Source organism: Xyrauchen texanus, chromosome 34 (assembly GCF_025860055.1).
Source record: "Xyrauchen texanus isolate HMW12.3.18 chromosome 34, RBS_HiC_50CHRs, whole genome shotgun sequence".
Classification (NCBI taxonomy): Eukaryota; Metazoa; Chordata; class Actinopteri; order Cypriniformes; family Catostomidae; genus Xyrauchen; species Xyrauchen texanus.
Window position 1 is genome coordinate 21,119,064 of NC_068309.1, and position 56,304 is coordinate 21,175,367.

Here is a 56,304-nt window from a genome sequence, read left to right on the forward strand (position 1 = left end):
GTCCACTTTTACTTTCAGATGTAAAAGTGAAATTAACCACTGGAATCTTATGGATTACATTTATGTTTCCTTTATGATTTTAGAAGCTTGAAAGGTCTGGTCACTTGCATTGTATCTTGCATTGTGTTACGTCATTTGTATTCTGCAGAAAAAAGAAAGTCATACACATGGGATGGCATGAGAGTGAGTAAATGAGAGAGAATTTCCATTTATGGGTTACTAATTTTTTTTAAATTTCAGAACTGTCACACAAAAAACATGTATTAAACATTTAGACACACAGTAACGCAGTCTCTAATTGACAATCACATCTCTAGTGAGAAGTGTACATCTATTGTTTCAGGCATTCATGGGTTTCAGAGATTAATATGTTGCAAAATTGTAATGGCCTGATTGTGACGTGTGTTTAGAGGGGGCGGACAGGAAAATGACAAATTACCTTATGACCAAGTGTAACATTACCCCTCTAAGCTCACAAAAATAGCTCCAGAAAACCATTTACCTGTGAGCGTGTGGAAATAACAATTGAACATGTATTTTTGGAGTCCAAATGTAGTTATTTATTGACAGGTATATAAATATTTGTTTGTTTATATAATTCTAATCACCGGCGGTAACATTACACACACACTAATCCAATTGAATTGTTGAAAGTGATCAAAGTTACAACAATACAGATTACGGCACCAGGTTTACAAGATTTCCAGAGTATCCTGCCATGTATGAATATCTAAAAGCTTGCAGAACCTTTAAATAGACAAATATAAATCAAAGATAATTAATTAAAGACGAGAAAATGTGAATTTTTACAGCGCACATTTCTACTATCATCTGATTACATTGTCAGTGTCCTTAAGCACTCCAGCTACTCCCTGTCACACCTACATCCATCTGCTGTGCGACCCACAAGCCCTCTGTGCCAACACTGACCATCAATGAGCTCATCATTTTCCTGCTGTAACTGCACTAGGCTGACTTCACACGTATCATTTTACAATACTCTACACACGTTCTTTCACACACATAGCAGTAACAAATCAGACTGTGACTCAAAGAGAACTTCCTACTCTTTTTGTTCCAATACCAGTGTGAGATGACCAGTCCATTAATGAAATTACGTTAATGGCCTATGCTACAAATAACACAAACATTTCTGGTACTGACACTTTAATTGGCATTTAAATATATGGATTATAAAAGTCTTCATCTTTATCCGTTAACATATTTGTGTTCTGTCTCTCCATGTTTGGGACCACATCACAACACTAATGCTGTTTCATTAAAGATTTTTTTTTTTACATTATTAATGTCATCGTTTTACAAAGTATTCTGTAATGGAGAGTGTTTTTGAAAAAATATGTATTATAGGCATATAGTACACTTTACTGGTTTAGAAAATACAGAAAACATAGGAATTAAAACTTAAAATTGGTAAAACTTTACAATCAGTTTCCACTTGTTAACATCAGATAACAACGTTATTTAACTAATCTTGGTTAATGTTAATTTCATCATATTGTCACGAATGACGGTGAAGGTAGAGTTGGAACGAGGATCTAAATGTAGCAGGTTTTATTAATAATAACGGCAACACAAAAGAACACCAACAAAAGAAACATCCACGATGGGAAAAGGTAAATAAACACGAAAGGCAAACAAAGGGTTAACTTAACACGGAGGGTAAACACGGGGATAGCTGGAGTGAAAATGACGAAGGAAGCATGGGAACAGGCATCTACATACAAAGACCGACAGGGGAAAGGAGAAACAGACCAGGTTAAATACACAAACACAATGAAGACTAAACGAGACACAGGTGAGAACAATGAAGAGTGCAGGCAGTGAGAGAGGCCAGGAATTGTGGGAATTGTAGTTTTGACAAGGACAGTGAAACACGTGGCGAACAACAAGGAAAACACGACATGGAGCGCGAACGGTGACGGGTGAAGTGGAAAATACGGAGCAGACAAGGAAACATGACATAAACGTGATAGTGCGACAGAGAACACAGGGCAGACAACAGGTAATCGTGACAGAATCCCCCCTCAAAAGGACCGGATTCCAGACGGACTTAAGACACAGACAGGAAACAATAGCAGGGATAAACAGATGTTCAAGGCGAGAGGGGCTAGACAAGGGGAAAAACAGACGGACCAAAGGGGCACAAGGGACACAGACCAAGGGGGCACCAGGGACATGGAGACAGACTACTGGGGCACAAGGGGAAATTAGGCAGTCCAAGGAGGCAAAAGGGGCAAATAGGCAGTCCACGGGGGCACAAAGGGCAGACGGGCAGACCAGGGAGGCCGAGAGGGCAGGTGAGCAGTCTCTGGGGGTGTGTGCAGGGAACCAGGTCGGGTGGCCTGGGGAACGTCCCCCGGGTAGGGACAGGTTTAGAGGGCCTGGGAGCTGGCCACTGGGCAAGGGCCGGTTCAGGGAACCCGGGAGGTGGCCACAGGACCGGGACAGTTCGAGGAGGCCTGGGAGGCGGCCACAAGACAGGGACAGGTCCAGGAGGCCTGGGAGGCGGCCTCAGGACAGGGACAGGTCTAGGAGGTCTGGGAGATGGCCGCAGAACAGGGGCCGGTTCAGGGGACCCGGGAGGTGGCCACAGTACCGGGACAGTTCGAGGAGGCCTGGGAGGCGGCCACAAGACAGGGACAGGTCTAGGGGGCCTGGGAGGTGGCCATCGGACAGGGACAGGTTCAAGAGGCCTGGGAGGTGGCCATCGGACAAGGACAGGTTCAAGAGGCCTGGGAGGAAGAGTGGCCACTAGGGGAGCTGGCGGAGCCAAGGAGGACTTCTGAGATGGCGCAGTCGAAGACTTGGGTGGTGGCGCCGAAGGAGGCGCAGGCAAGGCCGCAGGAGACCCTGGGGGGCGGAGCTGCGAGGGGCACTGGAGATGAAGCTGAGGGAGGCTCAGGAGGCAGAGCAGTGAGAGGCTCAGGAGGCAGGGCCGTGGGAGGCTCAGGAGGCAGGGCCGTGGGAGGCTCAGGAGGCAGGGCCGTGGGAGGCTCAGGAGGCAGGGCCGTGGGAGGCTCTGGAGGCAGAGGCCTGGAAGGCGGAGCCGATGGAGGTGGCGCCATAGGAGGCTCTAGAGGCGGAGGCCTGGAAGGCTCTGGAGGTGAAGCCGTGGGAGGCTCAGGAGGTGGAGCTGAGGAAGGCTCAGGAGGCGGAGCCGAGGAAGGTGGCGCCGTAGGAGGCTCTAGAGGCGGAGCCGAGGAAGGTGGCACCGTAGGGGCCTTTAGGGGCGGAGCCATAGGAGGCTCGGGAGGCGGAGCCGTGGGGGGCTCAGAAGGCTCTGGGAGTAGAGCCGTAGGGGGCCCGGGAGGCGGAGCTCTAGAAGGCTCTGGAGTCTCTGGTTGCAGAGCCGTAGGGTGCTCTGGGGGCAGAGCCGGAGGAGGCTCTGGGGGCAGAGCCCTGGAAGGCTCGAGTGACTTGAGGGGCGGAGCCCTGGAAGGCCCGAGTGACTTGAGGGGCGGAGCCCTGGAAGGCCCGAGGGGCGGAGTCCTGGAAGGCTCGGGAAGCTTGAGAGGCGGAGCCCTGGGTGGCTCGAGAGGCGGAGCCCTGGGAGGCTCGAGAGGCGGAGCTCTGGGAGGCTCGAGAGGCGGAGCTCTGGGAGGCTCGAGAGGCTTGAGAGGCGGAGTCCTGGAAGACTCAGGAGGCTGAGCTCTGGGAGGCTCGAGAGGAGCCCTGGAAGACTCGGTAGGCGAAGCTCTGGAAAGCTCGGAAGACGCTGACTCTTGGACGGGCACGACCACTGGCGCTTGCTTTTGGACGGTCGAGGCTACAGGCGCTGGCTCACGGACGGTCGAGGCTACAGGCGCTGGCTCAGGGACGGTCGAGGCTACAGGCGCTGGCTCACTGACTTCAAGGGTGACAGGCTCGCTCACAGTGACGTGCGTAGGCGTTGGCTCGCTCACAGTGATATGCATAGGTGCCGGCTCGCTGACCGTGGCAGGCGCTGGCTCGCTGACCGTGGCAGGCGCGGGCTGGAAAGCGGAGGCTTTCCTTCTCCTCCTTCTCCGGGCGTAAGAAGTTGGCTGCGCTGGCTCATCGATCCGGGAAGGCAGGGGCTCAGGCTCGACAGCCGGAAACACGAGGAGTGGTTCCTCGGGTGCGAGTTTTCTGAGGGTGAGACTCACATACTCCCTCCACGTGTGCTCTCCGAATTCCGGCGCTTCCCGCCACTGGGCTGATGATAACCCGCCCCGGTAGATGAGCTTCAGGGAAGCGTCGTCGAACCCGGTGTGGGTGGCGACCCCGGAGAAGAGCCGTTGAGTACTCGCGAACGGGAAAACCTGCATGGGCCAGTGTGGTGAAAACCGCTGCTAGATCCATTTGAGGTCGGTCTTTCTGTCACGAATGACGGTGAAGGTAGAGTCGGAACGAGGATCTAAATGCAGCAGGTTTTATTAATAATAACGGCAACACAAAAAGAACACCAACAAAAGAAACATCCACGATGGGAAAAGGTAAATAAACACGAAAGGCAAACAAAGGGTTAACTTAACACGGAGGGTAAACACGGGGATAGCTGGAGTGAAAACGACGAAGGAAGCATGGGAACAGGCATCTACATACAACAAAGACCGACAGGAGAAAGGAGAAACAGACCAGGTTAAATACAAAAACACAATGAAGACTAAACGAGACACAGGTGAGATCAATGAAGAGTGCAGGCAGTGAGAGAGGCCAGGAATTGTGGGACTTGTAGTTTTGACAAGGACAGTGAAACACGGGGCGAACAACAAGGAAAACACGACATGGAGCGCGAACGGTGACGGGTGAAGTGGAAAACACGGAGCAGACAAGGAAACATGACATAAACGTGATAGTGCGACAGAGAACACAGGGCAGACAACAGGTAATCGTGACACATATACTAATATATTTTTTATTTTAAAGTTAAAAGTTGTGTTTGTTAACATTAGTTAATACACTATGAACTAACATGTATAACAATTAATTGTATTTTTTATAAACTATCATTAACAAAGATGAATGAATGTATTAAAAATATACTGTTCATTGCTTGTTAATGATACATTACTAATGTTAACGAATGGAACCTTTTTAAAGTGTTACCTAAAAACGAACCTCATTTAAAAGAGTTAAAAATGCAATTAGTGGAGGTCCAGTACACTGATGAAAATGTTAACAATGTGCTTCATGTGTTAACATCTAAATTAACTGGTTTTATTGAAGTCAAACATATTATTTAACCTCACTGAATCAACCTGACCTTAATTAGGTTACAACAACAAAACTCAATTTAAGAGTTAGATCAGGAAGAAATAGCTCTAGAAGTTAGCACTTTTTACAGAGTAGTTTAAAGTACAGTTGTTCCAGTAATAACCTATAAACATGTAGAGCAGGATTATTTTGGTTACAAATTACACATTTGTAATCTTAGAACTGGCACTGCACCTCAAACATGACTGCAGCGATGAGTCCTTGTTTAATTAAAGGAATATTCCAAGTTAAGTTAAATCAACAGCATAATGCTGATTACAACAAAAAAGTATTTAAACTCATTCTTTACAAAAAGCAAAAATCTGGGTTACAGTGAGACACTTACAATGGAAGTGAATGGGGCCAATTTTTGGAGGGTTTAAAAGCAGAAACGTGAAGCTTGTAATTTTCTTACTCCACATTAATTAATTTTGTTAAAACTCTATCATTTTAGTTAAAACTGTATTATTTCAGCTTTAAAGTTGTTCAAATAGTTTTACGGTTGTTTTAGTGTTTCAGGCATTATGTCGTCATGGCAACAAAGTTTTAAAATTGGCTATAACTTTACACAGAAAAGGTTAGTAAGCGAATTTATCACACCAAAATTATGTTAACACATATAATGTTTACATCTTGTGACTATACTTTTGAAACAGTATTTTAACGTTTACGGATTGGCCACATTCACTCACTGGAACCTAGATTTTTGCTCTTTTTTTAAGAAAAGGGGGGACAAGTTAAAAGTGATTTTTGTGATAATCAACATTATGCCTCAAATGCTGTCGATCAAGCTTACCTTGAATTCCTTAGCTATTCCTTTAAGCAATTAAAGTTGTGTCATTTCAAGGCACAAATGAAAATGTCACCACGTGTGCACCAGTGTTACACTGTCACCATGTGGAGACTCCGTAGTAATACATTGTATTTACTTACCCTAAACATGCCTAAAATGACTAACATTCACAAACATCATTGGACATATTAAATCGGTATTAAATCATTACTAAGAATAGTGAATGTCTTTGAAAGAAAGAAAAAAACATGCCAGCAGAGAGCGTAAACAAATGAACGAAGCAGGAATTAGAGTAAGACGATTGGTAAAAAAAATTCATGCACAGATTAAGGTGCCCTAAGAAAAAGATATGAGAAATGTTTGATCTTTAATTTATGTTTATTCATGTTTCTTTATGTAGGTTAGATAATCATAAATACGCTTCAAATGATAAAACTGGTACTTCAAAGAAGAAATTATATCTTACAGGTAATTTCCTGATATATCTTTCTGATCCTTAAATATTTGTAACATGTAGACTAATCTCACCCTGTGTGTGTGTGTGTGTGTGTGTGTGTGTGCGTGCGTGCGTTTGTGCTAAATGTACAGTATGTGTGAGAATAAGTCCGCAGTGGCAAAGTGAGAAGAACGAGTGTTCAGATGCTATAGCACTTCCCAAAATAGACCCACACTCACAGGCCAAAGTTAGCCACAAACAAAGAGATGATTTCACATCATTGGCTGGTAAATTCTGGAACTGTGTTGCCAATTTTCAATACATCAAAGCAGCCACAAATGCAGAACTAGACTGAATAAAAAAAATCTACTGTCATTCAGTGTTTACCCCTACATTTATCTCTCGATGTTTATCTCTCCTCAGAAAGCATAATGCCCAACATAAACGGTTAGACGCAGAACCGAGCTGGTCTGGTGGTTCATGAGAGGATTGACAGACACCATCTCCAGATCCAGGATATACTCTTTGGGTCCAGTCACTGCTTGGGCCAGAACCAACATGGCACTGATGTTGTTGATTTGCTGGGAACAAGAGATTAATTGCATTTAGAACTAAATTAATCTTACATTCAAAGTCATTTTACTGTAAACATATTGCTCACCCAAAAATAAAAATTCTGTTATCATTTACTCACCCTCATGTTGTTCCAGACTCTTTTGAATTTTTTGTTTTTTTTAAATACAATGAAAGTGAATGGTGACAGAAGCTAAAATAATAACTGACATGAAAGAAACAGGTCTGGAACAACATGAGGATGAGTAAACGATGACAGAAATGTTCTAGCCTTTAAGGCTAGTAATTTAAATCTCCACCATTTCTGCATTGCTCTATCCATTTTCAGCTCCTAGCAACTTGAATGACTAACCCGTATGTAGAATTCTCCATTGTCATCTCCGGAGCGAATGCGGAAGGTGTTGTAGGATCCAGGGTAAACACTTGTGGCCTGGATCTGGAAGATGTCAGAGGGAACAGAACGTTCAGAGGTGATGCTCATGTATCGATGCACGATGGAGAAGGGCAGATCACGACACTCTGGCTTCACCACAGCACATATACAGCGACTAGACAGAGAAAGAGTGAGTGAAACAGGATAAAGAGGGGGAAAATATGTTAAATACTGCAAAGTGCCACAATAGGATTCTGATTGAATAACGAAGACGAAGTGATATATATTGCTGTGAGATTTTGATTTGGGACTTGATGTTGAATCAAGAGAATGAGTGAGTGAGTGAGTGAGTGAGTGTGTGTGTGTGTGTGTGTTGGTGGAGTTGTCTTAAAACAAATCAACATTGCTCACTTCTCTGAGACCTGCATGTAGGGGTCCTGGCAGCGGTTGGAGTCCACACACTGATGTCCCCCATGGATATTCACACAGGCCTGTCCCTCTCCACACAGACGAGTGCCTGTCTCACACTCATTCACATCTACAAACAGTTTTACAATGGAAATTTAGGAGAATGATTGTGTAAGAGGGGTATTACTGCTATAAATACACTACGGTTTGTTTGTTTTTAAACAGAAACATTCTATTTTTGATTAAATGAGTATTTCTTCAAAATGAAAATTCTGTAATTATTTAATAAACCTAATGTTGAATTAAATGTAAAAAAAATTTGGTTAGTTCATCACACAAAGTAATCATTTGGCATCTGAAGTCTTGGAATATACAAGTTGTATCGACTACTTTTACTGGGGTTTTATGGTGTTTTTGACTTTTATGATGTTTGACAGTGCAGAGACACTATGCTCTTGCAAATATGCCAAAAAGCTGTTAGCAGATTTTTTTCTATTATAAAACTCAAAGGTTTGAAGTGACATAGGAGTTAGAAAATAATGACCGAATCAAATTTTTTGGATGCATTATCCCTTTAACAAGGGCTGAATTATTAATGGGAATATAATCTAAATCACGATTTGACCCAGTGTGATTATCAAACTGCGAGGGCTGCGATTTAATTAAATAAACAGTCTGAATGCGCTGCTCAAACCGCACAGCGGTTTTGTCTTTCGTTTGTAGTGCATTCTTAAATACATGTAAACGGGCTCAGTGGATTACATGTGTTTTCAGATCTGGTTCCCTGAGTGACAGATGTGCTCTGAGTTTGGTTAGGTGTGCAAAAATGCACGGAGAGTATTATAAATATTCCAGATTTACTTTAATTGGACATTTGCATAATTACACATATGTTTTACATACAATTTACTAAACAAATCTAAAATAACCCCATGACACTGGGTTTTGGTGGACAGAAAGAGAGATGAGAGAATTTCACTGCATTAAAATGCTGTTGTCAACTCAACAAAAAACAACAGAAACTTCAGCTCCTTCAGTTTTTACCACCAAAATAAAAGTTTGAGGGTTTAACCAGAGTGCACTGCAATGCCATGAGTAAGTTAAGAAATTATAAAAATAAAAAAAATACTATTGAATAATAATAATAATTATTATTATGCATAGTATACAATAATAATATAAATCCATAATAATTTCTTAAATTTTAATTCTTATTCTTCTTCAATTTTTTCTTATTAATAATATATTAACAAAATAAAATATTTAAGTTGACTTAAGTGTGAATACCTTTTCTAGAACAGTGTTTCTGGTCAGCAGCAGAGCACGCAAAACATAGTTTAAATTTGGTTACAAGGTATCAATTACACTTTTTTTATATATATGTTTATCATTTCACAATTCAAATCACAATCACAATATTTTTTTAAATAATCGCAGTTCCATTTTGTGTCCAAATCGTTCAGCCCTTACCAATCCAATTCTGAACAAATGTGGTCTAGGGGGTAGTACAGATAAGTATTAGTGTAAATGATACAGATTATGTCCCAATGAAGAGGGATTTACCCTGGCATTGCCGTGTTCCATGTAGCTCATAGCCATCTGGACACACACAAGAGAATCCTCCAGGCGCGTTCACACACTGAAACTGGCAAAGGTAACTGGAAAAGCTGCACTCATCAATCTCTGGGAGAAGAGAAAGAACATTTATCACACTTCGCACAATTGGAACATGTGTCATTCACAAAGTTCTACTGTACACATCCACTGTTTTTTATTAAATGCTTTGTATAATTTGATTATACTTTTAGCTCTGTTTAACACATTTTACTATTTTGACATCACTTTCACAGATTTCCCCCAAAAATCAGCACAGAAACTATGAAAACAGTCTGCAAATCTGTCTGGACCTGACTTTTAGTCAAAAGCTTATGGGCCAAGGTCACATGCAATGCACTTAACACGTACCATTGCATGAGAAGCCATCAGGTCCCAGGTCATAGCCCTGATCACAGCGACACAGGAATGAACCATAGGTGTTGTAACACCTTTGCTGACAATGTGCTCCCATCTCACACTCATTTACATCTGAGGAGAAAAAAGTTAAAGGCCTAATTGCTTTAGAATATATATATATATATATATATATATATATATATATACAAATATATTTACAAAAACTGAGGTAATTGCCAAAAATGTATTACATTATTTCACCCCCCATAAAAAATACATCAATTATTCATATATAATATTGTATATGTTAACAATCTTATGATGAACAGAATTTTATATTAAAAAAAACTGTTAGCTGTCCTAACTTCTTAAGCATGTAATTCTGGTTCTGTTCTCTCCATCTCCCTCAAACATTATTTAATTCCACTAGATGGCAGCAAAAAATATATTTTTTACCTCTATCACCTTCCATCACAAAATGCCATCTGAAATGTAGGTGGCGCTCTAACGCATTTTAGCCCTTACAGATACACTTGTCCATAGACATACAGTCTAATTTTCAGTTCAGACACCACTCCCGTATTTCTTTGAATATCTCGGCCTCTGAGTGGACTAGAAGGTCAGTCTAGGTGTCATTAGAGAGCTGAAATTTGCAATGATGTACAACATCCTCAATAGTCGATAACATATACTTCCAATGATTTGTTTAGCATGCCCTTCTTGCTGGACCACATATTTTGTTCTGGACATCTAAGAAATAGCACAACTGCCTAAGGTAAAATCAGATATGAAGTATTTAGCATTTTGGGGCTTTCTGAAACTTAAATATTTGTAACATGTAGACTAATCTCACCTTGTGTGTGTGAGCAGTGATCGGCACATAAAAGAGATGTTTGTATTTGATGTCTTACAGTGATATCTGTGGTATTAAGGCAACAAAATTAACTCTACAGTCGCTTTCCTGAGAATGAGAGCTTTCATTTGCAATATGAATTGTCTATTTATGTGCTATTTAAAATAATTTTATGTTCATATTAATATTTCTACCACATGACTTCTATGATTTGTGACACGAATGTTTTCAGGCCTTATTTTGATATTTATATATATATATATATATATATATATATATATATATATATATATATATATATATACAGTATATTATACATTTTGTTATAACATAAATTCTAAGTAATGGCTATCTATGAAAAGTTCAGATTCTAAGCTTTCAAACGATACCACATTTTAAGCGTAAACATTTCTCACGATATGGCGGGTCCTCAGAGTTGAAGAGGTTAATAAGCAGATGTTTTGTTTGTTTTGGAACATGTATCTGGTTTAAGGACTCACCAACACAAGATCGGTTGTTGCCCGCCAGCTGGAACCCAGGCTCACACTCACAAGAAAAAGATCCAGGCACATTCACACAGCGATGCTGACAGTACCTGTATCTGCACTCGTCAATATCTAACAGATGAAAGTGGATAATTAGACACTACCCTAATACAGAGGAAGCCTGACCAATGTTAAATTAAATCTACTATGGTGAATTTCGATAGCAAATTACCATTAGTCTAAGATTTTGTTTTGTCTCTATCAGGGAAACTGGTCATTAATGATACATCAAGGCTTTTAAGACAAATGTAAAAACAGATATTTATTCTCTTCTCACCTACACACTCTATGCCAATCTTGCTGTAGCCATCAGGGCATTGACAGGTGTAAGTGCCCAATGTGTTCATGCACTGCTGGCTGGGCTGGCAGTCATGTTGATTCAATTCACACTCATCAATGTCTGACCAATACACACAGACACAAAATCCTTTCAATGCAGAAGAGCTTCAAGACACATTTAAAATTATGCATATTTATACAATTAAAAAAACAAGTAAAATCGTTTTTTTTTAATACATCTACTTAGTGTCTAAGATCTAAATAACTTACCCACACAGCTATCTTCTTGGGCTCTGTAACCAACGGGGCAGGGGTTAAAGGCCTCATTAGGCAGAATGGGATCTGATTGGCTGGAGGGCTCAGGAGCGGTGATAACGGAGGCGGAGCGAGGAAGGCACAGGTAACCACCATAGTGGTTAAAGCATTTCATCTCTCCCTGACAAGCCCCCTGTATAGTCTCACACTCGTTTATGTCTGAACAGAGAGGAGATGAGAATTTACAATCTATTGATTGTGTCTTTGAGCATTCAGTTGATTGATAAGGAACACTTAGGTAACACTTTTGTAGGTATAAAAGTGTTTGTCTAAGCCAGTAACCACTCAGACATGGGGTTGGGGCCGACTAGGGGGCCTCTGCAAACTTCCATGGGAGCTCCTTCAAATTATTTAAATGGATAGTTCACCTGAAAATGAACATTTATTCACCATCATGTAGTTCCAAACCTGTATGACTGTCTCTCCTCAGTGGAACACAAAATTAGATGTTATGGAGAATTTTAGTTTCAGTCACCATTCATTTTCATTGCATCTTTTTTCCATACAATGAAAGTGAATGGTGACTGAGGCTGTCACTTTGCCGAACATCTGCTTTTGTGTTTCATGGATAAAAGAATATCATGCAAGTTTAGAACAATATCAGGGTGAGTAAACAATGACAATCTTATTGATTTTTTGCATGAACTATCTCTTTTAATAATAATAAAACATTTAAAAATAAATCATGATAGCCTACAACATGTTTATCCGTACAACAAATGTTGTTTTTCTATTGAAGAACAGAACCTCTAGTGTAAACAACTATGGCAAATGAACCCTAAATTCACATATTAGATATGGTCAGTCCAATTGAGTCACACCATCCACTGTTCATTTTATTTAAGTTAAATTCACTTCATTTTCTTTGGTCATGTCTTATCTCGCCAAGGGCACCAGTGAGCCAGGACTGTCACTGGTGCCCCCTCAAAAATATTTTTTATTTATTAATATTTATCAATTAATAATTATAATAATTAGGCATTAAATTGAGGCTTTGCACCCATAGATTTGAATGTGTGAAGGTGCAAATTCCTTAGAAAGACAGCCATGCTAAATGTGACATTTCACCATCACAAGATAATTAGAAGACAAATGTATCATTTTCTCATCATCTCTCTCTTTCTCTGGCACATGACCTTCCACCCACCTCGACAGAGTTGAGTCTGTGCATCCCACTCATAGCCATCTGTACACTCCTGGCAGAGAAAACACAGTGTATATGTGAGTGTTAGCTTTAATCATTAGCAGTCACACTGAAACACTTTCAATGACAGGAACATGACTTCTAATGCCAAACCCATCTCTCACAGCATACAGTACCACACAATGGATAAAAAGTGATTTAGGAAGAGGAGAGAACCAGGTAAACAGTGAATGACATTTACATGTTCAAGTAGGAAAGAGGACAGAAAATTACAGGAAGAGAAAGAATAGTACATGGAGAAATTTGCACAGTTACTTACAGTGTAAGTGTCACGTTCAGCAGGGGACTGACAGATTGAAGCAGGAAGAAGGACCAGACCCACGCAAAGTAGCACATATGTGACTCTCATAGTTACAGGGTACAGGACACCCACACAAGCGCACACAAACACAGCTGGATGGATGAACAAATGTACAGATGTCGTTAAGCAACACACTCTCTGGTCACTCAAAATGACACCCAAAAAGAGTGGGAGCAGATGTGCAAGGAGGTCTATTTATTTCCTGTTGTCTGCTCTGGGAATACATATGGAAGGGAAGACAGACAAGTTGGGGTGAGGTCTTGTATAAAACAATGAGCAACAAAAGGTCATTACAAATAAGAGTGTTACTAGGAAAGGTACACATTCTGTGAACCGATGAATACCGCTCTGTTGAAAAGACCAGCATATTTTGTGTTTTGATAGTGATCTACACCAGGCTTCTTAAAGTAATGTTCCAGTTAAAATACACATATTTCAAAGGAATAGCCATAAGATGTCATTATTATACATATTTCATATGATTTTAGTGCAATAAGAATAACTTACTAACATTATCAGGAAGTGGTGTAATTCCGAAAAATTCACTTTGATAAACCAAAGTGTCTTTGGTATCATGAAATAAATTATATGAAATAAAATACAAAATTAACCAGTTACCAGGATCAAAAAATTACGTTTTCACTCTTGGTGGGGGACTTTGTTTTCAATTATTCTCCAAAAATGTATTCGTTTTCAATCCTTGAACCGTTTTTAGGCCCTGTTTTGAAATTATGTGTGATAGGCTGAATGTTTGAGTTGGCAGCCTGACAGCCTCAGTCATCATTCACTTTTATTTAGTCAGCCTAACATCTCCTTTTTGTGTTCCACAGAAGAAAAAAGTCATTCAGGTTTTTAATGACATGAGTGTCATTTTCATTTCTGGGTGAACTATCCTTTAACTAGCTTCACAAGCAAGATGCTCTGCATTTTTGCAGGTGAGCAGCATGAATATCCTGGTCCACCAGGTAGATCAAAACTAAACCAACACTGAAACAGCATGGAAATGCATAATGCATATTTGTTTATGCTGGTCTTTTCAGCTGGGTTAAAACACCAAGTTTATCTTAATATGGCTATGATTCTTCAACAATTGCTTTGCCATGGCATGTGAAGTGATAAAAGTCAAATATAGTCTGAAATTGAGAGTAATATTGATCTTCTATGAAGGCAACAGGGTATTTCTTGAGCAACAGAACAAGTCTAGCAGCAATGGAGAAAAAATGTTGGTACATATAATCAGATATCGCATAAACATACACACTGAATGACTTTCCACTTATTTCGAATTGCTCAACTGTTTGTTCTGGAACGGGAGGTTTGGCCTTTCCTACAGAGGCAGAATCATGCCCAGTGTATGGACTCAAAAACACCACACCAAATGTGACTGCAATCATTAACTACAACTGCTTTAGATTCAGACTAAAGGCTTCACATCAAAGCAAGATTTAGTTTTGGCTGACAGAAATACTACTGTATTAACGTCACCTTTTGTTCTTCATTGAGACCATACTCCTTGTTTTGTTCTTGAGTATTTATTTGTAGTAGTTGAAAGGCAACAATGAGGCATAATAATGTCATGAAATGATAAATCTGTTAATTTTCTCATTCATATATCATGCATTCCTCAGTCCATGAATGTTCAAGTGATATAATTTGGATTTATATCAAAGTTCCTTTAACTTGTGTGCTCAATTTTAAAGCAAATGCATTTGAGTCAAATATACATAACATAAGCATGCGGTTTAAAACTCACTTCACTTGAATCCACTTTCGGAAATCCAGTTGCAAGAGCAAATAAAAGTTGTTCTAAAAACTTTTCTTGCTTGCTGTTCTGTTCCTCTTGTGTATATGCCTATTGGTCTCTCTTTCCCAGCTATTTTTTAGAGCACTACAACTCGTACTTCAACAGTCAGGGCTCAGGCAGTGATAGCAGTTTAGAAGTGTATTGCAAATGCAAGGAAAGGTGCAATGCTGGTGTGCATGCTACATGTACAGAAAGGCGCTTTAGACTAAGACGGCCCCCTAATTCTCCTCCACCCACTCCTGTACAGCCCCTGCATCTCTGCCACCCTTCACCCTCCTTCTTCTGTGCCTTGTTTTTTCTCCAGCCCCCAAGGATTTGAATTCCTGGACTCCAGCCAAAATCCCAAATGGATCACTCAAGCAAAAAGAAACAAAAGCAGCATAATTAACCAGTACACTCTTCATACACCTGGGTTTTATTAGCCAAATCCTTCCCTTAAATATTGTATATACTCAGGCCTTGGGCATTCACTGACACTTTTAGTATTTCTTAACTTAATTACATCCCATTTGATCACACGTTGCTTTAGCGCTCAACCTGATCAAGCTTGCTTGTGTCAGACACTGCTGGATATTTACTGCCTGAAAAGGGGGATGCAGACAAGGAATGCAGGCACAAATGAATGGGGTCAAAAAGGAGGCAAAGCCTTCTAATTTTACTCAAACACACTGCTATGAATGTCATACGTCTTCATTACACAAAGGTTTGAGTGCCATTAAGACAATGGCTTTGATGGAAAAAACAGAGGTAGCCTACTTTCAGGAACAGCAGGGGAGTGCTAGTGAATGTTCCCATGAGGAGACTGCAGGACTTCTCTGCAATTTAGGGAATTTTCCATGACCATTTGTATGGGCTGTGGGGGTGACAGCTACCACAGGTTTGTGCTTTTTTAAGGTAGTAAAAGTGTCTCCCAATCCATCCAACTCCAGAGCTGACCAGCCAACTGTAGCCCCCTGCTGCTGACCAACCCCCATGGGCACACAATGCACACTTTGTGAAGGGATAATTACTCGATTAGTAAAAGACTATATCAATGAGATATAAAGAAAGAACAAATATGTTTTTTTTTATGTAAGTTGAATCACAATCCATTGTACAAGAATATCTCAATATAAAAAGACAGGGTTAAAAGAGAGCAGAGGAAATTATTAGAGGTATTAAACAGATTTACAAATGAGAGTGAGATGTAAAAAGACTGGCTTTTTAATCATAAAATGGGCTGAGATTGGTTCTGGAAACCAGTGCAAGAATAATTTTCTACTATGGTAAATTTTCAGGATGCAGCTTTTGATGATGTATATCACTTTGGAGAAACAGACAAATATTTCAAGGTACTTTCTTTAAAGGGGTCATGCATTTGTTTTGTTTTTCTTTACTTTCTACTTACTACTGTCTGAAACGCTCAGTTTTCTGTTCTCTTTAAGGCTATATCCACATTAATCTGAATACAGTTTTAGTTTTCGAAACGCTCTCTGTCCACACTGCCATTTTCAAGCGTTTTCAAATTTATTTATTTTTTTACAACTTTGTTGCCATGACAAAGAAACACCTTAAACCCTAAACCTTAAAACTACAGATAAAACCACAATTTGCATTTAAACCCTCCAAAAATTGGCCAAATTCACTTCCATTGTAAGTGCCTCACTGTAACCTCGCATTTAGCTTTTTTTTTTTTAAGAAATGAAGGGACGAGTCAAATATATATATATATATATATATATATATATATTTTTTTTTATTTGTATTAATCAACATTGTGCCATAAATGCTGTCGATTGAGCTTAACTTATATTGTACCTGGACAATGGGCTTCCCAATGAGTACATTCCGGATAATATAAGACAGATGAGATGGCAGCCACTAGCTTGTACAACACAATTGTCTTTTGTTTCACTGCACGCTTCGTGTTCTTTTTACATAATAAAATAATTAGGGCTGTCAATCGATACATTTTTTAAATCGAATTAATCACATGGTGTCCTGATGAATTAATCGCATTTAATTGCATATGCAAATATATGCTGAAAAATAACAAAAATTCTATATATAATGATGGAATAATTATACATAAGTTATCTTTAAATATTTAACAATTATATAGATATAGGGCTGTCGATTTAATGCGTAAATTCAGGGCAATTAATTTTATAAAAACTTACGAGTTAAAATACTCGCAATGCCCCCGGACCGTAATATGGAAGATTCCAGAGAAATGCAAGCAATACCACCTTGTGACAGCGGGGGCGTGGTCAAGCGCCCGTCCGGGGGAGAAAGCGGTAAGGACGCTTGCACCTGAGCTAAATTATGTTAAAACATGTCTCTAATTTCAGTGAGCACGGGGAGAGCAGCATAAAAACGGCCACAGAACCTCCAGTCTGGGAGAGGGACACACGTCAGTTCAGTGTTGGCATGTTCAAGAAGCTAGGAGAGAATTGAAAAAGTTTATGTTGACTATTGTGTGTAAAGCTGTGACCATTAAAAATACATACTTGAGAAGAGCAATTGCCTTCACCTCCTCCTTGACCATCAAACTTCGTTACACACCTGTTTACTCCAGAGGGCAGTAATTGAAACTTCAGCTGTGTGGTAACGTGGAGTTTATACAGTGAAGAAAACAACCATCCACACTGATCTATATATCAAGCAGCAGCACAACACAAACATGCGTTACTTTCTTGTGTTCAAAACACTTGACAGAGCGCAAATCCGAACTAAGAGATTTCAAGCTGTGTTCTAAGTATTAAACTATATTTAACTTGACACAGTAACCTAAAACATTTATGTTTATGACGCAACGCACCCCAGACGCTATAGGGATAAAGACTGAACAGAGACAGCAGAGAGAGAGACAGTGATTGATTGATTGATTGATTTATGGACAGCTGTCTGACACCTGTGTGTGTGTGTGTGTGTGTGTGTCTTTTGGTTAAGTTTATAATTAAAATATTATTTATATTGTCAAGCCCTTTACACTGATAAAAGCAGCTTAAAAGGAATCCATAAGACTCCAGCAGCGTCTCATAAAGCAGGGGTTGTCAAACTGTGTTACAGGGATGCCCAGGAGGCCAAAATGTGTAAAAAAATTAAAGTACACCCAAATTTTATATTATTTAATGAAACAGATCAATATACGTATAAGTACTTTTTTACTATATATCTCCACTTTCACTTTCAGATGTTAATTAGTCTTATGGATTTCTTTTATGCTGATTTATAAGCTTTTTGGACCTTCAGATTTCAGGTTTACATCCACTTCCATTGAAATGACCAACAGACCTGATATATGCTTTCTGTGAGAAAAGGAAGTCATACACAGTCTTACAGATTCTTTTATGATGCTTTTTGGACCTTCAGATTTCTGGTCACTGTCAGTGAAAAAAGGCAGAGTGCCCCTTTGTTTATGCAACTTCACACACATACACACAAAATATAGGTATGCCACATTACATATGCAAATCACATGCAAACACTAGTAGGACCACAGTCTCAATAAGCATGGCCAGATGGTGAGGAGTGATCTGAACTAGAAGTTGATTGGTCAGTTTGGAAGGGATGTGTAGGAGACGTTCACACATTTGGGAAGTTCTGAACTGGTCCATGGTGCTGCTGTGCATTTCTGCATTGGCTTCATTCTCCAGCAAGGCACCTGCACCTGCTGACTATTTATCAAATAGTATATCACCAACAAAAAGTTTAATTATAAGTGTTTATTATGATCCAAACACAGTTGCTACACGTCTTCATCCAGGATGGTGGTATTCCCCACAAACACATTTCATTCTATATGGTCTAAAAGGGTTAAATAAAATAACAAGAAATAATATGATAAACAAAATGTTCGATGGTCATTACTGCTTTGATCATTTGAAAAATCAAATAAGCCTAAAACTTTTGATTTTGTACATCTCCAAATGGTCTATAAAGAGGCTAACTGTACAGCCTAATGCATTGAATAAACACATATTTTTGTATCATTTCAATCAGCTTTTGTAAGATGTTGAAAGATATACATGCACATCTTAAGTGGTGGTGTAGTGGTCTAAACCACATAACTGATAAACTGGTAAACAGAAGGTCGTTGGTTTGAACCCCACAGCCACCACCATTGTGTCCTTGAGCAAGACACTTAACTCCAGGTTGCTCCATGGGGATTGTTCCTGTAATAAGTGCACTGTAAGTCGTTTTGGATAAAAGCATCTGCCAAATGCGTAAATGTAAATCTTAAAGGATTTATGACCATCGTAACCTGCTTATTAAGCTATTTTAAGCTTATTAAATAAAAATTCTCTCATTATTTATTCACCCTCATGCCATTCCAAATGTGTATAACTTTCTTCCTTCTGCTGAACACAAATGAATGATTTTAGAAAAAGATCTCATTATCTCTTTTCCTATAAAACTCTACCTTCACTTTCACATTCTTCTTCTTTTGTTTTTGGTGATTCACATTATTTGTGCATATCACCACCTACTGCCAGGGAGGAGAACACATAGTAACAAATGTCTTAAAAAGTATCCCTTTAAGAGAAAGCTCCGTAACACCAATTATCTAAACTTACCATGTTATTGAAGTATTGCTGGAAGGTCACAGTCAGTGTAGACGGTTGTTTGCTAATATTAAAATATAGCAGAGATTGGAATCTTCTGTAGCGCTCTTCTGCGTACTGAACATAATGCACAGTTTTAACTTCCAAATAGGCACGTGCATTACTCTTTCGTGTAGGCCTACTAATAAAATCCAAGCATCCTTATCTTTGAGGATGCTGTCAAACTCCTGTGACTCTAATTTGAGTTTGACTCGAACTGAACTACATTCACCATAAACATTGCCCTCTATCAACTCGAGCGTTAATTCTGCAATATTTTGCTTCATTTTATGTTACTGCCACCTGCTGCTGTGGAATAAGCAATGCGCTGTGTATTTACTTGCATACTGTCAGATGTTAAAAAGACAATAGTAATAATCAAAACAAAGAGAATATCTTAATACTGACTCCTGTGTACCTTGTGATGGACCTGATCAGGCCCGGACTGGTAATCTGGCATACCGGGCATTTTCCCGGTGGGCCGATGCAATTTGGGGCCGATCTGGCCATCGGAAGAACCGAGCGCGCCAGTAGGTCGGCCGCGAAACGGACCGAATGGGCCGCGATAAACTAAAATGAGCTGCTGCGTTATGCGGAACAGACCACAAAAACGGCGCAGAAATATGCAGATATGCAGAAAAGGACATCAAACACCCCCACCCCCCTTAGCAATGTGGACAATGCCATAATAACAAGTAAACATTTATGAATAAATTGTAATTTAAATAATCAAACTCATGTCACAACACACACCAGTCTTCAATTAGAACTTTTATTAGGAAAGAAAGTGTTAATTTTAATCATATCTTCTTAACTGATTAAGTATATGTTTAAATCTTCATATATATTTATTATTTAAGTCCAAAGCAATGCCAGCATTTGGGCAACAATAATGAAACAATCTAAACTAATTCCTGTGTACATTTTTTGAGTAGGCTAAATGTAAATTGTTGCTTCAAATTGAATGTCAATTTATGCAACAACAACAAAAAGGTTTTCAAAAACGTACATCTTTGTTCTAATCATGTTTCATAAATGTGGCCCACTGTGTGTAAATTTTGAAATTCTAACATTACAGTTTTTGCATTTCAGAAGATGTTTAAGATTTATATTTTTCAGTTGTATGACAAATTTCCGTCAAACTGATCTGAGTAATCTTTAACAAAATGTACCTATTATGAAGTTAAGTAAACTTAAATATATCACATTTATGCTTACTTTAAAATAATATAGATTATTTAAAGATTAATTAATTCAGTTTGAGGGATTTTTATTAAGCAACTGAAATGCTTAAATCTTAAAAAAACAGACTGTATTATTATAAGTATTATTTTTAAGTCCAGCTGTAAACAAAAAATAATGTAATAATAGCAACACAGCAACTTTGTTTCTATTCAAGTTTTATATGAAATGGTGTAACACAAGAAACCATTTGTGGTTTATTACCAAAACAAGTCAAATAAATGGTGCATGCAATATACTGTTATTCAGTGTAACATGGAAATATTCTAGCATTTTGTATTTGTAATTTCTTTCTTATATTATAAAAGGTTGGTCTGAACCAGCAGACTCACCACTAAACAGGACCAGCATTAGTGTTTATTCTGGGTTTATGTCATTCAACTTGCAAAAGGGCTTATGTGCCTCAAAGACTAACTCTAGTTTGTCTCTCTCCCTTTCAAGAGCAACAATATCTTCCTCCAGTTGTGTCTTTACTCGTTCCAAATGATCTGTCTCCTGAAAGGGAAGCACAACGTCAAGACATCAAACACATTTGGCAAGACCTCTATTCACCATGTACACAGACACTATTTATAAAGCAAATGATTAATGAAAATTCTTGATGGGACAAAGACACTGGTATATTCAAACTCACGTTCTGTAATGTGTCTATAAGCACACGGCGACGATCCCGACATTTAGCAGCTGCTACTCTGTTCCTTTCCCTGCGTATCCTTATCCTTTCAAGCTCCTCAGAGGACATCTATGAAAGGTGAAGAGTGTTAGCAAGCCTGGGGGTCTTTAGAATAATTCCATTATTTAAATCTGAAGTGCAATTTCAGTGTCTAACTCTCCCCGTCTTCCATTGGTTTTACAGATAATCCCGCCCCAAACTCACATCATTGATTGAGCCAGTGTTGCTGTGTCCAGCTGGATTCGTCGCCCAAACAAACAGAGGAATGATTTCATAGCACCACATAGCCAATTTGACACTTTTAGGTGAAAGCAACCCCAAAATGTTGTCCTTATAGTTTAGTTTGCATATTAGCTTAATCATTGTATGCCATAAAATGAGCATTATAAACCAAACTCAAGTCTAGATGAGTGATGATGCTGCCATCTTATGGCTGATAAGAAGAAAGCATACATACACAGTAATTCTGCCAAATTCTTATTCCAAATATGTTGTTCCTGTTACTCATCTGTTGGCACCACTGGCAATGTGATCAGTCCTCTGAGTCTACATTTTTAGATACTAGAACACTGACTCGTTCCAGATGCTTTGTGATATAGGTGAGTCATTTAACTTTCTTACCATAAATGAATAAGTAACTGAAACCCTTCAAGTCCACTTTCACTAAATTCTGCATTCAAATCCCTAGAAATATCAGAAACTTACATGTTTATCAGTGTGTCTTACTACACTGTCCCCCACTGCTCCTACACAGGACAGGTCAAGACTAGAGCTCTGTGACAAATAGGGACAGGTAGGCATGGCGGGCAGTATCATTGGGGACAATGTTTCCAAGTTGGTCTCTGATTGGGAAGGTATTGAGGACTGCAGAAGCCATTGAAGGTCTGGACTGGATGCAATTACATCAAGATGTGGGTTGGATGTAGTCTCCTCAGTGACATTCTGCAAAAATACAATATAACATTAAACAGCTTTAAAAGAGCAGATTAAAAATATTTTACCTCTTGAAAGAAAAGTTACAGACTAATTGAAAACTGTCTGCTATGTAATATTGCTTCTAGGCTAATTGATTCATTCATTTAAAAAAATATATGACGAATTTCAAAAAATAATTTCAACATTTACGCATTTTTAAAAATATGATTTCAAATTTAAACTTTAAAAATATGTATTTTGATATTTACGCATTTCAAAAAAATATTTAAAGATTTACGCATTTCAAAAAATTATTTCAAGATTTATCATTTTTTTTAAAATAATTTCAAGATTTACGCATTTTTTGTAAATAATTTCAAAATTTAAGCATTTAAAAAAATCAAGATTTACGCATTTCAAAAATAATTTAAAGATTTACACATTTAAAAACACTAATTTCAAGATTTAAGCATTTTAAAAATAATAATTTCAAGATCTACAATTTTTTTTTCAAAATTTACAATTTACACATTTCAAAAAAATATTTTGAGATTTACGCATTTCTAAAAATTATTTAAAGATTTACGCATTTAAAAAATTATTCGAGATTTACACATTTAAAAAATAATTTAGAGATTTAAGCATTTAAAAAAATAATTTTGAGATTTATGCATTTAAAAAATAATTTTGAGATTTACGCATTTAAAAAATAATTTTGAGATTTACGCATTTAAAAAAATCATGATTTAAGCATTTTAAAAATAATAATTTCAAGATTTACGAATTTCAAAAATAATTTCAAGATTTACGCATTTCAAAAAACTCATTTCAAGATTTAAGCATTTTAAAAATAATAATTTCAAGATTTACAAATTTCAAAAAATAATTTCAAGATCTACGCATTTAAAAAATAATTTCAAGATTTACACATTTTAAAAAAATATTTGAAGATTTACTTCTTTAAATTTTTTTTTTTTTCAAGATTTAAGCATTTCAAAAAACGATTTCAAGATTTAAGCATTTCAAAAAAATCAAGAGTTATGCATTTAAATTTTATAAAATTCCATTGAATTGAATTAAGTCCAAATTGTAAAAACATAAATAGCCTATTATAGGTTTTATTATTTTAATTTGGTTAAATATTACACAGTTGAGTTAGATGGAAAATCGTAAATATAGGCCAATTTTCTTTTCTTTTTTTTTGTGTGTGAAGTAACCATCTTTTCAAAAAAAGTTACACACCTGACGTACGTAAAGAGACGTTGCATTATCCAGTTCCATCCATGCTGGGGAAATTTCAGAAGTCCGCCTACGGTAAGACGGTTCTCTACCTTCATTGTGACACATTGCCATCTTGCACTTCCAGCCTTCTGTAACGAGCGTCATGATAAAAACCGATTGTCTTCTTTGAGTCCAACTGTTTTGCTTTGTGAAGAACGCTCAAATAAATTTTTATAATTGTAATATAACAAAGCATTTCGCACGGGACACACAAAAAAAATATTACAAAACTATGATAAATCCATCGGAGGGAATGGCTAAAAAATAAACCAAAACGGTAACACAAGAGAAATGACAAAACTATGATAAACCATTTGGGAGAACGATGAAAAAATAAAACAGAACACGTGCCACAACTTCTTTTAAACTGATTCACCGCCTTGTCTCCTTCACACCCACTTTCTCTCTCCTCCCCATTTGTTTTTCAAACTTGCGCCTTTTTCTCCTTCTTGGGCAATAACGTCGTGCCCAAGAATGCCCATAATAACATCTGAGCTTCTTTCAAATAGCGCTAAATGACTACCACTGAATTCACATTAAACTAGAATTCAAGTATAGGCTAAATATCCAGAAGTATATACGTTTGAGAACTACAAAAGCTTCCACAGCTCACACCAAACACATCTTGAATTTCGATTACAGACATCTTTTGCCAAATAAGTGACGTATACGTTAGATATTTATGAATAAGCTAACCGTTGTTGTACTCCAGTTGGTTCAGCGTGAATCACGAGGCAGCGAACTGGCAGCACTGCAATATTGGCACAGTCGAGAAACTATCAATAACACATGATTTGCCTCACTTTCTGCCTGCGGAGGTATTAACCTACTGTGATAACAATGCTAATGGTAATTTGAGACTGCTATTGAACAAATATTTAGAGGTGGAATTGACAAAAGCATTGATATGACTTAATTTGAACAGTTTGAGTCAGACTGCGATGAGCTGTAACAGGAGGTATGACTTGGCCTATGTGTCATAATTAAGATGAAAATAAAAGTATAAAATGAGCTTATTTTTAATCTTTGTCAGCACAAATGGCATAAATTTGATCATCCAGGTCATGCTTATAGGAATAGTTTACCATTCCAAAACCTGAATGACTTTCTTTTGTATTCGTCATATTTGATTTTAGCACTGTATACGATGTTTTGGTTTGAGAGTGAATGCCGAGTTCAGTTTCAGTCTGTTCAGCACAAAAAGTGATCTATCTTATGGCTTCTGATGACTTGGAAAACAGTGCGCAAGTCATGTAGACTACTCTTACTTTGGTTTTCTGGCATTTCTTGTCCTTTATGGTAGGGGTTTTCAAAATTGTTGATGCCAAGGACCCCTAAGTATGATCATTGCCTGAAATATAAATGCAGGTATATCAGAGTACGAATTACAGTGGGTCTAACCTCCATACTAAGGGGGTCTGAGCCACATAAAGGCAGCATAAAAGTAATTCAGATGACAGTGGTTAAATATATATCTTTCGAAGCATTATGATAGGTGTGGGTGAGAAACCGATAAAAGTCCTTTTTTTTACTATAAATTCTCCTCCCTGCCCAGTAGGTGGCAAAAATATAGATTTAACCAATAGAATCTTATGGATTACATTTATGCTGCATTTATGTGCTTTTTGGACCTACAAAGTCAACATTCACTTTTATTGTTAGGACCTACAGAGCTGAGATAGGCCTATTCTTCTAAAAATCTTTGTTTGTGTTCAATAGAAGACATAAAGACATACACATATGGGATGGCATATGAGGTGAGGGTGAGTAAATGAGCAGAGAATTTTCATTTTTGGGTCAAATATTCTTTTTTTACTATAAATTATTTTCTCCCTGCCCAACAGGTGGCGATATGAACAAAAGAATGGGAATCAGCAAAAAACAAAAGCACTCTTAAGAGGGAAGAGCATTTAGGATGGCTGTTTGAAAGTAGAGATTTGTAGTAAAAAAAAATAATAATAACTTTTATGTTTCATTTAATAATGTCAAATTTTGTTAAACTGTATTTTTTACACTTTCTCAAAAAAAATTCCCAGATCCCTAGCACCCCCTTTTGGCCCCCTGGGGGTCCACAGATTACGCTTAAAACCCCTGCTTTAAAGACGTGTCAGCATGGAATCACCATTCTCTTCCATTATGTGAAAACAAAGAAATAAATAAAAATTACAAAATTAAAAGTCATGACATAATTTGCAACTATTTCTTTAAGGTTCCCAGAGAAGAAAAATCACAATGAGTTCAGTTGTACAATGTATTAAATTTTCTATCACTGTATTTGTTTTCTTATGTAGACAAAATAAAACAAAATTAATAGCAAAGGTTTGACACATCCACAGTAGACTGCAGTCACACATGGAGGTGTAAAGGGTCTGTAGGCATATTATAGTGGTCTGTAGGCACCAACAGTAATGTCAAATAGTTTAGGATTATTCAGTGTCCCATCTTTGTCCAAAAGAAAGTAGAACATGTAACCTTTGACTTTCAGAGGGATAAAGGAAGGTGATTCCTGTCTATGTGCATGACAGGCCACTTGACTCAATGGCACTGTTAGATGGTGAGCTCTGAGAGGTCCCAGAGGTGACTGAGTGGACACTGTGACCTTTCCACCTCCCTTGTGCAGAATTACACGACTGACTGAACGACGGCTGAACAATGCAGCCACGCCAACAATTCCACCACCTGTGACAACAGAAAAATTATTATTTTAGAGAGCTGGCAAGAGTGAAACCTGAAAATGCCAGAATACAGTGTTGAGGCTTACCAATAATTAGGCACCCAAGAGTGAATCCATACCTCCAGGCACTAGATCCAAGGTTCATATCAAAACTGAAGAGTCCCCCTAACTCAGTCCTGACTTTTTGAGGCTCACCACTATTTTTCCTTGTGTCTCGAAGACTTGAGAAAGCAAAGTGGGCCAAGTATGCCCAGAACAGAAACTGACCACCACAAAATATGGCCAAGAGTCTGAAGAACCGAGTACGGTCGTGCTCGAAGAGTACCACGTCCTTAGCGACAGCAGTAGACGTGAATGTGTTTGCATTTCGGGCTGGAGTGTCAATTTTTGGATTGACGAGTAAATGGCAACGTAATGGACTCAAGATGGTTGCAATTTCTTTTACTTTAACGAACTGCGGCGGTGTAAATGCGAAAGTTCTCGAAGAATGAATACCTCTCATCGGATAAGCTGAAATAAAGCTTCGACAGGACTTTGCACCGAATAACAAGCACTGAACCCCCATGATTTAATAACCATCAATTCGTCTACTTAGAAAAAAAATGATGTCAACGTGTTGCCCATGAAATTACAAAGGACACTGTTTTGCATAGAACTACAATATTATTGAACATAGCCTACTAAAAGGTTCGAACAGCGCTAGGGCGACGCCATGCTTATTCTAAATACTACGGGTGCGTCACTGGACCAAAAAGGACGACTTTTTGCGGTTGTATCTTGTTAGTTCTTGAACGCTGTTTATGTAGTTAAACAATGAATGTTAAGTTAGATGGATAATGAAACATTTAAGCTATATAGAGCAATATGTTATATATAAAACAACATGGATTGGGCCTAGTTTACAAACAAAAATATTGTTTCATTTTACTTTCTATTGGTTCATTGTGCCATTTATTTAATAAAAATTAAATTACATTGTTTATTCTTTCATTCTATCATTTATAGTTAAGTTTGGCTGTGCAATGAGAAAGAGATTATAAAAACCTTGAAAAAGTTGGAACATAATGTATTGTTGTAAATAAAAGGGCAGTAGTGAAGGCAAAGTAAACAATAATATGCTGCTTTTAAGCCACATGATATCCAGGTATACTTGTTCGATTTTGTCACCAAGACAAAATCCTGGGCTCACCATTATGAGGGATACACCTGCTAAAGTACTCTACAAAGTGCTCTATTAAACACATTTTGGTGCATCTTTAATATGTTATGTATACTGTAGATTGTTGTTAACTGATCAACTTTATCAAACTTATCTAAAGAAAATTAGAATTAAGATTAATAGGAAATTAATCTATACTACAATGGTACTGTTCTGTTACCATATGGGACTGTACTGCAATGGATTTGCACTGATGCATTTTACCACTGGAAATTTGAAGATGGTGGCATATATAATATTATTTCATTTATTTATTTATATAGACATTTCTATCATAATATAATTGCATTAGTTCATAAATAACACGATAATATATATTTTTTCTTCTTTTTAGACCAAAATGAACCAATGTAAATTATGCAATGATTTATGGAAAGGGCGAGAAGAGTGTACAGTACTCACTTCTGATGGACAACAGCGAGGATGTGCTTGGCTTTAGCGAAAGTGAAAATAATCGACAAAATTGAGGAATGTATGATAATTATTCACTCTATTAAAGAAATATTAACTGGCAACAAAAAGCATGTTTGCACTGAGTGCAAATAGCATTGAATGCTGTTTGCACTCCTAATTAAAAACTAACAGTATCACTGCAGTGTGTTTGTTTCTTTAGGGTCCCACAGATATCCTACCCCTAAACTTAACCTTACCTTACAAAAATTAACCAGTTTTACAACAGTAACCATAGTATCACCATGGTATTTCGTAGTAAGATCATGGTAAACCACAAAATTAAACATGGTTACTATATATAACTGTAGCAACACCATGGCTAATTGCATTAAAACTGTGACCAAATAGCATGGTTACTACAATATTACTACAGTAAAAACATGGTTAATTTTACCCGCATCAAACATTCTCTCAACTCCCCAGTATGTCCAAAATTTTATTTTATATTTTAAATAATAATCAGCCTTTATATTAATTTTTATTTATTATTATAAAAGTAGTATTAAAGGAAATATTGAGAGTGGGGACTGGATGGGAAAAAGTATGACAAAGGGGGGTATTGAACCCGGGATATCCGTTGCACTGACTATAAACATTACACTATTACTTGGGGAGAGTAGTTTGACTAATTTCTGTTTCCACCAGACTATTGGAGTGCAAATAGCTTGTGGTAGGTGCTATTTACATCTTGTGCAAATAGACACTCCGATATGAATTTAAGTTATAATTTGTTATTTCCAACGTGGTACAGAGTTGACACAAAGCAAAATTAAATAATAATAATAATTATATATATATATATATATATATAACAATTTATTTATTAGTATTTTGTTTTTAGAGCTATTGTATTTCAGAAAATCAAATGAAGAAAAATAATCCATTGTTAGAACATAATGTGTACAATACAGGGTTACTGGTATAGTATTATGTCCTTGTCATACTAAAATGTTTAGTGCTCCATACAATATCAAAGACTAAGAAACATGATAAAAGCTACACACTATTTCTAAAGTGTGGCCCTATGATCCATTAAAGGTGAGATGTTACATTCAAACCGTTACACTTTACTCATACTTCTAAATGACTGGCATGTTTATATGTCATTGTGTGTGGTTTTTTATTAATATTATTTATTTATGACAACTTACAATCAAGATGGCTAGCCTAATGAAAGTAGCTATAAGTACAGGTGGAACATTTAATTCTGTCTTCAATTAAAGTGGACAGATGTGTAACTCTCTAAAATTACATAATTTTGGGGAGAAAAAAATAAATAATAGCCTACTTGTTTAGAAGTAAAAGGGTACCAACATCTTTTTTCCATTTCAATTCATGCAACAACTGATGCAGCATCACCAAAGTGCATCAAGACGTTCTGTGTATAAAACATTCAGTAAGTAATGGTAGCCTATACTTTTTCACAGGTAGGCCTATTGAAAGAGATGTGGGAGATAACAAGTGTGTGTTTTTTCATTGTGTGTGCGTGGGGAGGGGAGGAGGTCTCTTTGTCACGTATCTTATCTGCTTTTTGAGACAATTACATGCTCCAAACTTAGCCTATTTGAATAGAAAGGTTTGATAACCTACGCTGTGTATCAGGAAAAAAACGTATAGCCTAATTAGTCTACAGCAAACCGGAAAAGTCTGTAACTCAATCGACTTTTTTTCGTTAATATGAAAACTCTAGAACTATACTGTGTCTGCTCCAGTAATTATGCTACGGGGCACGCCTGCCCCCTGCTGATAGCATACTGTCACCCCTAACAAACACACCCACAGATCAACAGACACACCTACACACCACTACACACCACAAAGCAACAGACACACCCTGACTTTAAATATATTTAAGTTCATGCTTTAATTTGAGTTAGGTTATGAATTGAACTAATGACATAATGTAAAAATACAGGCAATAAAACACATAACTAAGTAATCACCTTATCATTAAAAATGTTACATTACCGTTAGAGATCGGTTTTTGAAGGTACCTGCTTTGCACCGTTATGTTACTGCGCATGCGTCACCTCACCTGGCGGTTTCCTTGTTATTCGTGAGCAGCCTGCCGGTACACAGTCTGAATTTAAACTTTTCATGACTGTAGCGAGCCGATCGCTCACACAGCAGGATAAATACGCTGGCTAATTCTTACAGTCAATGAGCTGTGCCAATAGTGGAATCGGCAATTGGATTTGGGAACCTGAAAAAGGAGACGGGTAAATGGCGGATAAACGTAAATAAATGTATCATAATAGTCTCTAGTTTGTAAGTATCGAAAGACATATTCAAAATATATTCCCTAGGAAAACATTGTATAGATTCTTCGAAAATGCCTCGAGCTTTCCTGGTAAAAAAGATGAACGCCGCGAATGGAAAAAGAAACTGGAGTCAGCTCCCGGATTCCGTGCGTGGGGACATCGACATACCTGGTGAGTGTCATTCATGTTGCGTGACTTGCGTCTCTGGGGACTGCACTTTGAAATTAATTCTTGATTTATAAAAGGTAACATTAAGTTTAATAAAGAATTAGAGTTCTGACTTAAGTTCCTGGCAATTCAGATTATCTTTATTATTATTATTATTATTATTATTATTATTAGAAAAACGCCTAACTCGCCCTTATTGTTGTTCCCTAGTGGCCCTTTTCCCACCATATGTACATGAGGTGTCTGAGGGCAGCCTTGCAGAGTACTCCTGCTTCACAACTCCACAGAACATACATGTTCATTCATACATCCTGTCTGCGCAGCTGCCATCCTCTACTGCACAGGGTCAACACGATCAAAGGTCAGAGTGCCGCATAAGGACACAGAGAGTGCCATACGTTCGCTCAAAGATAAAGGTGAGCTAGCAGCTTTTTTGGTTTGGGTAATTAAAACACCTGCTTTGGAACATGTAGTGTTTTAAACAAGGGGTGTACAAACTGGGGTCCGGACGGGTGTGCTAGAGGGTCCTTAGAAAATGCAACCCTCCTATTGCGTTCAGAATCTGCATTCACCTTTCGTATTCGATTATATATTTTTAATAACCCGATGGGTTTCATCTTAAACTATATTGTAAGCATAAGTTCTTAACTGTTCATACATGTAAAAAGATTAATGTTTTTGGCCTGTTAACTGACAAATATAAAAGTGTTTATTTAATATGCTTTATTACTCTAATTATTATTATTTGTTTTTATAATTACATGTAGAAATTCCTTGATATTTCAATATGTTAATTACAGCAAAACCAGTGTGAAACATGTGATGACATACTTTGATCAACATTCTGTGAAATGTTGTCTAAATATAACATAATATACAATTTATATTAACATCTAATGTGAGAGTTAATTTGAATGAATTTCCTATTTCTCATAACTGCTCAATACAACGTTGTGGTCAAAAGTTATGAAACCAACACATTTTTTTACTCAATTATCATTAATATTTCTTTAGTATGTTTTTAAGCAAAATCTATTGTTTTTACTTGCATAAACTGCCAAATGTTAATGTGTGAGTATACTGCAAACTGGTCCGGCATCAGATGGCTGCAGGATGAATGTGGACAGTTTCCTCTTTCAAATCCTTTTGAAGCAAAAAATCTGGAATTTGTTTTTTATTTTGATAGTCTTGACAAAGTTCCTGTATTTAAAACAATGTGGTTTTTAAAAATTGTTATATACCTCTCCTGGATCAAAAATGACCCATACTCAATAGGAGGGTTAGAAGTAAAAAGTGCAAAAGAAAAATTATTAAAATGTAACATTTTAGAAATAACCAAATAATTGCAATAAATCATAATGAGATTAATTGGAAAAAATAATGAGATTAATTGGAATTATTTGGACATTTTATTCTATTGACAGCCGTAATTTTTGACAGTTGATCTCTCTTTCCTGTGACATTTAAACTTTTAAGAGTAGTTTGTACTTGTGTTGTATCTTTCAAGGGAGTTTCTCCTCTGAAGCTTCTTTGGAACAATATTTATTTTGAAAAGCACTATATAATTAATTTAAATTGAAAGTGATCATATTTTGGGGTCCTTGGTTTAAAAAGTTTGAAAACCCCTATTTTATTTTGGTGTAATAATTTTTTTGATTTCCACATCTCTCCTCATTATTCTCCCATTTTCAGATAACTACAGGAAGTATGCCATCTCTTCTACCAGATGTCTCGGAAAATTCAAGCAAATTAGCTGATGTTCCACTTTCTGCATCAGTATTCTCCTGCCATGTATGCCAGAAGACCTTAAGTACAGCACGTATGCTGAAACGCCATATGAAGTGCCACAGTGAAACAAAGAGATACTCTTGTGATCACTGTGGAAAAGGATTTAATGATAATTTTGACTTGAAGAGGCATGTGCGTACTCATACTGGTAAGTTACAATTTTTACTACACATAGTATGTTTGGTCCAAGTTTATATTGTCCTCTCTCACTTTTCTTTTACCTTCCAATACAGGTGTAAGACCCTATAAATGCACTATGTGTGCTAAGGCCTTCAGCCAGCGCTGCTCCTTAGAATCTCACCTAAAAAAGATCCATGATGTTACTCAACAGTATGCCTACAAAGAGCGTAGAGGTAAAATGTATGTGTGTGAGGAGTGTGGCTTTACAGCACAGACACAGGACAGTCTGCGTAAACATCTTCAAATGGAGCATTCACAGAGCATGTTAATAACGACCAGGAGCAACCATGAACTGCCATATAGCAAGGAGGGCAACACATCACCATGCTACCCTGAACCCTCCAAAAATATGAATGATAGTGCTGAGAATTGAAAAGTTGGTATCTATGTTTTTGATTAACAATAATGAATCATTTTGTTCGATTTTACATGCACTTTTGTACATAGGAATTCTGGGAAGATAAATACAAATGCCAGAATGAAGACAATTAATTTGATGTATTGTATTCATTGACTACACAGAAAAATATCAGAAGGGTACAATGGGGCTAAAGGCAAACCTTAAAGGGATAGTTCACCCAAAAATGAAAATTCTCTGATAATTTACTCACCCTCATGCCATCTGTGATGAGTATGACATTCTTCAGCTAAACACTTTTGAAGATTTGTAGAAAAAGATCCAGGCCGAGCAGGTCCTTAGAATGGGAGACGATGGTGATTAGGTATTTGTAGGTCCAAAAAGCACAAATAGTCAGCATAAATGAAATACACCCTTATTCCAGCAGTGACATAATTGTCTTCTAAAGAGAATCGATCACTTTTTGTGCAAAAAATAACTATATTTAAGCACTTTTTTAACAATAAAGTATTGCTTCCAGTCTGATGAATGGCCGAATTTACCCAAGTGTTCCCATGATGTAAGTGCGGTGGCATGTTAACTGACGGGTGACAGACACACAACCAATGAGTCGAAGGAACGCGCCAATGTGCTTGTGTCACGGAAGCACTCGGGTAAATTCGGCCATTCATCAGTACCTGACTGGAAGCAATCTTTTATTGTTAAAAAGGGCTTAAATATCATTCTTTTTTTGATATATTGATAATTGATCGATTCTTTTTGGAATACATGTATGTCATTGCTGGAGAAAGGATGGATTTAATTAATGCTGACTATTTGTGCTTTTTGGACCTAAAAATATCTAATCACCATCCTCTCCCATTCTAAGGACCTGCTGAGCCTGGTTCTTTTTCTAAAAATCTTCAAAAGTGTTTTGCTGAAGAAAGAAAGTCATACACATCATAGATGGAGTAAATAATCTGATAATTTTCATTTTGGGGTGAATTGTCCCTTTAAGGAAAATTAGCTTTTTTGTCTGGTCAAAAAAAATATAAAGATCTAAAAAAATATATTTATTTTTATTGAATATTGATGGAGCAACATAATTTCTGTGAAAAGTAATAAAAGTAGAAGGTTGTTTGATTAAGATTCAGTAAAAAAAAAAAAAACAAAGTGTCATGAAAGGCCCCTAGGGTGGGGTGATAGTGATATGTGTAGATATAGGGGCAATAGTTATAGTGCAAATTTGTCAACTAATGCAAATTAGTTTGAGGCAGAAAGATGCTTTTTTTTGTAGAATATTAAGATAATACTTATTCAAAATAACTACTTAAGAAAAGGGTGCTTTCTTGTTAATTTCAATCACATTTGGAATTTTGTAACATCTCAAGTATTCTATAAACAAACAAATCTCAACTGTGATTGGATCAGTCAATGTGAGCTCACAGTTTTTATATATATATATATATATATATATAAATCTATTCGCCCCATGTAAGAAAAAATATGTATGTTGTATAAGGGCATTTAGCCCCTGCAGCAGGGAGGCATTTTACCCCAAATTCTGTCCTTTATAACTTATTGGACAGTTATTAAAAACTTTTAATTTAATCACCTAAAATAAATTTTATAATTTCAGGTATTCTTATTAGCTACATAAATTTGCAACATTAAAACAATTATTAAATATTAGATAAAATTACCTCAAAATCAAACTTAAGACATGACACAATGATCTCATGGATCAGCGTCCCTAACCAATAAATGTGTATGTTTTTACAGATTTATCCGTTTACGGATCATTGCTTGATTCTATATGAAGGACATACTCGATTAAATACTGAATAGCCTATTTATTAAGTTCCAAGCTGTTCTTTGGTATTTTTGATACTTTGCTTATATACAGTACATTAAATATAAATTTGGTCAACATATTGTTTGAGTGGTTCTATGAGACGACTCGTGTTCTCTTTGCTCATTGGAAATTGTGGTTGGCCTATTTATATGCTGTTTCAAACGTGTAGAAAACAACGATTTTTCACCATTAAATCTTGCATAGATACTGTACTTTAATGCTGACCAAGAAAGCACAGAACTGAATTGAAAAACGCCTTTACCATGTGTATTCTCTCTGCCAGCGGGTATGAATTGCCCAATTATTAGTGTTGGCAGGCGCGTTTAAGGATGACGTCAGAGCGAAGTCCGCAAGGAGATCGTTCAGGTGAAAAGAGAGGTTGAAGTGGAAAATACGCGATGCTCGGGAAGGAGAGGCCGAGGATTCGGCCATTTCCACACGTCGAATTGTTCATAATTAAAATGTGAATACTGGTAAAAGGAGATTAATCTCGCTGCCGCTGATTACGACACAGGGTGAACGCCAGCCTTCGAGAAAGACGGCTGGTCAGAGCGATGCACGCGCGCTTATCCAGCCATTGCTCTGTCTCAAGCTCGCGGTGGGTTTGACAAACAACAAGCTGAGGGTAAATCAAGCGCAACAGTTACCCGTTATTCTTGGTCCTGGGCTGGAGTAGAATTCAAAAACATCGCACATTCGGATTAGGTGATGTGATAACCTCTGTAAGACACGAAAAGAAAAGGACATATCTTTGGGGAGATGCTTGTGTACCGTGCATTTGACCACCGTAGAAACGTGGTTGCACTCGCAGCTGATGGGGTGAAGTAGGTTACGGAGAGGTCCTGACGGTGGACCCCAGCGCTATTTTTCGTACTGGACATACATGTTATTAAATAATGCAAGGGGTAACGGTGACGGGAGAAGCGCCCACATTAAATGGGGCTGGAAGGGAGGAGGTAAGTCTTGAAAATGTAGGTAAACAGTCTACAATCGAGTTCCCCCTTTGTTTGCGTTACATTTGTCTTGTGAATGTGTAAAAGATAGTGGTTTGCAAGGACACAAGTCACATTAACAATTACTATTACGAGATATGTCAGCCAATTCAAGCTCAGGTGTGTGAAATGGTGCACTGAACACTACAATAGGTGTTATTTACATTTGTTTACTTAAAGATGCCACCTTGTTTAACTTAAAGGGATAGTTCAACCAAAAATGCAAATTCTCTCATCATTTACTTGCCCTCTTGCCATCCCTGATGGGTATGACGTTCTTCCTTCTGCAGAACACAAACTAATATTTTTGAAGAATATCTCCGCTCTGTATGCCTATACAATGCAAGTTAATGGTGGCCAGACCTTTAAAGCAAATAGCACATAAAGGACGCATTAAAGTAATCTATAAAACTCCAGTGGTTAACTCAATGTCTGAAATGATGTGATAGGTGTGGGTGAGAAACAGATAAATATAAAAGTCCACATTCTTATTTTGTTTTTGGAGATTCGCATTCTTTGTGCATGTTGCCACCTACTGGGCTGGGAGGCACTTAAATATTAATCAGTTTCTTATCCACACTTATCATATAACTTCTGAAGACATGGATTTAATCTCTGGAGTATTATGGCTTACTTTTATGCTGCTTTTTTGAGCTTCATTTGTGCTCCGCAGAAGAAAGAATGTGATGCACTTCTGGGACGGCGTGAGTGTGATTAAATGATGAGAGAATTTTTGGGTGAACTATCCCTTTAATACTACATGGGCTTATACATTAGTGATCACTTTTGTTCATTTCGTTATAGATGGGAATAGCCATTCTACAAAGGGAAGGGGCCCTGTGACATGGCCATATGCTGTGTCGTTATGGGAACCATGAATAAATGAGAGCTATTGAAAAAGGATGCACCCCCATAACCATGTCTCTGCATTTTGCCACATCTGTATGACCCCCCTCACAGAATGAGATCATAGACCTGCTATAGGAAGTATTGGCTCAAGAGGTTAATTCTCTTTGTCACCTTTCAGAGATGTGATCTGAAGTCCTCCTCATACTGATCGAACATGGTCATTTGTCCCCAGACTGACCATAGATATGTTATTAATGACATTTTCTGCTAAGAATAATTACCTTGATCTGACCTTGCTCATTTTAACCAGGAGCTTTTCAACACATCAAAGTAGGCCTATTGGAAAGACCCTTCACTAAGCCCTGCCTTAACCCTCTGGGGTCTGAGGATGTTTTGGGCCCTGGAGAAGTTTTGACATGCCTTGACATTTGTGCTTTTTTCAGTTGCTTAAGAACATATTAATGTCTAAAGTCTGATAACACTGTCTTCAGCACAAACTGGGCTACAATAATATGTGAGCAACATGTATGTACAGGTTTGTATTTTTGAGAAAATAACGTTTATGCGTGGTTTTTGAAAAAACGAAAATGTTAAGTCACTGAAATAAGGCCATATAACACATACTAAACATTTGTCCACAAGACTTTTGAGAACTGGATCTTGTAGCCTTGAGTTTTTGCTACAAAATGATGTGAAAAATCATCCTGATCACTCATTCATACAAAACAATATAGTCATTTAACTTTTGTGTGACAATTTTAGTGCTGAATGGTAATATGCGAGGAGGCATGAACTATCATGAATATTGAGGTGATTTACACCTGAGGACACAAAAGACCTCTCCCCTGGGCCTATCAATGAGGAATGTGACAGAAAGAGAATAAATGTGAGGAGACTTAATGATCAAAATCAAGTTTTAAGTTAAAAGAAGTAATCTGACTATATATTTTCTTTACATAAAGACTTTACTTAATTTTAGACCTACACTACCATTAAAATAAGTCTCTTCTGCTCACCAAGGCTGCATTTATTTGATCCAAAATACATATGATAATATGCTGATTTTCTAATATGGGCATATTTAAAGTGCATTTTACTCATTTAACCTAAACACATATTTGCAAGCACAAGCTTTGTTGATGATAACAAGGCAGCATAAACACATTAAAATATAATCTAAACATTCATATTATTTTTATATCATATTACATATCATATTTATATCATACAGCATACAATGTAAATAACAACATTTATATGTAACTAAAACTTGCCTATTAGGACATGTCAATACTTTGAATCCTGTCTGGAAACAGTCCCACTAGTAAAATATGTACATGTTTATATAAAATAGCATGTCAGCTAATGAAAACTAAACGACTTACTCGTTTGAAATTGTATCCTCTGCTGGATCAAGTCACTCTTCAAAATACAAACGTTCATCAGAGTCCCGCTCTTCTCAGAAAAATGTTAACTCTTCCTTAATAGCCAAGAGTTTGATCGCCTGTGTATTGTTACAAACAGGCAGAAAAGTTGAGTTGTGTTGTGTTTACATCAAATCTCGCAGTCGGGGGCGTGTACTTTTCCCTTGATCGCCTCAGCACATTAGCTTATGAATGGCGCGCTCTGCTGGTGGGTGGGATCACATTAGAGATAATGAAGCTGTGCCAGGAAAACCGTACATCGCTTTGTTTCATACAGATTACATTGCAGGAGAATATTTGTTTTAAATTTGAATTGTTTTATTTAAAAGTAGACATTTTAAGCTTTCTTTAAACATATGTTTCATGTTTGTGTGAGAAGAATTCGCGGAGTTTAAGTTAATTTTAGTGACGTGTTTCTGAAATATGATCGTGAACACAGAGACTGCTGAAAGCTCAACCTTTTTATTTTATTTATTAAAAAAAAACACAAGGTTTTGATGTTAATATGAGTGTACACAAAAAAAGAAGACCCTCTATAGTTTATAATCATGTATTGATTGTATTTATATGACCATAAATGACGGCGTATTTTAAGTCTATGTTGCTGCTATGTGAAAAAAAAACAGCAAAACGCGCCGGCGCGTTTGCCGACCCCAGAGGGCTTAAAAGCATTTCTGACCAATCATGTCTTGGCAACGGTTGCCTGGCCACCATTACTCTGAGATGTTTGCTATTTACAATGAGAGCCTATGGGAGTAATGTGTGGTTGAGTAGTTTTAAGCTGGATTTGATCAAAATGTTAAAAAAAAATTAATGTTGACGGGTCATTTTTAATAGTGACTGGAGGTACCTGGAGAGGATACATGCAGTGTTTTTCTTTCTTTAAAAAAAAACCTTAAATGTCAAGAGGAGCATACTATTGATTAAACTGTGTCATTCTTCATTCCCAAATGAGCATGAATAACATTAGTGAGGACACCTACATTTCCTCCAAGGTAAATTGAAGTTAATAACTGAATGTTCATTTATGTATTGTTTCAGGTCTTAGTAAAGGCGAAACAGTTCACAGCATCAAAATGAACGTGTTATGAGATGTTATAATCAGTTCTGTTCACCTACATTAATGTAATCTGGTGTGTAATCGCTATCAAATTATCTGCGATAATAGTTTTTCTTTACTCTGTTTCACCGTCTCCGTTTTCAATCAAATGACTGTAATTTAACGATTTCTGTTACAAAAAATGTCAGATAAATATGTATTACAATGTCACTCTTCATTCCAGACTACTTGGTAATATAATCCATTATCCAAAATATTTAGCAAAAAACTGCGCCATTCATAGCAATCTCCCATTCATTCTTATGGGGAGTTCTGCAGAGCTTGTCAGAGTGAGCGACCATAACTAAGGGGGGCGGAGCTTAGCAAAGGGTAAATTAAGCAAGTGACAGCATTGCCCCCCAGAAACTTAGGACACCCCCTTACCACCCTAGGTCTGATAAAGTAGGTATAACTGCAGGCTGTAGATCTCCAAATAGGGGTGGGATCTCCAAAAGAGGGCGGGGTTACTCCAAAGGGGGTTGTGTCAACTCCAAAAGAGGGTATCACTTCCACACGCATTTAAGGAAAGGGTTAGGTTACAGACTCCCTATATCTTTGCTGCTGGTTTGGAGTTTTCATAACTGGAATCTGATTACAATAAATAAAAATGTAATGCATTACATTACTTTTTTAAATGTAAAAACCCAGCCAATACTGACTGTAAGACATGCATCCCATATGTAAATTGTAGGGATGTCCCAATACTGGTATTGGAATCAGGTCAGATACCAGGCTAATGTACTTGGGCTAGTAAAAATCTCTGATACGATACAATCTTGCCTTAAAGATTTGCATAACAGACAAATCATTAATTTGTAATGGCATGCATTCTTTACTCACTAATTTTCTGACACATTCTGGCTCAGTCTGCTTTCTCAATTTGACTTCCCACTTGGCTCACAATATTTTCCAAGATAACAGGAGGTCAGGTTTCAGTGGGGCATTCATTATTTTCTGGGCACTTGAAGTTAATCCACTGTGTAGTTAATTAAAAACACAATAATTAACACATGCCTACTCTTCAGGCAGACTCTGGTTTTCATTGCATTGTTCCTGTTATATTCTATGTGAAAATATGAGCCTCTCACTCCTTCTCTCACTCACACCAACAGTTGCTGAGTTTACCCCTGTATTTTGTTACAGACCGATCAATGGAATGAGAGACAGAGTGGGGGATGGGACATTTTTGTAAATGTTGAGTTTTCATAATGTTTTCGTTACATTGTCACTTACAGACGTATCGATAATTTTAACTGCCGCTGTTTTGTGACAACTCTCACTTTACAGTTTGTGTTGTATGCTTTGTGTGTTCGCACATGAGTCTGGATTCTTCATTTATGTTGCCTTGTGGGTGGGTGGACACATCATTTTGAGAAGCTCTCTTGGTTAGATAGAAAATGATATGTATGCTGACAAGGCAATCAAGATTTTAAGAGGGCACTCAGGCCATCCTGTTTTAATTTATGACTAAACGTGTCTCCTCCGCTCTTTATGTGTCTTACTTTATCCTCACGTCACTTAACTAGCCCCTCTTGTATATCTTTTGACTGGCTAGTATGCTTTGTATCCCAAAGAATGACATGTTTTGCACTCAATATCATTTGTGGAGACTGAATATTTTATGACCCCAATGTCCTTCATTCCAAAATGCTTTACACACAATTAGACATGGAAGCGAAGTTTCTACACTCACAGCTTACAAGTTAATGAAGACAAATAGTGGCTTTTGTTTTTGCTCTCTGATACACTGTCCCAAGAGAGCAAATAATCATTTGACTCATACACATGCGCAGGAAAACACACGCGCGCACACACAGTTGGGCTTGACTTTTTTTTTTATCATGCCCACCCACAGTATTGTCACTCATATGAAAAGCAATCAAGTGCACATGGTCAATTGACACCAGACATTCTTGGGGCATCTCAATAATTTAACTTATAAGAGTGACTCTGAAATACCAGGCTGGCTTTATCCACTATTTATTCATTGCTGCCATTTTGTTCTGTGTAAAGTTTCCTGAAGCCCTAATTACATGATCCAGAATTTCTTCTTGTTGATCATAATTCTCGTCTCTTAGTACACATTTTCTTGTGGTACCAACAGTATTCAATACTTGATATGAAATGCATAAATACATTTGTCATAATTCTGCATATTTTGGTAACATTTGGAAGAGTAATGATACTTTATGATCCAAAATTTACAGAAAGTAAATCTAAAATATTTCTGAATGTGCTTTTGAATGTTACTTTCGAAATATATGCTAGAATAATTGGAAAATGCTCTTATCATATTTCTTGTATCACGCTATTGGTTGTACTAATGTTGTTGTGACGGGCTGAAGGGTCATCCAAAACAAACAGAGGAGTGTTTATAGTGCCACAGAGACAGTTTTTATAACCTACAGTTGTTGTCTCTGCATATTTAGCTAGGATAAGAGAAAGTATTTAAACAGAAAAAGTTACTCAAGCTTTAAAGGAATGTTCTTGGTTCAGTCCAAGTTAAGCACAATTGACAGCCTTTGTGGCATAATGTTGATTACCCAAAACATTTATTAAAAAATGGCAGTTACAGAAAGGCACTTACAATGGAAGTGAAGGGGGCTAGTCCTTAAAGGCTAAAATATAGTATAGCCACAAGAGGCAAACATTATACATGTTTACATAATTTTTGTTTGATAAAATCGCTTACTATCTATATCTGTGTAAAGTTCAATCTAATATATTTTATTGTCATTACTTTTTTTGACTGAGGGGGACATAGATTCATACAACGGTGGCATCACTGGCATGAAGCGTAACTCAACATCCCTGATATTATTATTAATAATAATAAAGAATTTTGTTAAATTTTATTAATAATAATAATAATAATAATAATAATAATAATTGTACATTTTCAGGAATTTTACTATTTGAATGTTATTTAGTTAAATAATGGATTTATTTTTATTAAATGGTAATACTGAAAAACACAAAAGTCTCCAAATAGCATGTATTTAATTTATTTTGTTGTTGTTTTTTTTCTGTATAATTTTTCTGTAAGTAGTGTCTCCTAAAACTGCATAAATGCTATAGACACCGCTAATATGGTTACTGTCTCTTTTAAGAACAGCGCAAAACTTAACTTTGAACATATGGTAGTTCTGTGCAGTTTTGGAGAGATGAAGCGACCCTGGCATGACGTAATACTTTCAAGCAGGCTATTTTATTTTGAGACATTTAAAACAATAATGAATCTATTTCTATTTCATAGGCCTAAACATTATGAATGTGCAAATATTTCAGTTTTGTGTACTCCGTATAGCCATATATTGGTACTGCCAAAGGTAATAAGAAATAATTTACTTAATTTTCTTGATTTCCAAATACATTTTATTTAGCTAATTTTCTTAAAATACATACTAGGCTAGATGAATTAAGACAGAATGCATTCTATTACAAAAAGGAAATAAATCTAGGCTATATGAAGACACATATCTGCAAATTCAAAACTTTTAACCTATTAATTTTGTTAACTCCAAAACATGATTATGATAAAGAACCTGCCAAAGTTTACAAGGTTCTTGGCATTGTATATTTTAAAGATATTTAAAAACTTTGTTTGAGGCACATAGTTGTATGTAAATGAGATATTCTCACATGTTTGACAAACCGATGTTATACACACCCTGAAACATCAAGTAAGAAAGTGAAGTGTGATTGGTTTAACATGTCAGTCAGACATTTCATATCTTAATGTATGGGTCTTATCCAGAATAAGATAATGCAGAAGATTACAGCATTATAGTTTTTGTCTAATTAGGATGCAATCGAGTACTAGCCTGTACACTTCAAGCACGGGTGAAAGGACTGTTGACCATAATGCTTGTTTTCATGTTGTTTGGTGTTTGCAGTGAATGGAACGGTTGTTTATAGTGAAATGGTTCCTTACCTGATTTTGTCAAGCCCAATTTACATGTACGCTTCAGTGTTGCGTTCTCTCGGATGTGACGTGCAGGGCCATATTTCAAGCATAATTCATTTTGGCTGACTGTATGCAGTGTTTCGATTAACTGTCATTATCTGACACTGCTTCCTGCTCCGATTTAAACCAACAAGGTTTTACCTGGTTTATTTAAAGGCCTGCTTCTGGTTTGGGAAATTACCAATTATAGTTTTGAATTTGGGGTGGCACCTGGGGTAGCCAATCAAATTCTAGGGATGTCCCATGCCTGCGCATCTGGACATGCCCCTGCACAGATAAGAATTGTAACCGATTTTATCACACTAAAATTATGCTAACATGTATAATGCTCTCATCTTGTGGCTATACATTTGAAACCGTGTGTATTGAAATGTTAATGTACAGGCCCCAATAACTTTCATTGTAAGTTATTTACTATAACTATGACTTATATATAAAAGATGGACATGTCTTTTTTTTTTTCTTTTGTGGACATCAACATTATGCCCTAAATGCTATTAATTGAATGTAAAGTGCATAGATCATAGTTTGTGCACATGGTAATATAGGCTCAATATAAGTTCACTGCAGGCCCTAATGGATTTTATCTCTCCCATGCCAGTTTGCTCTCTTGTCCTTGTAAAAGGCACAATTAAACTCCTGCCAAGAGGAGCACAGCCTCCATACCACGCTTGGGCTGCAGCCTGCTTTTAGTGCTGTAGTTTCTCACAGCAAGGGCATTGCACATACTATTAGCCTGTGAGTGTGTGTGTGTGTTAGAGAAGAGACAGCACTTAAAAGGACAGACCGAGGATGGTAGGAAGACTTCTTTTTTTTTTATTGCACCCTTTTTTTTTTGGCTGAGAATCAAGGTCTTTTTGTGCTGTACCTGTTTGTGTTTTCATATGTCTATTTTTTTCTTCTTCCCAGTATAGTCTGGAATCAGTTCTTCTTTGCCCATTTGGTCTCAATATCTTAAGCCACCACTGGGGTCAGACAAGGCAGTAGAGATCCATATGCATTTACTCGAGATGATGCACTCAGTGAGGTCTAAAAGCTTCTAGACTTCCCTTCCAAAGTCATACAGAGCATTTTAAAAGGAGTCATGGTTTGGGTTACGAGCAGCCAGGAAATGTATTCAGCCCTCAGGAGAATGATCTATTACTGAGTTCTCTCTGCTGCATGTTGGAGTGAATTTAGCAGCCTGCACTCAGTTGTGCATGTTCTAATACAAACAAGATATACTTGTTCTTTGAATCATCTAAAATATGTCAAATGTTTTGATTTTCCTTGAACTGATTTGTACTCTTTCCTTTTTCTTCTTTCCCTGTTCTTCCTATCCCTCTAACCATTCTCCCCTCTGCTTCCTTTTGGCTCTGACATCTACCTTCTAATGCACCAAATGTGCATCTGAACCATACTGTCCAACACCATCCCAACTCCTGAACCCTGCCCCATTTAATTTTCTTTCCATTTGGACATCAATGCTGCCATCTCCGATATTCCATCTACATTACCACCTATATCTACACCCCTCTCCCTTTCCACCTACAGCAGCGTCCCCTCAAGCAGTCCCTTAGTGGATCACTGTGCCGAGAGTCCCATTGGAAGTGCCTGCTACTCACCTTGCTCATGTATGGCTGCTTTGGCACACTAGGCTGGTGCTCCCTCTACCGCATCACTGTAATGGCGTCTGATTTCAACGGAGACCGTGCCCGACTCTACCATGACAGCCCATGTTCCAATGGTTATGTATATATCCCTGTGGCCTTCCTGGCTATGCTCTATGTAGTCTATTTGGTGGAGTGCTGGCACTGTTACTCTAAAACGGCTAACCTTGCCAAGGTGGAAATCAATGATGTGTACGACAGGATACAGCGGCTGCAGCAGGCCACTCCTTGCATCTGGTGGAAGGCCATCAGCTACCACTATGTACGACGTACAAGACAGGTTACACGCTACCGGAATGGAGATGCCTACACCACCACACAGGTGTATCATGAAAGGGTCAATACGCATGCCACAAGCTCTGAGTTTGATTACTCACACCTTGGAGTCAAAGATGTTTCCAAAGAGCTGCAGGGCCTATTGGAACATCCTGTCACACGCTTGCGTTTCACCAAGTGCTTCAGCTTTGCCAGTGGCCGTGCTGAGACTGCCTACCTCACACAAAGAGCGCGCTTCTTCGGTGACAACGAGGGTTTGGACGACTACATGGAGGCACGGGAAGGTATGCATCTAAAAAATGTGGACTTTCAGGAACACATGTTGGCATTTCCCGACCCATCATGGCCACCCTGGTACACACGACACTGGGTGTACTGGCTTGCCTCTGCGTTTTTGCTGTCATGGCCTCTTCGCGTGATTGCGGAGTACCGCACGGCTTATGTCCACTACCATGTTGAAAAATTGTTCGGCGAGAATGAGGATGCAAATGACAATGATAATACAGAAACTGGGAACTACTCTACAGGCTTTGAGCAAGGCACTGGGGGTCCCACCCTGCGTGTCATATCACGGGTCAACACAGTGGATATGACTGAACTGGAATGGCACATTCGCTGTAACCAGCAGATGGTGCCTAGCTACTCTGAGGCCTTGCTTATGGATTTGGAAATGAATACAAACACCCCATTGTCTGTCGCAATGGCAGCACATATGCAACGTAATTCCAGCTACTTCCTTCAGAGCTGCCCTAGGTGTCGTAGGTCGACAAGCAGCTCCTCGCTCCCATCCTGGGTTAGGGGGAACATGGCCACAGGGACAAACTCATTCCCCATTCGGCCTGGGGGTAGGCTGTCTCTTAGTCGCAGTGGTTTCTCACTTGGGCGTTTACATACCACAAGAAACCGCCATCCTTGTCTTTTTCATTCAAGAAGCCTTGTGGGAGGGATGGCCAGCAGGGTGGAAGAGGGAGGTGGCGGTTTCCTTGGTCTTGGTTTCAGAGTGCCAGATGAGGAAAGGAGAGGCGTATTGGAGAGTGAGAGTCTAGAAGATGAGGAGAGAGGCCAGGAACAGGTGGAAGAGGGAGAGAACGGAGATATTAGGGATGATGATAGAGACGGGCCACCCACCTACCAGGATGCTTTGTACTTTCCAGTTCTGATCGTTCATGGGGAAGAAAGCTGTCATGGGGGGCATGGCATTGACACAGGCTAAAAGAACTGATATAACAAAGAAAATAATGTATGCATTGACTTTTTATGAAGTAGAGAACAGTTGACATATGAGGGCAGAACAGACCTAGAACAGATAGGAAGATTGAATGGGTCGAGGATTAGAAATAAAATGAGGAATATACACACAGGTTATGAACCTGAAAGATTGTCAATGTGTAACACTGAAATTCAATTCATTTGTTAATGAATGTGTAACATGGTCATGTCATATCCATGTCAATTGCTCTGACTTGATACAGACTGACGCTAATTATACAGCATGTGTAGTAAATACCTAGTAGAAATATCTAATAGGCATGGAACATCAGTGCCCTATAGAAATGTTAATTTCAATTCTTGAAATCTCTGTCAAATCCTGTCCATAACAAACAGAGTTAATTGTGTCCATCTTTTGGCCATGGGAGAAATGTAGTTTACATGACAAGCTGGGTGTCTGCAACCTACTTATTAGGTCTGCAACTTTTGGGACTGACCATTTAAGTGAAAGCCCATGCTTGCACAGTACATAATACTTATAGAATCATATGAATAAAGAGACTGTGGAAATGAGGCTTAGATATAAACTGTATTTCCTAAAGTAGACAAATTAGAAAGCGTGAAGATTGAAATCTTAGATTGTTGCTGAATACTTTATAGAAAAGAGCAGACAAAACAAAACCAAATGGTTCTCAGGGGGAAAAGTTTTTTTGTTTGTTTTTATTATTATAATAAAGGGTGATGGTAATAATTATTATGATGTGAATGTAGTAAGCTTGTGAATTGTAATACCTCACTGTTTGTCACTGTGCTTTAATCCACTGTCCTGGTTAATGACTTATTTTTGCCTCTTGATCTTTTTAATTGCCTGGTATAAGCACAGTGCTTATAACTTCACTTATGTCTGCCTTAGGGGTTTATAATGTCAGCCTCAAGTCTACTGCAGCCAGCTAAGAGTAGATCTGTTCAGCAGCAGCTTACTTTCCTTTTGTATTCCTTTTTATTCCTCTGCACACAAGAATGATTGAAGATGGGTACACCAATCCATCTGTAGGTCTTCTTTTGCATTCTTCCTTAGGCTGTTAGAATATTTATAATATGGGCTTAAGCCTGTTTAAAATTGATAAAAGTATTGCTAATAGAAGAAATGGTCAACACAAGATACAGAGTAGTAAAACAATCCACTGTCCCATGTAGTCACATCAGTAACATGCACATAATTGCCTAGACAAGCAAACAAACATAAATAATAGGTGTGTAGGTCAGCACAAGCACAAAGCGCCACCCACATTACAAACCGAGCAGGGACTGATGTGGAACAAATGCTGTCCTTTTAATAGACAGCCTTGACGACACTGAAGGAACGAATGTAAAACAGCTTTGCACATGGAAAGGATGTTATTTAAAAATAAAAAAAACCTGGTGACAAAGGTCAAGTCCAAAGCACACACCGAGAGCGTAGCTGTATTGTTTGTAGGATTTCTACTAATCAAATGCTACTATTTCAAGCACTAACATATCTCAGTGATGAGGAAATGAGTACAGTGGTCATGACCATGAGGCTCTTAATAAAGTCAAACCATTAACAAATGTTCAGTGACTGTTGTTTTATTCTTTTTATTTATTTTAAAATTCACTTAAGTTATTTTCTAATTTGCTGCATTCCACTGGCAGCCATCTTTGGAATGCTCTCGGGCATGTAAACAAGCGGAATGCAAGTGCAGATGCCATCTACTTGAATGGGGAAAGACCGAAATCTCCAAAACGGTTGGTCAACATTACGATCAAAGAACATATTTCAAACTAGCAGTAAAATCTGACAGCACTGGAATCATAAATTGTGCTTCTTTACCTCAGATTACGCTAAACCCCCCACAATTTTTCCACTTGTATAACTAATGCACATGCGCGGTCTCTAGACTATTTGTAATCCACACTTTGGTCAGTTGGCAATCAAACATTGAAGCCAATTTTTCTCAATTTTAATGTTGCTATAGTTACTGCATTTCACCTTTGTTGGGTAGAATAATATTTACTTATTACACAGGCTGGATTCTGTGGCCATTATTCAATATTAATGCATGCAGTCATAGCATGCAAGCACAAGTGCTTTTATGATTTTTTTTATATTTCTCTGACTTGATGGGACCTTGACTTTGCTTCATTTGACTTTGAATCATTCTGAAAGTAGATAAATTAATAATCCTCTGAAATGCTGGATTTAGTCTCTGTAACACTAGGCTAATGATCAGAGTTGTTTTTAGGATTGGATCAATGCAGACAGGAAGCACTTGGTGAATTAGCAAACAGCTGCACTCTTAGTGAAGAAATGAATCTCTGTGTTTTAGGTATTTCTAATGTTGCATTTGCTAAGGTGTTTTCAGTCCCTTTGTTTTGTAATTATTGTGGGTTAACAAATATCAAATGCATCATACACGATCAAACCCCAAACTCACCACTTTGCTAAAGGTTCATTCACGTGAGATTGCCCAATGGGTCCACCTAGTGGTGGTTTTCCCACAGTGAAGCCTTGGTTAAAATATTTATGAGGACATTCATTCTAAATATAAAATGCTTTAAAAGGCAAAGTTATGACAGAAGAATTGTCTAATGTTTTGATTGATTGCAAACCTATTTCTTAATCGTGTCCAATGCCAGGAACCTACAGGGAACATATATGGTTGAGGAATCACCTCCTCTCCCTCGGTTCATAATCTGGATTTAAAGGACAGAGAAGTAAGCCTCACTGCTGATGACAAATATAGTGTAGAAAGGGAGAGAGAGCCAATTGGAACATTTATTGTGTCTGTGCGGTGGAAATAAAAAGGACATACTAGTCTGCTGTTTAAGTTGGTAAGTCAAACATCTAAACCATGCATTCACTTCACAAACATTCAATCATTTACAACATTGAGCAATACACTACTGAATACACTATACTATTAAACTACATGAATTAGACAACAATTTTAAATATGGACATAGCCAGATGACCATTTTATATCATGGTTCATTAAACTGTTATTGCTAGACAGAGAATCCTGTTATTAATAGTTGCCTATTAGTCATCCTCTTCCAATTAGCACTGCATTCCAACCATTGCTATCTCTAGAAATACAGTTGTTGCTTTAAAATAAAAAGAAGGGTATATTCAACAGCAAAATAAATGATATCTTATACAGAAGGGAATTGATAGTGTTCGTAATGAAGAAAGGCGCTGAGGTAAGCTTTTCAGTAAGCAGCTTGTTACCTCTTGAGCCTGATGATTCAGACTAGTGCTGCCATCAGAGATTTAGGTCACAAGAGACTACAGAGCATGTTGTGCTTGTGACAGTAATGAGAACACAACAACACTTTAAAATACTTATGTGCTGCGAAATCTCTGCATTCCTCTGAAACTTTTTTACAGTCTAAGAAATCTGTAAAATCAGAATAACTTGTTTAAATTGCTCTAATGTAAATTTGGATACACGTTTATGCATGTAAGTTTATATACAAATGATTCCTGGCAATAGACTTCGATTAGATTTATTGAAATATGCTTTGCAGAAGTGTAAAATTATTTCAATTAATGATTCAGCTGGTCTATGGTCATTTCAACAGTGTCAAATGTTATTAGACTTTATGGCAAATGTTATTAGACTTTCTGATATCCTGCATCTTTTATGCTCCATCAACCAATATGAATGCATAGAGCAGCTGTGAATTGGAAAGCCACAGGATGTCAAAGGACCAGCTGGACTTGATGGTGAATCATGCTGAGCACTTGCTCTCTCAGGCCATACAGCTGCACACTCAGTGTCAGGAGGAGAGTGTCCAATTGGCTGCTCTAGCTCAGCAGCTGAGAAATGAAAGCCAGAGTCTACATGGGCAAAGTGCTGTGCTTCAACAAGACATGGCAGGGATGCACAGATCGTTTGAAGCTTTGATGGACACCAAGGTGGCGTTTGAAGCCAAAGAGAGGCAGGCCCGTAAACTCAGCAAGCAACTTTGAGTCAAGATGTGATTAAAAGATTGTCTGTATTTAGAGCCATCAGAATTCAACGAGTAGATAAGTGACAGGATGAAACATTTTCAGTTAAAGATGTATTCTGTACAATAATTTAAACTGATCTGTTGTTTTCTTTTAATCCTCTAATTTCTCCACAACATTTGTACAAGACCAGTATAAGTGAACAAATATAACTTTCATTATTTTGCAAGAAACAATAAAAAAAACCCTTCGCATACAGTATAATTTTAATATTTAGATGTTATATGTTACCAATGGGAATAGAACCCTTTTTTATTATTATAAAGGACTATGTAAAAGTTCATACCAATATAGTAACTACTACAGTCTATTTGCAATAACAGAATGACATATTACTTCACAATTCAAGGGAGGTTAATTGTTCACATTTTACTTGTGTGGGAGAAAAAGAATATCAATAAAAGACCAACCCTTCATTCTGAGATGCTATTCTTCTCACCACAGTTGTACAGAGCGGTTAACATAGACTTCGTCAGTTCGAACCAGTCTGGCCATTCTCTGTTGACCTCTCATCAACAAGGCATTTCCATCCACAGAACTGCTGCTCACTGGATGTTTTTTGTTTTTGGCACCATACAGAGTAAATTCTAGAGACTGTGCATGAAAATCCCAGGAGATCAGCAGTTACAGAAATACTCAAACCAGCCTGTCTGGGACTAACAATCATGCCACGGTCCAAATCACTGAGATCACATTTTCCCCCCATTCTGATGGTTGATGTGAACATTAACTGAAGCTCCTGTCCCGTATCGGAATGATTTTATGCACTGCACTGCTGCCACACGATTGGCTGATTAGAGAAAATCTACGGTATTTGTACAATTGTGGTGAGAAGAATATAATCTCAGAATGCTATTCTAAGATGCAGGTTGAGGTTGTTTTGGTGGCACGAGGGGGACCTACACAATATTAGGCAGGTGGTTTTAATGTTGTGGCTGATCGGTTTATATTCATTGATATGGTTTTGAATAGGGATGAGTCAAACAAATATATGTTGATAAATCAAAATACTTTGTCATGATATTGTATCAATACTTTAGAACCATGTATCCATATTTATATTCTGCTATTTGTGCTTTAATATCATGTACATTGATATTCAGCATTAGCAAATAAGATCATTTCTTTAATACTGTATGTAAGCAAAATGGACATTGTAACTGAAATATACCCAAATGAATTGGAATTGAAAGCTTGTGAATCGGAATTGGATCGAATCAAATTATGATTTTGTGATGTATCGTGATATATTGAATTGTAATGTGTTTCGCAATACGTATCGTATATTGAGGTGGGTTGAGATACCTAGCCTTAGTTTTGAATACATCTGTTGAATTTTGTGTAGGCCTACATTATTGCATCCATCATACATTAATATCTTGTTTATGTGAATAGCTATGATTGTCCTTTGGAATAAACTTGACAAGGAGAAACATTCAGGTGTTGCAACAAAAATAACCCAAAAATGTTGGTGCTGTTTGTGATCTAAGTGAAAGTTCTGTGTACTGAAAGTACTATTGCATGATAACTAGCTCATGTGATGGTGATCACTGGAAATGTACTAAGCACGGGAAGGGCGATGGAGGAAGGGCTCCGTCTCAGCACGGCTCCACTCATCATCACCCCAAACCTTCAGCCGTGAGTTCTGGCGTCTCTGTATGACAATCACTGCTGTAATTAACACCCAGAAAAAGAAGCTCACCCACAAAGACCTCTGTGAAGAAGGATAACCAGATCAGATATATTTATGTTTAGTGCAATAAAATAATATATACTGATGATGTGTGAATGAATACAATTATTTTCTTAAAGGGATAGTTCACCCAAAAATAAAAATGCTCTCATTATTTACTCACACTCATTCCATCCCAGATGTGTATGACTTTCTTCTGCTGAACACATATGAAGATTTTTAGAAAAATGTAAGCTCTGTAGGTACATGCAATGCAAGTGAATGGTGGTCAGAACTTTGAAGGTCCAAAAAGCACATAAAGGCCACATAAAATAATCCATACAACTCCAATGGTTAAATCCATATCTTCAGGAGCGATATGATAAGTGTGGGTGAGATGCAGATCAATATTAAAGTCCTTTTTTACTCTAAATCTCCACTTTCACATTCTCCTTCTGTTTTTGACAATTTGCATTCTTACTAATTTATAGTAAAAATTGACTTGAATATTGATCTCCTCATCTACAACTAGCATTTCACTTCTGAGGATATGGATTAAACCACTGGAGTCTGATGGATTACTTTTATGCTGCCTTTATGTACTTTTTGAAGCTTCAAAGGTCTGGTCACCATTCACTTGCATTGTATGGACCCACAGAGCTGAGATATTCTTCTACAAATCTTAATTTGTGTTCTGCAGAAGAAAGAAAGTCACACAATTCTGTCATGGCATGAATGTGAGTTAATGATGAGAGAATTTTCATTTTTGGGTGAACAATTTTTTAAGTAATTATTTTGTATTTTTTGCTATTCGGCCATGATTTATTTATTCTGCCACTGGAAATGTCCAATAATAGGGGGTTACTGAGAAAGTACAAGTCACGTTTGATTGGTAGTATGATCTCAACATGGCGACCACCTAAAGATTGCCATTATGTAAAATAAAATTGCTTGTCTAGGACATTACTCTAATGTGAGTGTACATAATTATAAACATTTGTCAAAGTGCATCATTTATTTCTTTAGATGTAAAATTGTTTTACTTGAAAAAAATCACTTGCACCTCTAAGAAATAAGCTCACAAGAGGAGAGCTAATGCTGCCTCAGTTTCATTCTCTAATGGCTATACTATATCAGGTTCAAGGACAAGTATCATTTAGTAAAATACTAACCTCAGTACTGTGCAGTCCAGTGTAGAACTGATTTCCAGTGTAGGGATGGGCCCATGTCTTATTCTCTGCATCTTCACAACTAAAACAATACAAAATATGTCTGGCAATCAACTTTCACTTAACATTACCTCTGAAACATCAACAGCAACTGAGAACAATCTTTTTGCATAAGGAACCACTCGGTTGGCCCATCAGTAAATTTTTAATATGACTGTATAACCTGTGATCTTCTGTATTTGTATGTATTTGGTATACAGTTCTTAGAGACACTTGGTAAAAAGGGTCCCCAAAAGATCACAGAACAACTTTCAAAGAAGAAAGGTGATGAAATCACCTGGTAGTGGAGGGAACATTATGAAGGACAGAGAAACACAAGCTGTCCCTGCCAATCTTGAGAATACACCCGGATACCAAGAGAAAAAATAGAAGAAGCCCACAAACTCCTACAGACGCGTTGAAAGAAACAGTCCCCCTAAAGCAAATACAAGAAAACATTTCCAGATGCAGAGAGAAGAGCAAAAATGTCAGTCTGATCCACTGAATGCTATCAGAGTTTAATTCCCATTGCCGTTGCAGTGTAATAGCATTATAACAGCTACTTTAAAGAGATAGTTACACCAGAATGGACATTTTTTCATAATTTCTTCACATTTATGTTGTTCAAAATCCATTCCAAACGCAAAAGGAGATTTCAGGCAGAATGACAGCTTTATTTTTTCCATACAAATAAAAAGAATGGTGACTAAAATATGGCTATTATTCTGCCTAAAATCTCCACAGAAGAAATCAAGTCATACAGGTTTGAACAACAAGAAGGAGAGTAAATTATTCCTTTTTGGAATGAACTATCCCTTTAAGAGTTTATACTGTTAGTCTAGCTCTCTTTCTTTAGAACAGAGAAGTCAACATTCACCTTCTTAAGTCCTCATCTAAACAGCTGGCATAGATCCAGTAGAGAATATGGGAAAAGCAGTAAATAGCCATGCACACAGCTATGGCTGACACAAAATAGCAGACAGAGGGAGAAGTGGAGCCCTCCACTGTGAGAGTCTGGCTGGATTCATTGTAGAGAACACTGCCATAAAGGATGCATTGTCCATCAAAGTGGCCCTAAAAAGACAAACAATTAATAATTATCCATTTTTGCATATGAGAAATATAAACATAAGTAAATGTTCATTCTTTATGCAGCATGCAGCATAACCTGCTTTTTTAATAAGGTGCAGCAAGTAACATCTAACTAGGCATCATTTAAAAAGTGTAACATGATCTTTCGCCAAATATGAACAGGATTCACACCTGTCTCACAAACATGGATCTGCGCACTTGCAGAATTCTGAGAGTGCTGTGTTAGTGTGTTTTCTGTCCCTGTATCATATGACTCTAATAAGCTATAATGTAGTGCAAGAGGCTGGCTTATCACATGGTAATGAAATTCTAAAACAAAGAGGGTTGCCAGATCCAAGATGAAACAATAGCATATATTTTAAAGTTCTTACAGACATATAAATAAATATATCTATGTATATATTCAAATATATATTCGAAGGTTATTTAAACATCAATTTATGTGTAAAAATGAAAAAAGAAAAGAAAAAGCAAGAAAATAATTTGACCAATTCAATAAACATGCTGATGTCACAGGCTGTGTTAAACCTTAATATCTCCTCCACACAGAGAGATCAACTTTTAGTAAATCACAGTTCTCAAGGGACCTTGATAATGTTCTTTGTTAGTTTCTCAACTTCAAATATTTTTTCAATGTGTTGTTGCATGCAAATAAGCACCAATCAAACATTGTGAAAATAAGTAGTGTTACCTGAGTGAGTGTCAGCCAGGCAGCAGCGATAACCCCACAGATGAAACAGCCGGCATAAAGGACAAGCTCCAAAACTAGCAGCCAGGGTAGTCCCATGATGAACATGCTCTCACAGAGTCAAGCAATCGAATGCCTCATTCATATGCTCTTCAAATTAATGTGGCAATGTGGATGGTGTCTAAAGCAGATCTTGTCCTCCAAACAATGTTGCCTTTCATTATAATTAATTGACAATTGGGCAAGAGAATTTCATAAGGTTGCTATTAGGTATACTAAAAGACTGCATTGAGGTCAGGCTCAGACAAAACATTTAGCCTGGAGTATATGGAATGCCATTAAGAAAAACATAAATTAATGTTTTGAATATTGAACCTACCTGCTATGGATGTATTACATGCATCTTTCTGAGAATAAGAAACCTGTAACTTTATTATATGAATCACACATCTTGTAATAGTAAAAGACGTGGAGCTCTATATTTGTGAGTGCTCAAAGCACAGGGCTACACACAAAGAATGTGCACTGAATAATTCTAAGCTCAATTTTCGTGCCAGTGCAAAGCGCAAGTGGGCGTAGGTAATGATTGCGCTAACTATAGGTGCATGCATGCATACTGTGGTGTATTTTATATTAATGATGTAGCACAAAGCATACTTTGCTTTTTCCCTGAGAACTATGTCTTTGCACTAAGACTTTTCAATACCACGTCTGTTTTCAAGTTGAAATTCAGTTCCTACATTTGCAGTTTGGAGATTTCACTAGCAAGTGGTAATGAAGTCTGACAATATAGTAAAACATAAAATTATGTCCATGACAATCACTGTCGACATTTTATGAAACAAAAATGTATGAGATTTGTGTTGAACTATCTTTAGGCCATGGTTAATTTTTGTATTATTATTATTATTATTATTATTATTATGTTTATATTTATAGTAAATCTTAATTTGTATTTGTATTTTAACACCTGTTGTCGTTGAGCCGGTGGAAGTTGGAAAGAGGAAAATGTTTGGATTTGGTATGATTTTTTTTTACCACTTCATTATTTTTATTATATTTTTGTTTTGTTGGAAGTGTAATTCAAAGTTGAAAGTAATTGAGTAAAATTACTTAAGTATTATTTTGGGGGATTTAAACAGAATACTTGTACTTTTACTTGGCAGTACTTTTAACTCCTTACAATTTTATTTAAACTAGAAACATACTCCTTACATGCAGATCATTTTCTTTCATCTTACTGGAGCGAAGCCACCATTCCAATGCATCTGGCAAATAATAGATTGACAAACGACAGTTGTGCATGGTGATTGTGTGGAGTTCCGACCATCGGCAAAGGCAGAATTACGGATCTGATTTGAGCTTCGGATGCATTAAAATATTTGTGCAACTAGACCATATGTGACGGCATGACTGAATGTGATGTACTCTGTTTTAGAAAT

General features: G+C 37.4%; 6 protein-coding genes across 8 annotated transcripts; 2 read left to right on the forward strand and 4 right to left on the reverse strand.

Moving 5' to 3' along the window:
• Positions 1–5,189: 5,189 nt before the first annotated feature.
• LOC127628158 (EGF-containing fibulin-like extracellular matrix protein 2) lies at positions 5,190–15,267 on the reverse strand. The gene is made up of 11 exons (XM_052104878.1): positions 15,022–15,267; positions 13,227–13,360; positions 12,911–12,959; positions 11,719–11,922; positions 11,447–11,569; positions 11,125–11,241; positions 9,784–9,903; positions 9,382–9,501; positions 7,822–7,948; positions 7,390–7,585; positions 5,190–7,045 (listed from the first exon to the last, which is right to left on the reverse strand). The coding sequence occupies exons 2-11, from the start codon at positions 13,314–13,316 to the stop codon at positions 6,884–6,886; spliced, it is 1,308 nt and encodes a 435-aa protein (XP_051960838.1). The 5' UTR covers positions 13,317–13,360; positions 15,022–15,267; the 3' UTR covers positions 5,190–6,883.
• Positions 15,268–21,136: 5,869 nt separating this feature from the next.
• fosl1b (FOS like 1, AP-1 transcription factor subunit b) lies at positions 21,137–24,057 on the reverse strand. Its single transcript, XM_052103610.1, has 4 exons — positions 23,731–24,057; positions 22,279–22,515; positions 21,535–21,642; positions 21,137–21,395 (listed from the first exon to the last, which is right to left on the reverse strand). The coding sequence occupies exons 1-4, from the start codon at positions 23,872–23,874 to the stop codon at positions 21,258–21,260; spliced, it is 627 nt and encodes a 208-aa protein (XP_051959570.1). The 5' UTR covers positions 23,875–24,057; the 3' UTR covers positions 21,137–21,257.
• Positions 24,058–25,571: 1,514 nt separating this feature from the next.
• tmem223 (transmembrane protein 223) lies at positions 25,572–27,169 on the reverse strand. The gene is made up of 2 exons (XM_052104699.1): positions 26,531–27,169; positions 25,572–26,448 (listed from the first exon to the last, which is right to left on the reverse strand). Exons 1-2 carry the CDS (start codon positions 27,006–27,008, stop codon positions 26,150–26,152), a joined length of 777 nt encoding a protein of 258 aa, XP_051960659.1. The 5' UTR covers positions 27,009–27,169; the 3' UTR covers positions 25,572–26,149.
• Positions 27,170–30,426: 3,257 nt separating this feature from the next.
• ovol1b (ovo-like zinc finger 1b) lies at positions 30,427–32,885 on the forward strand. The gene is made up of 4 exons (XM_052103995.1): positions 30,427–30,547; positions 30,755–30,960; positions 32,237–32,480; positions 32,566–32,885. Exons 1-4 carry the CDS (start codon positions 30,448–30,450, stop codon positions 32,883–32,885), a joined length of 870 nt encoding a protein of 289 aa, XP_051959955.1. The 5' UTR covers positions 30,427–30,447.
• A 2,043-nt stretch (positions 32,886–34,928) lies between these two features.
• LOC127627938 (transmembrane protein 151B) lies at positions 34,929–47,759 on the forward strand. 2 transcript variants are annotated; one of them, XM_052104561.1, is made up of 2 exons: positions 34,929–35,675; positions 44,569–47,759. In XM_052104561.1, exons 1-2 carry the CDS (start codon positions 35,601–35,603, stop codon positions 46,171–46,173), a joined length of 1,680 nt encoding a protein of 559 aa, XP_051960521.1. In that variant the 5' UTR covers positions 34,929–35,600; the 3' UTR covers positions 46,174–47,759. The 2 variants fall into 2 exon arrangements, with proteins under 2 accessions (XP_051960521.1, XP_051960522.1); XM_052104562.1 differs by having other exon boundaries at positions 34,929–35,660.
• Positions 47,760–48,952: 1,193 nt separating this feature from the next.
• Positions 48,953–55,545, reverse strand: tmem179bb (transmembrane protein 179Bb). Of its 2 annotated transcripts, none has more exons than XM_052104515.1 (5): positions 54,866–55,543; positions 53,960–54,156; positions 53,381–53,518; positions 53,047–53,125; positions 48,953–51,916 (listed from the first exon to the last, which is right to left on the reverse strand). In XM_052104515.1, the coding sequence occupies exons 1-5, from the start codon at positions 54,968–54,970 to the stop codon at positions 51,764–51,766; spliced, it is 672 nt and encodes a 223-aa protein (XP_051960475.1). In that variant the 5' UTR covers positions 54,971–55,543; the 3' UTR covers positions 48,953–51,763. The 2 variants fall into 2 exon arrangements, with proteins under 2 accessions (XP_051960475.1, XP_051960476.1); XM_052104516.1 differs by having other exon boundaries at positions 51,752–51,873; positions 54,866–55,545.
• Between the last annotated feature and the right edge of the window lie 759 nt (positions 55,546–56,304).

Coding starts and splice junctions, on each gene's coding strand:
- LOC127627938 (XM_052104561.1), top strand. CDS start 35,601: ATGCAAGGGGTAACGGTGACGGGAGAAGCGCCCACATTAAATGGGGCT. Junction 35,676..44,568: donor AGGAGGTAAGTCTTGAAAAT/GTAGGTAAACAG, acceptor TTCCACCTACAG/CAGCGTCCCCTCAAGCAGTC.
- ovol1b (XM_052103995.1), top strand. CDS start 30,448: ATGCCTCGAGCTTTCCTGGTAAAAAAGATGAACGCCGCGAATGGAAAA. Junction 30,548..30,754: donor TGGGGACATCGACATACCTG/GTGAGTGTCATT, acceptor GTTGTTCCCTAG/TGGCCCTTTTCCCACCATAT. Junction 30,961..32,236: donor ACGTTCGCTCAAAGATAAAG/GTGAGCTAGCAG, acceptor TCCCATTTTCAG/ATAACTACAGGAAGTATGCC.
- tmem223 (XM_052104699.1), bottom strand. CDS start 27,008: ATGGGGGTTCAGTGCTTGTTATTCGGTGCAAAGTCCTGTCGAAGCTTT. Junction 26,449..26,530: donor TCTTGGGTGCCTAATTATTG/GTAAGCCTCAAC, acceptor CTGTTGTCACAG/GTGGTGGAATTGTTGGCGTG.
- LOC127628158 (XM_052104878.1), bottom strand. CDS start 13,316: ATGAGAGTCACATATGTGCTACTTTGCGTGGGTCTGGTCCTTCTTCCT. Junction 11,242..11,446: donor GATTGGCATAGAGTGTGTAG/GTGAGAAGAGAA, acceptor TTCATCTGTTAG/ATATTGACGAGTGCAGATAC. Junction 9,502..9,783: donor TGATGGCTTCTCATGCAATG/GTACGTGTTAAG, acceptor CTCTTCTCCCAG/AGATTGATGAGTGCAGCTTT.
- tmem179bb (XM_052104515.1), bottom strand. CDS start 54,970: ATGTTCATCATGGGACTACCCTGGCTGCTAGTTTTGGAGCTTGTCCTT. Junction 54,157..54,865: donor CCTGGCTGACACTCACTCAG/GTAACACTACTT, acceptor TTGTCTTTTTAG/GGCCACTTTGATGGACAATG. Junction 53,126..53,380: donor AATGTTCCCTCCACTACCAG/GTGATTTCATCA, acceptor GTATTGTTTTAG/TTGTGAAGATGCAGAGAATA.
- fosl1b (XM_052103610.1), bottom strand. CDS start 23,874: ATGACGCTCGTTACAGAAGGCTGGAAGTGCAAGATGGCAATGTGTCAC. Junction 22,516..23,730: donor CGTCTCTTTACGTACGTCAG/GTGTGTAACTTT, acceptor GTATTTTTGCAG/AATGTCACTGAGGAGACTAC. Junction 21,396..21,534: donor TTATAGACACATTACAGAAC/GTGAGTTTGAAT, acceptor CTTCCCTTTCAG/GAGACAGATCATTTGGAACG.